Source organism: Canis lupus, chromosome X (assembly GCF_048164855.1).
Source record: "Canis lupus baileyi chromosome X, mCanLup2.hap1, whole genome shotgun sequence".
In the NCBI taxonomy this organism is placed as follows: domain Eukaryota; kingdom Metazoa; phylum Chordata; class Mammalia; order Carnivora; family Canidae; genus Canis; species Canis lupus.
Genome location: NC_132876.1, coordinates 83,768,630 through 83,837,998, shown reverse-complemented (window position 1 = coordinate 83,837,998; position 69,369 = coordinate 83,768,630). Strand labels below are relative to the sequence as shown.

The following is a 69,369-nucleotide window of genomic DNA, read 5'->3' as shown; positions in this document are numbered from 1 at the left end:
AAATCAATTTCCCATATCCATACGGGCTCAGTCAGGCAGAGAGAGGGTGCGGGGGCGGCATAGCATCAGAAAGGCGACTTGGACACTTGGGGGGTACACACCCTTGCCCTGGGTTGCTGGGGCCTGGAGGCACACAGGAATGACACACACGTGGAGATACATATAGACACACACAAAAGTAAAGAAACACACGGAGGCACATACAGACGGAGAATACACCGATCTAGGTATCCATGCAGACATACACAAGCCCAGGGTAACACACATGGGCATGCATGCATTCACGCATGCATATAGGCCTACACACAAACACAGGCACCACATCTACACACAGAGAACCAGGGAAACTCATACGAACATGCACACCCAAATGACATACTCACTGACAATCGTGATAAACCTAGATTTGCCACACAGACATTCCCTGAAGCTCCAGACGTGATGTGTGCCCATCTCTGTACCCCACCCCCAATGCCCAGGGCCCTAGACACATACACTCAGTCTATATGCCCCCATCCCTCTGCCCTGGATAAGCCAAAACCCACATAACCACCTGATATGATATCATCAGTTCCCTTGGCTGTCTTCCCTGCACCAGAGAAGTTTCTACAGACAGAGAGGGACCCATCCTAGGGTATGCACACAGTAGGTGCCAAATAATGTTGCCACATGAGCAAATGACCTTTACAGTCCAGCAGAGGGGGACCTGTGGAAGCCATCCTGTAAGCTCCTGTGAGATCCTGACTACAATGAAAGTACGAATCCATTTAAAAACGATCATTTGTTGACAGCACCCAGCTAAGCTGTTTACATGTATTGTTTCATCCAACCCTCACAACAATACTATGGAGTAGGAAACATTCCTATTTTACAGATAAAGAAATCCAAGAGCTCCAATTCATTTCCAAAGAGCCATGTTCACTTTGTGATCCATGCCTTTTTTTTTTAAGAATGTGCTAGAAAGAGGTGCCATAGAGGCTAGAACAAAGTGAGCAGGGGTGGGAGTTCTGGCAGGAGATGGGGTCAGAGAGGTTAGCAGAGACCAAACTGAGCCAGTCCTTGTGGGCCAGTGAGGATGGTGAACCAAGTGAGGTAGAAGAAGATATGGTAAGAAATAGGCAGATTTGGAGTCTCTTCTGCTTGTAGGATTTTCAGGTAAATCATCCACTTATTCATTTGTTTATTTTTTATTCATTAAATCCTTGGCCTGTTTAAACAAGGTAGTAATGGTGTGGAATCTAGAGTCAGAGTGCTTGAGGTTCAAACTAGGCCTCCACCATACCCCTGGGAAAGTGACTTAACCCCTCTGAGACTTGGTTTCCTCATCTGTTAAGATGATCACCTGACCCGTCTATAAGGGTGTGTGTGTGTGTGTGTGTGTGTGTGTGTGTGTGTGTGTGTGTGGCGGGGGAGAGAGCCTCTATATTTTCTCATGTGCTGTGACTTCTGCCAGGAATGTCCTTTACCTCTCTCTCAAGGATTGTCTTTGGCCAAGTTCACCCAGGAAGTGTTCCCTTCCCCTGGACTCAGAATCCACTCCCCCTTCCTCTAGCCTCCCACAGTCCTTAAGTCCAATACTTCCAAACTACCCTCTACTCCCTCGTCCACCTCCAGGCCTCTGCTTTGGCCATTCCTTCCCTCCCTTTCCTGGATGCTCTCTCTGGCACTCCATATCCCAATGTTCCCCAGATGGGGAACTCCCAAGAATCAGGTCTTTTCCAACATATAGAAAGAAGTCTGTGCTTCCCAGTTTTTTGCTCAGTAACTGAAGTAAACAAGCTGTGCTGGATCCATGGTGCCCTCTCTGGGGGATAGGAGCAGTTGCAGGTCTACAGACCTTTCTGGCTCCTCTGGGAGCCAGAAGTTGGGCTCCTTAGGAATCTGTCTCCAGAATGACTCTTCCCACGAACCCCATTCCCAGGCTTCAAGTACTCATGGCCCCCAGCATCACTCCCTTTCTCCAGATGGCTCAATTTCCAGAAATTAATGTTTTGTAGATTGTCTTGCAGAAGAATGAGGGTTCCCTTCAGGACTGTCTCAACTCCCTGAGGCACAGGTCAGGCTCCTCTGCACTGTCTCTGTCTTCTCCAGCAGAAATGAACAGACAGGAGGGGCTCCAGGAATGATTTTCTTTGCTGTGCGTTGGTGAGCAATGCCTCTGAGACATGCACCCCGACATATGTTTGTAATCAGTATTGTACCCATGTTCATAACTCACACATATTGTCTATCAATGGCACCTGAATGCACATGTACATGTGTGCGTGCGCACACATACACACACCTGTAACTCAGATTGTTACAGTGCACACATGGTTCTAACTTTATGTGCTCTCCACATATACTCAATACATCCTTAATTCTTGCATGACCCATAGGTCTGTGTTTCACACACACACACACACACACACACACACACACAGATATGTACCTCGTAATGCACAAACTTCCACTTTCTTGTAGACACATAACACTTATACCCTGTAGTAGCAACCAGAATCATTCACTTCAGCTCATTCTTCCCAAGATGAGCAAAAGTTCAACTTTGTCTTTACTTCAACCCATCAACTGACCTATTTTGGGGGGGAAATCGACACCAAGAGGTGAACACCTTGACAGAATCTTGGTGTCACACATCTCCCATCTGTGCGGAGGGGTCCCTCCACTCACAGCACACACCATGCTTCAAATGTCCAGCCCGCTACCTTTCTGTGCCTGTTTAATCCTTTGTAAATGGGAATAATGATAATACTGACCCTTATAGGTTTGTTGTGGATTAAATGAATCTGTGCTTTGCAGTCTAAAAACACTACCAAACACACACCAAGTACTCTCTAAGTATTAGCTAATACCGTAACTATGATGATTCTTATGATTTGTCTCATTGCAAGGGGCTCAGCATTCAGCAAACGCTAATTAGTGCAAAATTGAATGAGCAAATGCTAACAGCATTAGTGTCTGGGTTTGTTCCCTTCACTGTGGAGACACGTGCTGTTCTGACTCCTCTATTCTCCATGATGTCCAGTGCTATTGTTAGTATACAGTAGGCGTTGATAAGGGTTGAAAAAAAATGTTCAACGAAAGGATCACATATTCTGAGTTTGTTCCCTCGCTCAGATGTCCTCTCCTTCTACCAGTCCTCCTCCACCCCAGATGCCCAGACTTCGTTCTATACAGTAGACGCTATAAAAGTGTTGAATGGGTGCATAAAGACTAAAGGAATCTGTGTCTGGGTTTGTCTCAGGGGCTCCTTCTGGCAGATGCTGACTCTGGTTTCTCTTCGCTCCCACCCCAGCTCAGAGCACCTCGTAGGCACTTCCTCGGTCCACCCCCGGCCAACCGCCACCCCACTTTGGGTCTCCGTTAATTGCAGCACTGGATCTGGGCTGCTGAGAGTGGGTGGGTGCAGGTGTTCGCCGGCGGAGTGCCAACCCCAGCCACACCTCTGCCGCCTCTGCTGTGCGGCTCAGCACCGGATTGATGCGCAACCCGCCAGCCCAGAGGCTCCGACGGGTGGGAACCTCGGGCACGCCGGCCAATCAGAAAGTGCCGGCCGGGCCGAGTGACCAACCAGAAAGCCTGTAACGCAGAGCTCTGCAGAGGGATGTGCCGGACGCCCTGGGACTTGGCGCAAGGAGGGGAGAGGGGCAGACGCTGGGGCTAAGGCAGCGGGGAGGGGATGGGTACTCGCGCCTTCGCTCCTGCCAAACCGTGGCCGCAATGGAAAATACTGTTTTCCACAACAAGCCACAGCGACTCTGCCCGTGCTGTGCCTTTTGGCCTAGAAGATGCTACTGCTTCACTCCTGGGGAAGAGGCTCATTTATTGAGGTCTGGGAGGTCAGGGGATCAGGGCAGAAGAGACAGGTGTTAGGGCTTCTCATCCTGAGGGTCTTTGCAGGCAGGCACGTGTAGACATGGCCGAGTCTCCTCCACCACCACCTTCTGCCCCTGCAGCGTCTCGCACTGTGCTGAAGGTTTCCCCCAGAAGGTCACGTTCTTCTCACCCTGACCTTCGACCACAGTAATGGTTGGCCTGGGGCATTAGAGGGGGAATGGAGGGGAGAAGCTCAGGGAAGGTAAGAATGCATTCAATAAACTCATAATGAATACCTACTGTGTGCCCAACACTATTTTTTACCTATGAGATATTGGGCAATTTATCTTCCCCATGCTCATCTGGAAAATGAGAATAATTGGAATAATAATAATACCCACCTTACTGGGCTGAGTGAGGATAAATGAATTAATTTTGGTAAAGTGCTCAGAGTGGCGTCTGGTACACAGTAAGTACTCAATAAATGCTGGTAATTGTTACTCGTTGACAAGACCTACCTTCTCTTACCTCCTAAACTCCTTATATCTTTCCCCAGTGCCCATGGGGAAAAGTCCCCAAATGCTTTGCCCTGGTATTCAAGGCCTTGTTTTGGGGCCCAGGTGCCTGCCCCAAGATCTCTCTTTTCCACTTTATCCACAGTCCCATGTCCAGAGTGGTCTTTGCCTGGACCTTTGCCTGGACCTTTGTTCCTCCCATGAGACATGCATTCCATTCATTCACTCTCACCCCTGTTCCCTCCATCAAATCCATTCATATCCCAACTCTGCCAAGTGCTTCCTACCTCTACTCAACACCTTTAACTCTTCTTCAGGACCTACTAGAAACCCCAGAACCAGAGACCACTTCCAGATGGCAGGTGTTTCACAAGTGGAGTGTAGCTCACTTAATCTAGTGGCTCGAGGTATGTGGAAATAAAGAAGGGATGATGTTTTTACCCTCTGTTAACACCTAGGCCCCCAAGAAAAACCAACTTTGGGCAGCTGGTCACCAGTATCCAGGACTCTGCTCTCACAGTCTTAACACTGGGAATGCCTTTGCTGACCCCTTCCTGCCAGGTGAGATCCGATTGGCTACATGGACTTGGGGCGAGGTATCAGTCCCTTCTCCATTGTACCAACTGTTCCTCATCTGCCTTCTGTCAGGCCCTTGTTGACCTGTATCCCTTGGGGGGACCCATGGGACCTGGGTTCTGTGTGTTTTCAATTGTTGGGGGAAAGCCTCCCAGGTCCTGAGGCCGTGAGACATTGAGTGAGATGTGGGTGGCTGAAGGAATGAGTAAGAGAACGAAGGCCTGAGTGGCTTTAGGGGCAGACCCAAGCTTGGGTGACCAAAAGGGCCAAGTGCCTGGTCACAGGAAAGCCTGGGTGAGCGGCAGGATGGCTGAGTGACCAAATGAGAGACCCAAGGGCACAGTGGCCACTGATTCTCCCCCTCAGTATCCTCTTTCTCAGCTGCTTCATTAGTGTCTCTCCTCTTCCTGCAGGTGGGAGATAACACTCGTCAAGGCAGGTACCATAGACCCAAGGGGTGGATGCCCTGGTTGTGGGGAGCTGAGCTGACTCTCCCACCATCACTGCTCACATATGGCTGTCGTGACCCCCTCCTGAGCACATTTTGCCCCCTCACTTACGAGAACTTGGGGAGCTGGGCCATGCAGAGGCGCTGGCGGGTGCGGATGGGCATGGGTCCACATGGGGGTACGCACAGACCCCAGGTACTCCACTCTGACCATAAGCCTTTCCCTGCAATGAGTCAGAATGAGAGGTCTCAGCAGGGTGGTGTGTGTGTGTGTGTGTGTGTGTGTGTGTGTGAGAGAGAGAGAGAGAGAGAGACTGAGAGGTGGCAGGGACATGGGGGTCCATGGTAGAGTCAGAAACCCCTTCTTGCTGCAGGGGCTGCCCCATCCTCACAGTGTAGTCTGTGGGGAACACTCACAGTCACAGTGTTGAATGTTGTAACAGTGACGGATATCTTGTTGTTCTCCAACACACCGCTGTCCATCAAACTTGCGGCCCTTGCAGCTCCTGGAGCGTGTCTGCTGGCCTGGGATCGCCTTACACATGATGTTTATGCCCCGACGGGCACAAGTGCTCCACTCCTCCCAGGACCCCCACTCTCCATTCACTGCACAGACAGGGGCAACCAGGGCTTGCACCAAAGGGAGCCAGTGAGGGGATTCAGAGGAAGGGATGAAAACCCAGGGGAAGGAGTGGAGGTGATCAGATGTGGGGCTGGGGGACCAGAGGTGGGGCGGAAGCAACAGGGCTGGGAATAGGGGAATGAGAGGCAGGAGCAAAGCATTAGCAGCAGGAACTGGGCAGCAGGGATGGGTGAGAGGCTTAGGCATGGAGACAGGGAATCTTGTGGTACCGACCAGGGCAGGGCACAGCTGTATTGCAGATGTGGGTTCGGACGGCATCGCCAGCGCAGGGGGGGCCCCCATGCTGGGGCGCAGGGTGATTACACATCCGTTTTTCCAGGGTCTGGCCCATGCCACAGGTCACAGGGCAGGGGCTCACAGGGCCCCACGCCCCCCAGCCCCCAGCCACTGTTGGGGGTAGAGAGAGGAATGAGAAGATAGGCCACCTCGATCTCCCCCTCAGCCCCTAGACTCTTGAGGCAGATTGTTCCAGAATGAAGAGTTCTGCGGTCACGTGCTCTAAGACCTCTATCCTCTGAGATGGCAGAGCATCTGTTCCTGAATCAGGAATAGAATGTCCGAGGCCTCATCCCTGTGTACCTGGGCAGGGTGGCAGACCAGAGCAGGGCCGCTTCTCACGTTCTGACCCTGGGCAGGGCTTCCCAGGAGGCACCTTGGAGGGCTCAGGTGCAGAACACTTGCGGCTTCGACTCTCGGCAGGTGCGCTGGGTCCACCGTGGCAGGAACCCGAGCAGGCGCTCCAGGGGCCCCAAACAGCCCAGGCCCCGTGTACTGTGATGGGATGGGGGTGGGGGGATGCCAGGTGTGGTCACACGTGCTGAGGTCCTCCCACTATCCCACAACCATGTGCTATAGCCCCCAGATCCACCCTGGGTACCCGCATCAGTGCCCTGTGGTTGCCTTCACTCACCGGGGCAGACCTGCTGGGTGTCACAGGTCTCAGACTCCTGTGGTTTTCCTGGGCACTGGCCGCCACACTTGGGGGTGGGTTGGTTACATATTCGCTGACGGGTCCGGGTCCCTTTGGAACAGGTGACAGAGCAAGGGGTCCAGGGCCCCCAGTTGGACCAGCCACCCATCTCTGTGGGAGAGAAGAAATGGGGACAGGATGGAAGCGGGGGCACCATTCACAGGTCGTTGCTTCCTCATGTGCCCCACATCCTCTGCCACACGTGGTCCTCCAGCATTGCTTATCTGGACTACTTCAGTAGCCTTCACACTGGTCCTGCTGCTTCAGCCCTTACCACATACAGACCGCCCTCCTCGGGACAGTGAGAGGGATCTGTCACAACCCAAGTCAGATCACAACTCTCCTCTGCCCACCACCACAGAATAAAAGCCAGCATCCTCTCCGTGGCCCACAAGGATCAGGCCGCCTTTGATCTTGCCCCCCACAAGTCTCCTCCAGCCATGCCAGCCTCTTCCTTGGTGCCTCACAGATATCAGGTGTAGTCCTCCCCTCAGGGCCTCTGCCCTGATGGTTGCCAAAGCCAGGTAACAGGCAGTGCTCTCCTGCCTTGCTGGTCTTCCTCACCAGGACAGCACGGCTGGTCCTCACAGGCTTGCAGCTGCCACTCAAGGGTCCCGGGCTCCACCTTCTCAGGGCACTGCCCACCACGGCCTATGCAGCGCCGGTGCCGCAATTGGGATCCCTCAGTGCAGGTCACCGAGCAGGGGGCCCACGCAGACCACGGTGACCATCGTGGGGACCTGCAGAGAGGAACACATGTGTCCTGTCCTAGTTTGAGCTGGCAAGGATGGGGTGTGCTGGACTGTAGAGTGAGCACAGGTAAAGGGGGGTGGGTGCAGGATAAACGTACGTGGAATGGATGGATCAGAGTACCTACCCCTTAGGGATGTTGGGGATTCAATGGCAAGAGGAGGGCACACAGTAACTACTTTAATATCACTGACCTTCATGATTGGGGAGCTGGAACACTTCGAATCCCCCAAGGATAGTGCCAGACACGCAGCAAGCAAATGTAAGGACTAAGGACCGAGGACTGCTGTCAGAAACCTTCCAGGCATCCCCGTGCTCAGTAGCGGGCAAACAGAAAGTTCTTAATAAATAGTAGCTATCATCCCAGTGAGCTTAGAGATCACATCAGAGATACCCCAGATCTGGGGCTGCTGGGTGGCCCAGTCAGTTAAGTGTCCAACTCTTGATTTTGGCTCTGGTCATGATCTCAGAGGGTCCTGAGATTGAGCCTCACACTGGGGTCCGCGCAGAGGTTAAGATAGTCTCTCTCCCTCTACCCCGCCCCCAGCTCATGTGCTCTCTCTCTAAAACAAAATTAAAGAAAGAAAAATACCCTAGACCTATCCTCAACCCCCTGCACACACCATAACACTAAATTTATGGGAACTGTTGACATTACTAGAGGTAATGAAGGGTAGCTGCCTTCAAAAATCCCCAAGCTCCCCAAGCTTCCATGGTGTATCTGGGATGTACAGTAAGCTGTTAGAAAACATGTCTGGCATACAGTAAGGGCTAATTACATGGAAGCTGGCATTGTGATTAGGAGACTAGAGTCACCCTCAGAGATCCTCCAGCTACCTCTCACCTCTGCAATGCATCCAGTAGGTTGGAAGTGCTCAATGAAGGTGAAGTGTCATCATGATTAGGTGCCTGGAGCTGCCCTCAGAATTCCCCAAATTCACCCACCCCCACATGTCTGTATGCAGTAAGCACTCAATATGAGCTGTCATCACAATTAGTGGACTGGAGCTACCTTCAGAATACACCTGACCTGTACCCCACCCTCCAATGCTACCAGTATGCAGGAAATGCTCAATGAATGTAAGTATAGCAGTGGTTCTCAACCAGGGGCGATTTTGCCTCAGCAGAGGTGGGGGAGGCATTTGGCAATGTTTGGAGACATTTTGGTTGTTGCAGTTTGGTTGGGAGAGTTGCTACTGGCATCTAGTGGGAGGCCAGGGATGCTACAGAACACAGCTTTGCAATGCATAGGTCAGACTCCCACAGCAAAGAATTTTCTGGTCCCAAATGTCAGTAGAGCCGGGGCTGAGAAACCCTGAGCCATGGTCATGATCAGGGCCTTGGAATCACCCTTGGGAACTCCAGAGAAGGAAAGAGCCCAGTTCTGGGTGGCCCTGCATCTCAGGATCCTCCTTACCTGCATGCCTGACAGAGCTTGCTGCCAGGCTCCTGGAAGGCATAGGCAGGGTTGAGACAGCAGTCTTCCACACGGATACCTTTCCCCAGGAAGCCCTGGCACTTGCCAGAAGATTCCTCATACTGGGTGAAGCACCATATGGGGACTGAGCCTGGAACAGGGTCGGGGGGGCAGGCACAATCAGGGGTGTGATGGGTCTGGGCACCCCTGTAGGCCAGTTGGGCCCTCACGCACTCACCTTTGGCTGGCAGCAGGGTGAGCAGCAGCAGTAGCAACTGAGGAGCCTGCCCTGGGGTGGACATGTTGAGAGCTGCACCCGTGCAGTCCTGCCACCCTGCCAGAGAGGAGGCTCGGCTTTGTATGGGCTGACCTGGCTCTGGGATCAGTGGCAAAGAGGAACTGGGCCAGGAGGAACTGGGCGGGTAAAGAGCAGCATGGGGGAGGGGAGGGTCATGCAGGGTCTCTGCACTTCTCTCCTGGTACCCCTGCCCCGAGCCTCCTGCCCCACTCTCCCTTCCCTATTTCCTGCCTCACCCTTGATCCAGTTTTGTCACTGTATCCCCAGCACCCACATCCTGCCCAGTAACCCATTACCACTGTCATTGCCCCCCTGGACACATTCTTACTAGGAAGAAATGGAGCCTAAACTTCCTAGCTGTGTGACCTTGGGCAAGTCACTTAAACCTCTCTGAGCCTCAATTTCTCCACCTGTAAAATGCAATCTCTACCACAGTGATGGGGTCAACCTCATGGGGGTGTGGAACAAGGGTGCATTGAGCTCAGTGTGTCCCTCCTCATTGGGTGGAATAGGCATGGAGACAATTGCTTCATCCCGTTCTTTCCTGAAAGTGAGGTTGCCTGTGGTCAGTGTGGGCAGGGGAGGTCAGCAGCAGGGGGAAGTGAGAAGGGGAAGTGAGGATTGTGGGGAGAAAGGTTTGAGAATGAATTGGAAATATCACTGTCCCAGGGTTCCAGCTGGGGACTACCCTCCCTACCACCCCCACCCCCACCCCCACCCCTGCCTGGGGAGGGAGCCAGTTTGGCCATGTTCTGTCAGAGTAACTGGGGTAGGGGACAGCCCCATCCCTGAGCCTACAGCACAGTTTGTTGCAAAGATTGGGAGTTGAAGATTTTCAAAAGTCCTCAGAATAGTGCCTGGCATACAGTAGGGGCTGTTTGTTAAATACATTGATTCAACATTTACTGAGTGCCTATTGGGTGTCAGATGCCATTCTTGGCACTAGACTGAGCAGAGTAAGACAGCCAAAAATTCTGGTCCTGGAGGGGCTTATGCTGTAAGAGAGGAGACAGACAAAAAAATGTCCCCTCTCTCATAGAGGCCTTCCCCAGCTATCCTTTTGGTATGGTACCCTTGTTGTGCTGTAGCCCAGGGGCTCTCAAATCTTAGTGTGCTTCAGAATCATCTGGAAGATTTGTTCAATCGCAGAGTGCTGGGCCCCACCTCTGTTTCTGATTCTGTAGGTCTGGGATGGGACACAAAAATGAACATTTCTAACAGGCTCCCAGGTGACAGTGATGCTGCTTGCTGGTCTGGGGTCCACACTGTAAGAGCCACTCTAGCCACTGACACCTCTTTTTCATTGTAGGTGTCATCTATAAAAATGATTCTATGTTCTCCTTCTTTTGCTGTTAATATTAAGTTCTCTTCAGCCCCTTTTCTGTGCAGGTAAAAACCAAGCTCCACGGACTTGCTCTTTTTTTTCCTTACCTCCTTTTTTCTTTTTAAGTATTCTCTACACCGAACGTGGGGCTTGAACTCACAACCCCAAGGTCCAGAGTTGCATGCTCTTCCAACTGAGCTGGCCAGGAGCCCCTCTTCTCTTATTAGCCCAGATGAGTGAGACTCCAGAGCTCACTTTCAACCAGGAATCTCTTTAATGAACAAAAGGTGCCTAAAAATGTTAGGAGGGCAAGGTTTCATTTCCTCTGCATTTGTGGAAAGAGACGTACCATTCTGCAAATTAGAACAAGGTAATAGAATTTGATTTGGTCAGGTGTTAAAAGAGAACTTTGTTAAGAATGTTGGTTTCATGTAATGGGCAATAGGGTGTGTTGACATCTGTATCTATTACAGATGTACTCTGTTTCCTGATCATACAGGCCTGCCTTTGAAAGTACGCTTTGAACAAAGGGGTCTTGTTAAGATTCCAAGACTTCAGACATTGGCGCTGTGTTATCCTGTGGAAACAAGCTCCCCCAGAAACCTGTGATTCTGGTTGGCTGTTTTATCTAATCACTGGTTGCCCTGGTGATAATGTTATAATCAATGTTTCCTTTGGGCCTAAACTGCATACTCCCTGGGGAAGAGGACTATAGATGCTTTCGGCTTTTCCCACATTTGCACAACAAAATGACTGCAGCATTCTTATTTAAACAGAGTGAGACCATCTTATCTCATGAAATTATTGCACTGCCACCTGACGATGCATTTATCTGTTGCTTGTCCGTTGCCCTCACTAAAATACTCGCTCCCCGAAGGGCAGGTATTTGTGTCTGGTTTGGTAACTGCTGTGTCTGCAGGGCTCAATAAGCAGGTGCTGAATGAACAAATCAATAATCCAAACTCTAGAGATTCTGACAAGTGCAATGAGGCAGAGTCTGGGTTAGAGGTAAAAAGGTGGGCATTGCCAGTGGCTGTGTGTGTGTGGGAAATAGTGTCTCACATGCTGGGACTGGACCGAGCCACCTTGGAGAGGGCTTGTGAGAAGAGGGAAGGGGAATCCCAGGTGAAGCCCTGGAAACTCCAGTATTTCAAGTTTTGGAGAACTGGGAGAAGCCAGTACAGGGGACGGAGGAGGTGGTCCCAAGTGGAGGAAGTGGCTTTCTCCCAGGCCTGGCACAATCAGTGGTTTCTCATACAGTCTCATTTGGTCTTGGTCGTTTTCTTACTTTTTTAAAAAAGATTTTATCTATTTATGAGAGAGAGAGATTGAGAGAGAGAGGCAGAGACACAGGCAGAGGGAGAAGCAGGCTCCATGCAGGGAGCCTGACGTGGGACTCGATCCCCGGTCTCCAGGATCACGCCCTGGGCTGAAGGCAGTGCTAAACCACTGAGCCATCCGGGATGCCTGACCCCCTTTTAAAAAAATACAGTTACACACACAATTCTGGGTCTGCAGCCTCTACTAAGGTCTCTTAGGAACCAGCTCACATACATACTCTGTCCCATAGCCTCTCAGACTTTCCCTCAGTCACACACACTCAGGGGGTCATTTCTTCTGTCACGGATTCCCGGTCTCCTACCAAGAGGGTCACACACACACACACACACACTCTACATCTTACAGCCTTCCCTCATTTGGCCACACTCACCAACATTTCCTCTTACCAGTTTTTGACACGCACACAAACACAGTCACACCTTTAGATGTTTCTGCCAGTCACTGGTTTACAGCTCCTGCTGGTCTAAGTTTCTGGTGCAGGGACAAAATTGCCACTTCTCCTACCTCCTCACTCAAGCCCCCATCTTGCATACCCAGTCCCTGATGGTAGCTAAGGCGCACACACATACACCATCACACACTGTCACAGATGCCGTCTCAGTCACCTGGTCTCACTTCCGTTCTCAAGTGGCGTGCCACTTACCTAGGCCTTATTTACAGCCTTTAATTGTGTCTTGCAAAGACCTTTACACATACCCACACCATTAGCTTCTCAGCTGCCATTGTGGTCACCTTTCCTCAGTTAGCCTCTGCCATCTGTGGTCACAAACTCCCAACTGCTGAGGGACTCTCCAAGTCTCTCACACACAGGCTCCTCCGGCCTGCGTCAGTGCTGTACACCATCCTTTCCTTAGCAGGGATGCTCAGACACAGCTATGGCCTCGCCCACTTCTCCCACACACCCACCCCACCAGTCTCCCAGGGCCTCATTTTCCCAATTCTTCACACACAGAGAGCCTCTGATTCAAGTCCCTCATGAGCTGTTCCACACACCCACTAATGCGCTGCTTAGCCGTTGGTTTCCACTCAACACGGTGCCACGTTCCTTCTCGGCTCTTGCTCCAGACACCTCTGTGTTCTCCCAGACTATTTCAGTCCTCACCATCCTTTTCTCTCGTGCTGTCTCAGTCCCTGAGCCTCTGGCCTAGACTGGTGTGGTAACTGTAATCAATCTGCCACTTGCCTCTGGTACACACATGCATGCATGTGAACGAGGCGCGCACACACACACACACACACACACACACACACACAAGCTTACAGCCTCATACTCCCCCAGTCAGAGCCAATTTTTCTTTTTCTCAGTTTCTGACATAGTCCTTGCTGGTCTCACATGAATGGTGTCCACATGCACGATCACGTGTTCTCAAATCTTGTGCCTCACAGCCATTTTCTCTCACACAGTCAACTCTTCTGTGAGGCTGCCTTGCATGGAGCTTCACTCATGGTCATCTTCAGAACACAGTTGGCTGCTTATTTACAGTGAAGTTCCTTGCTTGCACACGGTCCCTGACCATCTTCCCCCACACGTTCCTCATGCTCACGCAGGCTCAAGCGTCCTTTTGGTCACTCGGTCTGTCCTGCTCACCATCATCAGCCCGTCCAGTGGTGTCTGAGGTACAGTCCCCACTACCGTTGCCATTAACAGGACTTCACACATACCTCCAGCCTCTTGTAGGGTGCCTTAGTATGCAGCCAGTCTCACAGTGATCTTCTGACACACAGCTATAATTTCTTATGATGACATGGACACATCGTCTGTGGTTTCAGCGGCCACACTCTATCACACACACACACACACACACACACACACACACACACACACACGACTCCACACGCATATATACGTGATCACAGCTTTCCACATTTTTCTCTTCTTTGCACACCTAGTTACAATTTGCAGTCTCTCCAGCTATTTCCTGCACACACTGTCACGCTGTCTCTTGCAGTCAATCTCACACCTTCACTGCCTTCCACATAAAGTCATGCCTGTCACAGTCAGTCCCAATGGCTTCAAGGAAAGAAAAAAAGGCTAGCAGCCTCCAGTATCACCTTTAAAAATATATATTTACAGGAACAATTCCCCATTCTCTGGGACTCTTAGAAAAAAAAAGATCCATTTTTGGGGAAGTAAAACAAACAGTGGAGACAGGTGTAGCACCGTCCCCCAAATCACCAACCCCCAGGTCCCCAGGCCCGGGCTGGGCCGGTGCTGACAGGAGGTGAGCCCAGGAGTCCTTTGAACCCATCCTCTCCAGCCTGGAATTCAGATAGGACAGGCTTTATGTCCCCCATTCCTCCCTCCCAACTCCAGGGACACTTAAAGGGTCCTTTGTACCCGCCCGCAGGAAATTGGGGGGCTGGGAGGGAGGGAGCTGAAAATACACGTTTGGTATCAAAAATAAACACTTGGGAGTGGCAGGAAGATTCCTCCCCCAAATCCCTTCCTTCCCACCCACCCCATCTCAGATATAGGAAGAGATGCTCCCCTCTCCCCTATTGAAAAGCCCTGTTTAAAAATAGATTATACTATCAAAATGGCAGGGGGTAGGGGACAAGGAGACCTGGAGTACTGGCTGGAGGGGCCCCCCAGACGGGGACCACTCCCCAAAAAAACCCTCCATTGGGAGGTAACAGGCAGGACTCCAGGAGTTTGGCAGATACAGGAATGGCTTCTCAGGGGGAGAAGAACAAAAGGAGCATTCCTCCCTGGCCAAAATGGTGGTATCTGAGAGAAGGCTGGGGAGGTGGAAATTCCTATTTCTAGGGTGTGAGTCTTCCTTGGCCAAGGCTCCCAAACCGTTAAACGGCACAATTTCTTCCTGGACCCTTGGGTATGGCCAGGAATAATAAAACTACAACAAGCTATCTCTTCTACCCACACCCCAAAATGGAGACAGGGCTCCCTCAGCTTCCCAAGGGCAGGCTGAGAAATAAATAAAGAAAGGTCCTTCTCAAGCCAGACCCCGATTGTCTCATCTTGGGGAGAAAATGTGGAGATGGGGGAGATGTCCTCACCAACCCCCCCAGAAGGGTTGGGCCAGGCTCCTCCCAGTGGCCTTCAAAAAATAAATAAATAAACCGTCTCCACCAATGCAGTAGGAGACGTGTAAGGGCGGCCACTGAGGAACTGACCAAGAAGAGAGAAGTTGTATGTTTCCTGTGGAAGGGTTATTGAGAGATCCTTCCTAGAATCCCTACCCCACCACAGCTAGAGCACAAGTCTGTCAGCTGAACTATGTTTCTCCTTGAGACGGCTGGCTGGAGAGAAGTTCAGGGCCATGGATGGAGTGACCCCAGAAGGGGGTGGTGGTGGTGGTGGTAGTCATGGCTTCTGGGGCCCTGGGGAGAGCACCACGGGGGTTGAGAGGCCATCCACGCTGATGGAAGGGATGTGCACCTGGGCGCTGCCACTGGACGGAAACTGGGGACAGAAATAGGGAAAGATCACGGATGGGGGCCATGCTAGGGTCTCTCACCCTTTACAATATGGGTGAAGGGATCCTACCTGGAAGGAGAGCTTGGCTGGACTACGGGGTGCAATGGGACTCAGGGTGCTCCAGAAGTGAATGCTGGGGGGCAGCGAGCTGGGTGTCAGCAGCACCGGGGTCTGTGGGGGAACAGATGGTTGGAGCTCAAGTGAGTAGAGAGCAGGTGTGGGAAAATGGAAGGACCTTGGCTCCTGTCCCACCAGATTTCCCGCTCAGACATCTGAGATCACCCTCCCAAAGTACACAGGCTTACACCCTAACTACTAAGGTCAAGCCCATGACACCTCTCCCATGTCACAGACAGCCCCTCCCAACTCCAGAGAGCCCACCTCTAGCTTCATTGGGCGAGACCACGTATAAGACCCCATCCACATGTCGCTTTTAAACCTCACAATCACTATCCCATCAGCTTAGGATCAACTTCCAACTCAGATCCCCCACAACCCATACACCTCCCAGGAAATCCGCTAAGAAAACCCCAGACCAAAAAGCCCCGTGCAGGTTCCCCAAGCCACACCCCAACCCAGAAAAGTTCCCGCCCCCAGCCTCGCGGTCTCGTCTCCCCACAAAACTCCCCAGACCCGTCCTTCATTCCAGCCCATCCTTCAGCAGGGGAGACTAGCCCGCCCTTCGTTAATCAAGCCCCGTCCCTCCAGCCAATCCCCCTCGAAGGCTCCACCCTCCCGCTCACTCAGGGATAACCACACTGGCCCTTGCAGTCTAGCTCCTCTCTCACCCGCCCCACCTCTTCACAGGCACTCACCAATGTGTGCGTAGGTAGCAGGGACGGGGTCAGCGCTGGCCCCGGCGCCTGCAGCCCGGAGCCAGTTCCTGATCCTGGAGTCCGTTCGGGTCCTGGCCCACCCAGCAGGCTCGGGCTGAGTGGGAGCTCCAGGTCCCGGGGCTTCCGGCCCTTCTGAGGCTGGGCGATCTCTGTGCTGGAAGCAGTGGAAGCCGCGAGGCCGCCCACCTGCGCTGCAGTCTCCATGACGACCGCGGGCAGCCGGGCCGGCACGCCCTCCGCAGGAGGGACTTCCGGCCCGGCCTTAGCGGCTTCCTGTACAAACCCCGCCTCCCCACCGACGGCGGCTTCCAACTCTTCCTTGGGCCCGTCCACTTTCACTTCTGGGGGCAGTGGCCTGCCCAACCCAGGCTCCACATTCAGCTCTTCCGATTTAGGGTTCTGGGCCTCGGGTGGGGTCAGGATGACCTGAAAGAGGAGGGGGGGCGGGCAGAGGGGGTGCGTAAGGATTGCTGGGTTAGTGAAGCCAAGGACTTGTCTTGGAAAGTATGACTTTGTATTGTGGGGGGGGTGCATGACTACACATCAAGGCAGGTCCAAGAGCAGGAGGTGGGGCTTTGTCAAGGATGTGAAGCTTCTTCTGGCAGCTTCTCTTTGGGGACAGAGATCCCCTAAGGATGGGCCTCCTGGAGATACTGCCCTCATTCATGAAAACAGTGGTTCTCAAAAATTTGCTTTAGTAGGACTAGCAGCATGCGCCTCATCTGGAAACTTATTTAAAAAAAAACAACGAATTTTTGGGACACGGGTGGCTCAGTGGTTGAGCGTCTGCCTTTGGTTCAGGGCATGATCCCCAGTCCAGGGATTGAGTCTCGCACAGAGGGAGCCTGCTTTTCTCTGCCTATGTCTCTGTCTCTCATGAATAAATAAATAAAATCTTAAAAAACAAAAACAAACGAATTCTTGTGCTCATCCCCAGATCCATATGAGAAACTTTGAGGGGCAGGCCCCAGAAATCTGTCATTTAAATAAAAAGCCCTCCAGGTGATTCTGATGGACACTAAGGTGAGAGAACCTATGCATTAAGCAAATAAATTCAGGGCACCTTGCCTAGCTTAGTACTTGTATGGCTCTCCTCTGTAACCCCCTCTCCCAAGGAACCTCTGTGTCCCTCCTTCCACCATATCTAAATAGGATGTTTATGTCCCTTCTACCAGCCCCCCTCCTCATCTGGGAATTGTACATCCACTCTCTTACTGAATTTCCATACTCCAGTCCTTACCTGCAGAGGCAGGCCAGCCTCCTCCGCCTCCAGGCAGGCCTCCAAGGGGCTTGGACTGGTGCTCCTGCTCCCAGACGGGGGCACTGCTGCTCCTGAAGGGGCGGTGTTGGGGAGCACTGAGGCAGGCCGAGGATGAGGGGGTGGCTGTGGCTGTGGCTGCAGGGACTGGATGGTGAAGGTGGAATAGAGGCCTGAGCGCATGTATTCATTGCGGCTGCTGCGCGCCAAGCCACCAGGGCCTGCCATTCCTGTACCCTTGGGTGGGCCCGATTTCCCCGAGGCAGGATCCCCGGGGACAGCATGTACAGTGGCGGGAGCCACATTTGCCACAGTAGAGGTGATAGACACCTCGGGCTGTGGCGGGCAGTCCTCAGTGGAGCACCTCGCGACTTCCGGGTAGGATACAAACTTGTAGACAAATTTCTGGCCGCTCACTTTGCGGATGATATTCTGGGAAGGGAGGAGACAGGATAAAGGACCTTAGAAGAAAGGACCAGAGTGGAGGGAAGATATGGATGAGGGGGCAGAGGGGTGTGTCTCCTAGGGTCCTTCTTTCCCCTCTCCTGTCTTTTTACATATACACTATTCCTCCTCTGTCTGCTCTTGATTGGGTATCCCCCACCCCGGCTGACTTCTTACTGGCGTCTTTCCCAATCTGGGGCCTTCTCCCTTCTCCTTCTGTTTCTACTCCTCTTCCCCATTGTGATTCCCCTCTCTGTATTCTTCCCAGTTTCTCTCCTTTCTCTCTTCTCCCTTCCACAGCTCTTCTTTTAGCCTACTGCCCTTTTCCCCTTGCCCGGTCTCCACTCCGTGGCTCCTCCCCATCCATCCCTCTCATCTCATAGCTCTTCATCTCCATCTGTCCAATCCCCCACCCCCACATCCTGTGGTAGCACTCCATAGTGGGGCCCACCTAGGAGTCAGTGCAGGAGCAGGCTTTCCTCCTGGCTCCAGGAACCAGGGGTGTCTGTGGGCTAATTGGGCCCAGACCTTGGGGGTGGTTGCCAGGGCAGTCGTGGAGTGTAGCTGATGCAGCAAGACAAGAAAATGAAGTAACTGATGTAAATATTGGAAGAGACAAAATTAAGATTGAAGAATGCCGGGATGAATTATTAACATAGAGGATTATTTAAAGCTATTGGTCTAGATGTAGAACAGGGCAAGGTCACTAGGGGGAGAACAGGCTGAGAAGCCTGATTCTTTTGTTTTGGTTTTGGTTTGGGGGCTTTTTTTTTTGTTGTTGTTGTCATAGTTTATTTCTTGTTCTAGTTGTAACCGAGGAGCCTCATTCTTAGTACTATGGTACGGGTTTAGGCTAAGGCAATTAGAAAATGAAGTGACTGATAGCAACTAAGATAAGGCCATTAAAGTACTGGCATACATATTGGGGGGAATCTCAAGGCTGGCAGGGTGGATCGCAGAACATGTTTGGAATATTACAGGATAGGTCTGGAGGGTCCCAGGGATGTTGCGGTGGTCTCAAAGCACAGAATGAGGCAGCCTCAATATTGTTTTGGAGGTTTCAGCTAAAGGAATAAAATATGAGAAATCTGAGAATCAAATAAATGCTATAATTTATGGCGTGTAGCATAGGTCTAGGGCTGTTGTGGGGGACAAGAGGCATCTGGGGGGCACTAGGGTATCCTAAAGACATCTTAATGCTGGTCAGGTATGTCACAGGGTGGGTTTGTGTTTTTCAGAAAAGGAATGAAAAGGGATATTCATTAATGTTTTGGAAGTTTCAGATAAAAAAGAAAATGAAATAGCTGGTATGTTGTCAGGGAGGAGAAATCCAGCACCGGTCTGGGAGTCTGAAAGGATGAGAAAAATTCAAAGTTTTAGCTACAGGAGTAAGATGATAAAATAATATACACTGATGGGATGCCTGGGTTGCTCAGTGGTTGAGCATCTGCCTCCAGCTCAGGGCATGATCCCAGGGTCTTGGGATCGAGTCCCACATTGGTCTCCCCACAGGGAGACTGCTTCTCCCTCTGCCTAGGTCTCTGTCTCTCTGTGTCTCTCATGAATAAATAATTAAAAATCTTCAAAAAAATACACACTGGCATGGACCAGCATTGCTCTAAAAATGCATGAGAATAGGGTATAGACCTGCACTGTACATATTGTTTTGGAGGTTTCAGCTAAAAGAATAAGAGAAGAAAAGAATTGATAAAAGTGTTTGGGATCCCACAGCATGAGGTAAGAAAAGGTTAGTACAATATTGTAATAGACATTCTAATGCTGGGAATAAGAATATACTGGAATAAGAGTAGGTTATGAAATAACTGAGGAAGTCCAGGATTGGTCCAGTTCCAGAAGGCAGGAGGAGAAAGAGTCATTATTAATGGTGCTTTTGTAATTTTTAGCTATAGGAATAAGATAAGAAAATGAAATGTGTGGGGTGTGGTGGAACAGTATGACTTTGAGGGCCTCAGAAAGGGGGTTAGTAGGGGTCAGTATTAATAATACTATGAAGGTTTCAGCCAAAGCAGTAAGACAAAGAAAATACCTGAGATAAACGTTTGAGGTGCCCAACATTGGTCTAATAGTACGAGAGGATAAGGTAAAAAATAGTAAACTCTGTTTTCAAAGTTATAGCTATGACAAGACAAGAAAATGAAATAACTGCCATAAATGTTGGTGGTTCCCAGTCCTGGTTTCAGAGGCCTTACCTTGTCATAGTAGTACCGCAGGGCCCGGCTGAGCTTGTCATAATTCATGTTGGTCTTGTTCTTACGTAGCCCCCACAGCCGGGCCACCTCCTCAGCATCCACCAGCTTGAACTCACCGCCATCCCGTGAGGTCCAGGAGATGATGTGGCCATTGCCTTGCTCTCTCAGCAGCTGCAGCAGAAACTGCCACAGCGTCACAGAGGGGTCCATCACTGGCGGAGTGCTCACGCCATCCCAGGGGTACCTGGAGGGCAGATAGCTCAGAGCTGAGAGGCTGAGAACACAGAAGGAGGCAGAGGTCAGCAAGAGGAGGATTCCTTTCTTGCCTTCTTGTCTCCACCTCTGTCCCCAAAGCCTACCATCATTCCCTAAACACCTTCCGACTAAATTCTAAGCTCCTCAGCCTGGCTTTAGAGACTCACCAGAATGGTAGGAAACTTTTGGAGACAAGAGGACGGTGTGAATGTATTTTGTATGTGGGACAAATATGCATCTTTGGGGGCCAGAGGGCAGACTATGGTAGGCAAAATAATGCCCTCTCAGAAATGTCCATATCCTAATTTCTGGCACTTATGAGTGTGTTATGTACATGACAAAAGGAACTTTGCAGATGAACTTAGAGTTATAATAGTTCCCTCTTATCTGCGGGGGATCTGTTTCAAGACCCTCAGTGGATGCCTGAAACTGTGGACAGTACTAAATCCTACACAGACTATGTTTTTTCCTATAAATATACACAGTTTATGTATAGGTTTAATTTATAAATCAAGCACAAGGGATTAACAACAATACCTGAACAATTATGGCAATATACCATGATAAAAGTTATGTGAATGTGCTCTCTTTCTCAATATCTTATCGTTCTGTACTCACCCTTCTTCTTATGATGATGGGAGATGATTAAATACCTACATAATGAGATGAAGTGAGGTACTGATGTAGGCACTATGACACAGTGTTAGGCTACCACTGACCTTCTTGATGATAGGTCAGGAGAATCATCTTCTCCTTGACCACGGGTAACTGAAACCATGGAAAGCAAAGCTGTGGATAAGGGGGTATTACTGTACGGACCTCAGGGAGATTGTTCTGGATTGTTTGAGTGAGCTGAATCTAATTGCAGAAACCCTTACAAAAAAAAAAGGAAGAGGCAGAAAGAGAGCTCAGAGAGATGCAAGGACAGAAGAGGCAGGAGAGATTCAAAACATGAGAGGGACCTGATTTGCCATTACTGGCTTTGAAGCTGGAAGAACAGAGCTCCAGCCCAGGAATATGGTTGGCCTCATAAATGTGGGAAGGACCCTCAGCTGACTGTCAGTCAGGAAACAGAGACCTTAATCCTACAACCTCAAGGAACTGAATTCTGCCAGCAACTCGAATGAGCAGGAAACAGGTCATTCCCTGGAGCCGCCAGGAAGAAACACAGCCCTGCCCACACCCAGGTTGCAGCCTGGTGAGGCTATGTTGGACTTCTGACCTCCAGAGTGCCAAGATAATAGTTTGCATTGTTTTAAGCAGCTTGTGACTTGTGATCATTTGTCGCAGCAGGAGTAGAAAGCTAGTATAGTGGGGATCCCTGGGTGGCTCAGCGGTTTAGCACCTGCCTTCAGGCCAGGGGCCTGATCCTGGAGTACCAGGATTGAGTCCCACATCAGGCTCCCTAAATGGAGCCTGCTTCTCCCTCTGCCTGTGTCTCTGCCTCTCTCTCTCTCTCATGAATAAATAAATAAAATCTTTTTTTAAAAAAGCTAGTATGGTGCTCCTCACCTGAACGTTTTCATTTGCATCCTCTGTTACACCAGACATGAAGTTTTCTAGGAGGTTCCTTCTGCTAGCACATTGCAAAAGCTGTTTACTCTGTGGGGCTCCCTTCTTTTACCTAGAAGTCTTCCCCATCATCTGAGTCCCAGCCACGGGAGTCTTGCCTTTCTGAAGCCTTCCTGAAACTTAGTGCCTGCTCCCTCTGCTTTGCATTCCTCAGGCCTCTTACTGTCTGTGTTCTCCTTCTTGATAACAGCAAAGACTAACATTTGTTGAGCTCATAATACTTGGCTGCCATTGTTCAAATCAGATAATATGGCCTACCAGACCATAGCTCAGGCTCTAGGGCTGGATTGCCAGGATTGGAATCCTGATTCTGCTACTTATTAGCAGTGTGACCCTAGGCATATTCTTTAAATTCTTTCTACCTCAATTTTCCCATCTGTAAAATAGGGATAATAACACACTCACCTGTAAAATAGGGATAATAATAATATCGAGTTCATAGAGTTATTGTACAGATTAAATATAATGTGCCTGGAGTGTGAGAAGCTTTTAATGTAGTTTCCAATTTGTTCATAATTCCTTATCTGCTATTCCAAAATCCCCAAAGTGCTAAAAACAAAACTTGGGGCACCTGGGTGGTACAGTCGGTTAAGCGTCTGACTCTTGGATTTTGGCTCAGGTCATGATTTTAGGGTTGTGGGATCGAGTCTCTGCATCGGGCTCTGTGCTCAGCGTCCCATCAGCTTGGGATTCTCTCTCTCCTCTCTCTTCCCCTCCCCTCTGAGCACACACCAGCTCTTGCTCTCAAATAAATAAATCTTTGAACAAAAAACCCCCCTTCTTTATAACCCTTTGGGCAGCAAATCCAGATGTAAAATGAACAAGGCCCTTCCTGGTCTTTATTGATTCTCACTTAGCGTGATCGTTCAAACATTCTGCTACAGAAATCTGAATGTGGCTGATAACTGAGCCCACTGAGGGGGTTATGTAACATCTTGTATGTGCCCCTTGCCACCTTTCTAAAATCTGAAAAATCTGAAATTCTGAAACACATCTGGCTCCGAGGGTTTTGGATGAGGGCATGTAGACCTGTACTGCTATTTTTATAGGTACTGACTCATTTATCTTTCATCACAACTCTGGAAAGTAGGTGCTCTTTATTATCACTCATTTACAGAGGAGGAAGCGGAGGTACAAAATGTCCAGATGACGTCTATGGGCCACAGAGTGTAAGTGGCACAGCCAGGCTTTGGACCCATGCAGATTCCAGTCGTCGTCGTCTAAGCATGTAACCATTAGGCAAACCTGCCCTCCATGCTGCTCCCTCAGCATGTCCTGTAGAGAACAGGACCCTCCCTGCTCACTGCAGCCCCCCCCTCCCATAACTGCCCTCTTCGCTGAGGGTGAATTGGAAATAAACACGAAGCTTCCTATTCCTGAAGGAATGAGCTTTCATCAGTCAACTGTTCACTGGCTGGGACTGTTGGATTAAGAATAAGACCTTCCAAACCAGGTTTCAAAGAACCTTTCTCTGTTATTTGTAGCTTCATTCTTTAATCTGTAAGGAAATATACAGTATATGATCCTTTCTCGTGTCGGAGCGCTTAATGAAGTTGGCTGAGCAGACACAATTTTGGGCTATTACGCAAGTCACAAAGCCACGGAGTGTCCACATTTGAGAGTCCTGTCATCAGAGACTTCACTGGGTTTACTTCAAAGACCTGCTTGTTTCAGAGGGCACAAAGAGTTCAGTGTGACTCCTGGTGGTGAAGACAGGCAATTTTACTAGTTCCTCTTTTGGCTGCAACAGGACCTACCCATTAAGGGAAAATCTGACCAGCTGCGCCAAGCCTCAACAGCACACAGGGTTTTGTATTTTGGTTATTACTGTATTTCCCACCTGACCCCTAATAAGTGTCCTAGTAATCTGCCTTACTCAGATGGGTTTATTTCTCTGTCTCGTTCATTTAGCGAGCATCTTTGAGCGCCTCCTATGGGGTCAGCACCTATTGAGTGCCTCCTGTGAGCGCCTCCTGGAGATACAGCAGTGAACAAAACAGAAATCCCTGCTCTCGGGGAATTCATGTTTTAGTGGGGAAGACCGTCAGAAAAGAAGAGAAAGGAGTGAAAGAGTACGTCAGCTGGTGAGAAGAGCTATGGAAAAAAGTGAAGCAGGGGAGGAGCTGTTATTTTTGAAAGGGTAGTCAGGGGAGGGTTAGGCACTGCAGAGGTGACATCTGAGCAAACACCTAAATTAAATGAGGCGAGTCAGGTCTGTGATGACGCGGGCAGCAGGTGGATCCAGGCAGGGTGAATGACCCTGAGGCTAGAGCACACTGGGCAGCTCAGAGGAAGACAGTGGAGCAGGGCAAGGTCAGAGAGGAGGGAGTAAAGGGTGCAAAAAAGTAGCAGGAGGTGAGAAGAGAAGGGCCGTGGGGCCCAGACTGAGTGAGGCTTTCTCAAGCCCTTGTGCAAGGACTCTGATGCTGGCTGAGAGAAGAGCCACAAGGGGGTCATGAACGGGGGGACCAGGCCGTGACTTGCATTTTAACAGGATCCTTCTGGCTGTTATGAGGACAACTGAGTGTAGGGGCTGAAGAGGCTACTGTGACAGTCCAGGTGAGACTTGCAGTGGAACTGCTGGGGGAATGGCTGACTTCTGGATAAAATATGAACACAGAGTGAGCAGTGTTTGCTGACAAAGTATGAGGCAGGGAAGGGAAGTGAGAGACAACAGCAAGGGTGAGTCTAGGTTTGTGACCTGGTCGCCTGGAAGGATGGAGCCAGGACCCATGGAAACGGGAGCACCACAGGAGAGCTGATTTTGAGGCAAGGTCAGGAGGTCAATTTTGGAGATTGTCTCAGAGGCCTGTTAGACACCTGTATGTATGCTGTGAGTAATGACAGTGGTTTTAAGAACAGTCATACAACTATTTTCCTGTGTGTCACACATTGTTTTGAACATTTAACTCATGCAACCATCACAGCCACACTGTGGGGTGGGATTATGATCCTCCCATTTTCCAGATGAGGAAATAGAGGCATAGAGTTTAGTCATTTGCCCAAAGTCATGCAGCTGGAAGTTGGCAGAACTGGGGTTCAAAGCTGGGCAGTCTGGCTGCAGGTAGAGATCCTAGCACTTTACAATACCAGCTCTCTATCAAGAGAGACAGAGAGGGAAGACCCTAGAGGCTGAGTGGGGAGGGTTCCCTGAGAAGTGACACGTGAGCAGAGACGGGGAGGATGGGAGGTAGCTAGCCATGTGGACATCTATGGACATTGCGTACAACGACTCTAAGGTGGCCATGAGCTTGGCACTCTACATCACGGGCATGGTGAGCTCACCCATTTCCCACCTCTGAGGCTATGTACGTGCCCTTCCCCTTTCTCATGCCCGATAAACTCTTTATTCTATAATCATCAAATTCTGCTATCTTCTAGACAGAATGAATCCTTCCTCTGTGTGATCTGTGTGCTGAATAAACTGTCTGCTCTTGCAGATCTGTTCTCTCTGGGCCTTTGGTCTCCCACTCCTCTGCCTTGTTCTAGCTGTGCAACCTTGAGCAAGTTACTCAACCTCTCTGGGTCTGTTTCTGCATCTGTAAAATATCTTCAAAATATACTATTCTTAATGGCTTTTGCGAGGATCTAGTGTCAATATATATAAAGGACTTAGAAAAGTATCTCTGGCATGTGGTAGGCACTCGACAAATGTTAGTTAGCTCTTAGCTTGTCTATCAGCCTTCACCCTCCCACCAGCCTCCAACCTTATGTATCACCATGGCCTATACCATCTGGGTCCCATCACCGCTCTGACCTTGCCTCCTGCTTGCTTGCCTGCCTGCCTGCCTGCCTGCCTCCCTCCCGCCCTCTGCTCTGCTCCAGCCACACTGGCCTCCTTCACGTTTCTTGAATGCACTAGGCACAGTCCCACCTCAGGGCCTTTGCACTGGCTGTTCCTTCCACCTCCAGAACACTCTTCCCCTAGATATTTTGTCTTCCTCCCTGATCTCCTTCAGGCCTTAACTCAAGGGTCACCTTCTAAGTGAGGCCTGCCCAGTGCCCAAGATTTCAATCACTCCCGTACTCTCTCCCTGTCTTCCCGACTTCACTTTCCTCCTTAGCGCCTAACATACTATCTAATTTTACTTACTGTTTTATTTATATAGTCCGTCTCCCCCACTTTTAGCAAACGTCTGCTCCACAAGGGCAGGAATTTCTGCCTGTTCTGTTCCTTCCCATATCCCCAGCACCTAGAAGAGTGCCTGGTACTCAGTAGGTGCTAAGTGTTTGCTGAACGAACAGTCCCAACTAGTTTCTTTAGCTAGTTTTCGTATACCCTCTTCATCTCCAACCCTTCCCTCCCCTTGCACCCTGATTTGTCTGAAATAATATTTTTCACCTTCATGCATGCAACAAATTCTTATTGAGCACCTAGTATATACTAAGTATATTTACCCAGCAGTAAATAAGCAGACAAAAAAACTAAACCCTCATTGGACTGACTGTTCTAATGGGGAGGGACAGTGAACTGGTAAACTACACAGTGTGTCTGATAGTGATGAAGGGCAAAGGGGACCACTACTGCAGAGAAGGAACCTGAGTCCTGTTAAGTATGTAGGTTCAGATGATCAGGGGCAGGCTGACATTTGAATAGAGCTCTGAAAGGACTCACATACAGATCAGGGGAACGACGTTATTCCAGGTAGAAAATATAGCCAATGCACAGGCCCTCAGGCTGGGCTGTATCTGGCGTGTTTGATTTGAGGATGAGTGAGGAGCTTTGTATGGCTGGAACAGAGTCGGAGGGACAAGGTGCAGGAGGTGCAGCCAGAGAGGTTACTTGTCTTATTAACTCTCAGATATGTTCACACTGGAGGGGATTCTGGTTTTGATGCCTCCATTTTACAAATGAGGAAGCAGGTGCGGAGAGAAAGTGGTTAAATCACTCAGATCATATGGCTGCTGCGATTGCGGGTGGATGGGTGCTGAGAAAAAGTGTGGAATGGAGACAGCTCTGCAGGCGGGGGGGAAACTAGCAAAAACAAAAGCTTGGAGACGGGAGGTGCTTTGTTTTTTAAGGAGTGGGGTCTCATGTGGCATGGGATGAAGTGAGAAAGGGGATCCTCAAAAATTATTCTGTGTTCTGAGGGGCAACCTAACTGGGTACTTACCTCTGAATAACGTATTGAGCCCCTTGTGCCGAACTTTCCTGAGTACCTGTCTCACAGGATTGTGGTGAGGACGAAATGAGGTCATGGATATAAAGCACTTTGCCAGGTACCTAGTAGGTGCTCAATAAACGTTAGCTCCTAATGGCATTATCGCTATCTTGAATGCATCCGTTTATTGCAGTGAGGCAGAATGTCTTAGGGATTAATGATGTGTACGAGGGGGATGTGTTCTAGAGTAAAAAAGAGCCAGGTTCAACAAGCACACAGGATGATCCACCATTAAGAAGAGAGGAAGCAGGGAAGGCCATGGACTGATCCACCACAAGGAAAGGAGGGACAAAATAAAAGCACCCTCCTGGAGAAGAGATTACAAAGCACTGGACTCAGGGGAGGGTATGGGGGTGTGTGCCTGGATGCAAGCACATGGGGAACAAGAAGGCCAATGAACAGATCCACTGCAAAGGCGGGGGTGGAGGGGAGTGCAAAGGCTCATCTTCTTTATGGGGGGCAAGGGGAGCAGAAAGGCATCTACTCTGCACAAGAGTAGATGGGGTGAAATGCCATCACACGGACTCATTAAAAGGAGAAGGGAACAAGGCCATGGAATGAGCTACTGAAAATGGGGAGTTCAAAAACACGAAACTGACCCACTATTAAAAGGAAGAGAGAAGCCCAAGGGCTGGAGAAACAGTCTGAAAAAAAAAAAAAAAAGAGGCTAGGGCAATGGGCTGATAACGACAAGGGATGTGGATACTAGCATTCAGACCGATACACTGTAAAAGATAAAACCATGGGACTGATGCACTGGGGGACTGGAGGAGGCAGGAATACAACTTCACAGATTAACTCACTGTTAAAGGGGGTGCGGGGGGGGTGCAACACGCCATGGACTGATTCACTACAAGGAACAGAACTACAAGGCCACAGACGGGGCCCTTGAAAGTTGAGGACAGGAGAAAATAAACAGTCAGATGCACCTTCTGTCAAGGAGGGACAATGCCCGAGGCTGCTCCCCTCTAAGTGGGGGTGGGGGCGGGGCAGGACCACGGACGAGTCCACTGTAAGGTGGGGTGGGGAGAACTATAAGCACGCAGACCGATCCATTATAAAACAGGAAGGGGGGTCAGGCCACGGTCAGATCGACTACAAGGGGCGAAGGGAGGGGACAATACCACAGGCAGGTCCACCAGCCGTGGCGGTGGCGGTGGGCAGTTGAACACCAGCAGGCCATGGGCCAAGCCACATCCCTCGCGCGGGGGCGGGAAGGATACGTGGGGTCACGGACGGGCCCTCCACCCTCCAGGCCCCGGGCTCACCTGTGTGTAGCGCAGTGGCAGTATTGGCAGCTCCGGGGGGCGGGGGCTCCATGCGCAGCCCCACCGCCCCCCAGGCCCGGGCTCCGAGGTGGCGGTGGCGGCGGTGGCGGCGGTGGCGGCGGCGGCGGCGGCGGCACCTAGAAGCCGCCCCTGCGTTTCCTCACGGCTCACGTGGGCCCCTGGAGGAGGAGCCGAGCATTCCGCGGCTGGTTGATTGGACACAGCGCCTTGGCTCGACCGCGCGGCTTCCAGGGTTGGGGAGGCGGGCCCTGCCCCGCAGAGCTAGGCCATGATTGGCCCGAGGAGAACTGATGGAACGCAGATAGCCGCCTGGGTTCCGAGGGGGCGTGCTGGGCCCCGCTGGCGCTTCACGCTGATTGGCCCAAGGCTGACAGCCTGTGGGCGATTGACAAGATTCTGGGGGCGCCTGCCTGATAATAATTGGCCTGCATGGAAGACGGCCTCCGAGGATAGGGGCGGATGGACTCTGCTTTCTACTGATTGGCGGACTAGGGACTCCAGACAGCTGCCAAAACACCAACTGGGCGGTGCTGCACTCCACGCTGCTCAGCGGAAGCGGGACTTATATGGAAGTGGGCGTAGCGGCAGGCTGGGAGGGGGTCGGGCCAGGACTGTGCGTAGGTGGGAGGATAACTCTATCGTGATTGGGTAGAAAAGACGAGTTTAGGACAGAGCAGAGATAGGGTTGGACAGCGGCCAGGCACGCAAAGGAGCGTTGAGTGGCGGAAACTAAAGCCTACGAGGAGGTCAGCGTTGAGCCTCAGCCAGTTATAAGGGGGCGGAACCTGGCTCTGCAATGATTGGCGGAAGCTAGACTCAACCTAAAATAGGGGCCGGCCCGGGTAGGGCGGGATCAGGCTCTGCGCCCATTGGTGGAAGCTGAAATTAGTTAGAAGCCGGGTGAGGCCAAGGTTGGAATGAGACGGGCGTGGGTGTAATCTAAGGTACCCCAGTAATGATTAGGGTGGGGGAGAGGGGCAAACTTTAGGGCCAGGAATGAAAGGCTGATTGTCTTGGGAACAAACCTCCACCCTGAATCAGCCCATTCTCTATGATTAAGACAGTTACGTCCAGGAAGATAAAAGGGTCAGGTGGGAGGCCCAGGTTTCCAAGGCGACAGAAAAGAGGGCAGTGCAGAAAGTCAAGTGGCAAATGCTGCCAGGCAACAGGCTGGAGGCGGGACTTCAGGGGTGCTTTAAAGGTTCCACATAGAGACTGGCTCTCTGGGGTTCCTGGTAACTTTGTGCTTTAGAAACAGGGCACCTTAGCAAACAGCAAAGGGTTGAGGTGGGGAAAGAAGGGCCATGTGACTCAAAGGCATTCAGGCTCTTTAATGTCTACGGAGGCGGGAAGAAGTCAATAGTGAGGTGTCTCCGGGAAATTCTGCAGGCCTTGTAGTTCTCTAAGCCCCTGAAAAAAAGGATAGAAGAGATTGAACAGAGATTGTCTAGGCCTCAGCCCAGGCTTGCTCTGACCTCCCCTCCCTCAGAGCCAGCCTGGTTCCTGCTTAGAGAGGAAAATGGTCCTTCCCATCCCTGGCTCTCTCCCTTCGTCGGGTCACACCACCCTGAATACATTTGGAGACAGAGTCTGGGAATGGGGTGAGGTACTCTCACCTCTAGCAACATGTGGATATGGGCCTTGATATTCATGGAGTCCTTGGTGAGGCTGTCGCTGAGCCTGGAGAAAAGAAACAAGAAAGGGCCGAGTGGGCCACACTTAGGCTCATGAAGATGATTTTTCCTCATCACTTCAAGAACTGCCTATGTCCTGGATGATTTCCACATGGCAGGTGGTAGGACATGTTACTACTTGACCTGCTCCTATGCAGAGATGCCTGGCCACCATCTGGGCTGCACTGATTCAAAGAAATTGATTGAATCCCTACTCTATGCCAGGCAATTTTAGGTACTGGGAGATAACAGCAAACACAACAGACAAAAATCTCAGCCTTATGGAGCTCAAGTTCTCGTTAAGAGGGACAAATTATGGAATAATATATAGAGTATTTCAGAGGGTTATAAGTAAAATGAAAAAGTTAAATGATAAGAGAGGATGAGTGCAGGAGTGGGGGGCTGCAATTCTAATGAGAGCACTTACAAATGGCTGTGCGAGAAGCATTTGCATAAAGAGTTAAAGAAGATGATCATGAGGATAGATGGAAGATGAATGTTCCAGACACAAGGCCCAACACATGGAAAAATGATGAGGTAGGAGTGTACCTGGCATGTTTGAAGCACAGCAAAGTGGCTGGCATGGCTGAAGAATAAGGGAAGGGGAAACTGTAGGAGGTGAGGTCAGAGAGATAAGGTGGGGAGGCAGATCATGTAAAACTCACAAGGCCATGGTGAGGACTCTTGACATTTACTCTACGTGAGATTGGAGCCAAGGGAGGCTTGTGATCAGAAAAGGAATGTGAAATGACAAGGGTTCTTTAAAAAATATTTTGAGAGAGAGAGAGAGAGCACATGTGTGTGCATGAGGAGAGGGAGGGCTCCTGTCCGGCTACAGGGAGAGGGAGAAGCAGACTCCCTACTAAGGGTATAACCCCTGATGTGGGGCTCAATCCCAGGTTGCTGAGATCATGACTTGAGCTGAAATCGGACGCTTAACCGCTTAACTGACCGAGCCACCTAGGTGCCCCACTGACCAGGGTTTAAGAGGATTCATCTGGCTGCTGTGTGGAGGACTGAGGATAAGGAGAGCTAGTGTGGAAGCAGGAAGTCCAGTGGGAAGGCTACTGTAATAGCCCAGGTGAGAGATGGAGACTTAGACTGCAGTGTCAGCAGCTGAGGTGATGATTAGTGACTGCATTTGTAATATATTTTGAAGGTAGAGTCAACAGGATTTACCAAATGGTTGAATGTCAGGTGTGAGAGAGAGGACTTAAGGAAGATGCCAAGGCCTAAGCAACTGGAAAGCTGGAGTTGCCTCAAACCACTCTGGCCCTTGACTGCTGAGTTACATATACTGGTCAATTCCTTATATCTTCTTTTTTTTTTTAAAGATTTTATTTATTTATTTGACAGAAAGAGAGAGAGAGAACACAAGCAGGGGGAGCAGCAAGGAGAGGGAGAAGCAGGCTCCCAGTTGAGCAGAGCCCTTGGAATTGCGGGGCTCAATTCCAGGAACCTGGGATCATGACCTGAGCTGAAGGCAGTCGCTGAACTGAGCCACCCAGGCACCCCAATTCCTTCTATCTTCTAAGCTGATTGGGATCAGACTCAGCCAACAGAATCCTAATTGATACAAAGGGCTAAGGAAGGCCCTTCTGAGGAATGAGAATGAGTAAGAGTTAAACAGTAGGAGGGTCTTTTCCCCAAAAAGGCCACAAGGCAGGAAGGAGCTTTTGGAGGACCAGTCAGGAAGTCAGGGTGTTAGGAATTAAGTGACTGGTGGAAGGAAAGTGGTCCAAGAAAAGGTCCCAGAGGTAGGAAGGGGCTAGTTTACACAGGGTCTTGATACTGTCCTAAGGGAGGCAGACATTGTTGTGCTCAGCTATCTGTTCAAGCAGAAATCAATTTAAGGCAAATTAGATATGGTAAGGAGAGTAGAAGGTAACAACATAGAATGTTAAAATGGAAAAAAATACAGCACTATGAACCCATATCTTGAATACCAAGATATTGGTATCTTCCAGATTTATATTTTCAGTTCAGACCCTTCTCCAGCCTTGGGAGTTTTAACTCCTTCTTCAAAAACTCCACTTCACTGTTTAATAAGCACCTCATACTTAACTGGTCCTAGGTTGAACTCCTGATCCTCCTCTGCAAATCTGCTCCTCCTCTATCTTCTCCCTCTCAGATAATGGCAACTCCATCCTTCCAGTTGTTCAGCCCAAAACTTTCACACCTTACAGCCAATCAAGCATTCTGTTTAAAATTGCAACTGCTCCATCCTAGGCAATGTTTCTTTTCCTATTTAAAAAATTTTTTAAAAGATTTATTTATTTGAGAGAGAGAGGGAGGGCAGTGACAGAAAGGGACAGAGAAACCTCAAGCAGACTCCCCGCTGAGCACAGACCCCCCCCCCCAGCCCAACATGGGGCTTGATCCCAGGACCCTGAGCCTAGATCAAGAGCTGAGCAGAAGAGTTGGCGGCTTGACCAACTGAGCCATCCAGGCACTCCTCCTTTTTTTAATTACTAAAGTATAATTGACATGTAACCTTAGTTTCAGGGGTATAATATAATGATCAGATATTTGGATACACTGTCAAACGATCACCACAGTAAAACTAATTACCATTTGTCATCATACAAAGTCATAAAAAATTTTTTCTGGGGAATGTTTCTCCTCTCCATTCCGGGCTGTTCTCTGTAGCACTGCCAACCTGTGACCTACTACATCGTTTACTTCTTTTTTTATTGTCTGACTCCCCTGACTAGAATGTAAGCTATGTAAGGGCAGAGAACACAGACTGATCTGCTTTGTTCCCTGCTGTATCCCCAGGAACCAAACAGTATGCAGCACATAGTAGGCACCAACATATGCTGAATAAATAACTGAATAGACTACTCCATTCAAAGGAACCTGAAGTCCTCAGGAGATGGTTTGAGTCTATGTTTAAAGACAAGAAATCAATGAAGCATGGCACTGTTGCCCGAGAACAGGAATGCTTTCAAGAATATCTGGGGTAGTAATTCAAAGAACAGAGTAATGAACCTGATTGGCTTCTAAGGACAATCTGAACATCAATAAAGAGAACAAAATTAGTTAATGGTACAAGCTTAGTTTAGGAAAGGCTATGAGTTGCAACACTTTTAAAAAAGGAGAAAAATACAAAGCCCACCAAATGCTAGTTGTAACACACAGGAGATGCTTCATTTTTTGCTACTGATTTAATAGGTAAAGCAGTATAAATACTCAAATGGTTACTGTCTGTTCTCTCTCCTTTTTAAAAAAGATTTTATTTTTAAGCAATCTTTACACCAAATGTAGGGCTTGAACCCACAACCCTAAGATAAAGAGTCACACACTCCAGCTACTGAGCCAGACAGGTGCCCCTATTCTGTCTCTTCTAGAGTTACATGTCTGTGGATGTGTACTCCTTTCTATATAATCAGGAAAGAATATACACACAGATCTGATCCTCCCACTCCCCCAAAGAAATGTGCTAAAAGAAAGACTGGCTGACAGTCATAAAATAACCCGAAAGAAAGTTAGTTCAAGGTGTGTCCCAAATAACAAAATATTTTAAAAAGGAGAGTGAGCTACTCAGACTCAAATCTTCATCTCCTAGGAAGATTAAATTTCTAGGAAGCCCTCCTAATGATAATAAAGTAATAAGAGATCCAATCACATTTCTCATTCCAATAAACCAAGTCAATATATCAAAAAGACCAGACAAGTGGGAAGGCACTGACAATTTAAATACATTTTGGGGGAGAGATATCAAGTCTCAAAAAATGAAAATCTCTATCTGAAAGGCTCAGGAATTCCGTGACATAACAAGGAAAGCTCTGTTATAAAAAAAAATGGATGTGGTCTGAATGACCACTAGTTCAGAACTGTGTTGGCCCATGAAAGCAGGCCCCTTGACCCCTTCACTAATTGGTCTGATCACCAAGATTTAGAAATCTCAGCAGAGGGCACCTGGGTGGCTCAGTCACTTGAGTGTCTGCCTTCAGCTCAGGTCATGATCCTGGAGTTCCAGGATCCAGTCCCGCATCAGGCTCCCCGCTCAGTGGAGTCTGCTTCTCCTTCTGCCCCTCACCCCGCTCATTCTCTCTCTCACTCTGTGTCTCTCAAATAAATAAATAAATCTTAAAAAAGAAATTTCGGCAGATCTGAGGCTCTTTTGGGTCTACTAACACTTGGAAACCTTGGAATGGTTTGAAAAGAGAAGAATTACTAAAACCAGAAGAGAAGCAACTCTGGAATAAATGAATGTAGGCATAAACAGACCTAGAAGGCATTTTAGATAAGTGGTATTCACTCTTGTAAGATGGTATTAATCTAAGTGTTTTGCTTGGTATCCCCTCTTGTGGCATGTTTGCCAATCTTGGCAATTCTGCTAACACGGCACTCACACTGGTCCCCTTGCCTGTAATGCTCTCCCCACAAAGCCCCAATGGCTTGTTCACTCGACCAAGAGACTCAATTGTCACTTCCCCGGAAGGCCTTTCCTGGCTACATTTCAAACCTCTCATCCACACTTCCAATTTCCCTTCCCTGCACAAAGCCTTAAACTCAACTGGAGCCCATACTTTCTCCCTACATTACCTTCCTCTCCACCACCAGAGATGTGCTTCAATCCCCCCTCAATCTGTTCCTAGGATACCCTTTTAAATTCATTCAACAAACAGAGTACCTACTATATGCTATGTACTACTCTGGTCACTTGCGAGTATAGACAAAATATCTCCCTTTGTTTTTTTTTTTAAGGATTTTATTTATTTATTCATGAGAGACAGAGAGAGAGGCAGAAATACAGGCAGAGGGAGGAGAAGCAGGCTTCCATGAAGGAGCCTGATGTGGGATTCAATCCAGCAACTCTGGAGGCAAAGGCAGATGCTCAACCACTGAGCCACCCAGGCATCCCAATATCTCCCTTTGTAAAGCTTACATCCTAATGGGTGAAGGCAAGGAATTTTAGAAAGAAGTAAATTTCACAGCAAACATTAAGAGGTCATAAGTAGAACAAGGGAGGGGAATGAGGAGTGCCAGGGGCTGCAATTTTTTAAAAAAAGATTTTATCCATTTGAGAGAGAGAGACAGAAAGAGAGCACAAGCACATGCATGGGGAAGGGCAGAGGGAGAGAATCCCCAGCAGACTCACTGCTGAGCGCAGAGCCTGACATGGGGCTGGATCCCACGACCCCAAGATCATGACTTGAGCTAAAACCAAGAGTCAGATGCTCAACCAACTGAGCCACTCAGGTGCCCCCAGGGGTTGCAATTTTAAAGTTAGGTTACAGACAGCCTCGTTGAGGAGGTGACATTTAAGAAAGACTTAAACTATACTATATGTTGGCGAATTGAAATTTTTTTTTAAAAAAAGACTTAAACTGGGGATCCCTGAGTAGCTCAGCGGTTTAGCGCTTGCCTTCGGCCCAGGGCGCGATCCTGGAGTCCCGGGATCGAGTCTCGAGTCGGGCTCCTGCATGGAGCCTGCTTCTCTCTCCTCCTGTGTCTCTGCCTCTCTCTCTCTCTCTCTCTGTGTGTCTATCATGAATAAATAAATAAATCTTTAAAAAAACTATATAAAAAAAGACTTAAACTGAGTTAGGAAAAAGGAAGCTATGCATGTACCCAGGGAAAGCATGTTATAGGCAGAGAGCGCGGTTACCCTAAGATGGGATCACTCTGAGGGTGTTTCAAGAAGCCCAGGAAGATCAGTGTGGTGAGAGCACAGTGAAGGAGCAAGAAAATTAGGAGGAGGTGAAATCGGGAGGTAACTTGTTTTACTGTTACTGATTTATAGGCCAAAACCTTCTGGATCTGGTCAAAATTAGGCCTTCAAGGAACCCTTCTGTCTTGTTCACTGTGGCCTCCCCACTGCCAAGTACAGAACCTGGCATAGAACAGCCAACAAATGTGTGTGTGAGTGAGCAATATCAAGACCATTTATGGAGTGCTTCCTATGTGCTATTCTTGGGGCTGAGCTTTGCATCTCTACTTTCCTCAGCCCTAGCCCTGGGGAGGAGGAGAAATGGGCCCTTAAGTATCTATCATCTCAGAGAGCCATGGGGAAAGGGAAAAGGATGTTGCAAATGGTGGTATTTTAGACACTTCATAGAATGGACTTACTCTGTGAGGAGATTGCTCTTACGATCAATGAACTTGAGAGCTTCTGCCAGTGTCAACTCCAGGAAAAAACCATATCCAAGCGCCACATAGATTCGTGAAGTGTCTGGGCTGAGGAAACAATGGTTAGAGGAAGTGGGGGAAGTCTTTATTACTGTTTAGCATACTATACAGTTTATTGGCAATTTTTTTTTACTCCACTCCTCCCACCTTCCCCAAATTAGAAGCTCTGAGAGGGCAGGGGTTTTGTCCTATTCGATTCACTGTCACATCCCCGGCACCTAGCACAGTGTCTGGTACATAGCAAATACTCAAAAAAAAATATTTGTTGCATGAAGGAAGGGGGAAGCTGAGCCCTGTGGGCTCAGAGGGGCAGGTAGACACTCACACAACTGTGTCAACGAAGAAGTTACAGCCCAAATCCACCTGCATATATAACTCCGAGGGGTTAGCTTCCTGTGGGGCCAGGGAAAAAGAGGTAGGGGTCAGTGGTCACCTTTCAGGTCAGCTGACAGGTTTTGGTCTGGGGTCTCTCCTCCCATCCCCCTCCCTTGCCCAAACACATCAAAATGGTCCCTAACCTTGGCTGTTTTTACCTGAAGCCGCTCAATGACATTTCTCAGTTGAAGGTATTTGGCCAGCTGCTCATATACCTTGTCGCGATGGTCCAGCACTTTTCTGATGGGACAAGAGGAAAATGGTGACCAACAGGAAGCCCTGGACCTGTCAGAATACCTCATATTATGACTGAGACCCTCATGTCACCATGCCTTAAAGAAGCATTTTAGTGCAGAAGTTGATTTGAATTGTGAGTCAGACTGCTTGGGTTTGAATCTAGGCTCTCCTTTTTACTAGTTGTGTGACTTCAGCAAATTCTTTAGGACTCATTTTCTCTTTAGGAGTCAATTTCCCTATCTTTAAAAAAGGGACGACAAGTATTACCTCACAAAGTCATTAAGAGAACTGTTTACTACAAAGCACTTACAATAGCACCTAACCAAAAACTAAGCTCTATATATGTTTTAGCTCTTATTTATTAGTACTATTACCACATTCCGTCCAATCAGGATGTCCCATTCTCAAAAAAAAAAAAAAAAGTGTCCCATTCTCACCCTAGAAAAATCTTCCATCCCTTTCAGGATGTTCATTATCCTGCTTCTGAACACTCTACTTCCTGCTCAGATTAATAGTGATAGTAACAATTTTTCATACTCATAGAGCCCCTAGTATTCACATTAAATCCTTTACAAGGGGGGAACACATTAAAAACTCAAAACCACCCCATGAGGAAGGTTCCATGAACTTTCCCATTTCACAGATAAGAAAACTGAGGCACACAAAGTCGAGGCAGCGTACAACGTCTTCACACAGATGGCGAAGGGGCCAGGCCAAGGATTCGAACCTAAGAACTCCCGCTTTAGAATCTAGCTCCACGGCTAAGTGAGATGGGAGGCCAGACAGGCGCGGACACACCCTCTACAAGAACCGCCACATCCCAGCCCAGTAGCACCCCGGATGTCGCCCCTCCTCGCCGGATCGGCGCACGGGGCTGGACTCCAAATGCCTTTCCCACCAATCAGAAGGCTAGACCCTGACTTTGGACGCCCCGCCCCCCCACGTGGAACCTTCCACACGCCCGGCCCTCCACGCTGCCACTCACCGCAGGTCCTGCTGTAGCACGTCACAGATGAAGGCCTCATAGCGCAGCACTTTCTCCCCCGTGGCTTCCACCGCCCGCCGTTTAGGGGGCGTCGCCATGATGGGCTCCTAAGGAATGGGGAGCGGAGCACACCACGTTGACCACACAGTTTGGCCTCAGGCACAGTACATCTGCACCCCCTCGACAGCGGGAGTGGGCTCGTTCGGCTCCGGCCGGGGTTCCGCCTTCTGCCCCTCCCAACTCTGGGACTCTGCCACCCAGGGACACCCAAACGCGGCCCTCACCTTAGAGCCGCCGGCAATAAGAACGGTTGCTATAAACCGTGGCTTCCGGGTGGCGCGGGTGAATGACGTACTACAAGGGCGCGGGCCAACCGAATAGCCGGGTGGGAAAGGCGGTTCTGAAGGGCTGGAAAGGGGCGAAGCGGAGGAGAGGAGGGCGGGGCTTTAGGGAATCCACCGAGTGTACTCCCGGCCGCGCAGCGTGGGAACGGGGCAGCGCGGAGCCTGTGGGGACTGAGCGTGGCTCGCGGGGGCGGGCCTTAATGGGATTTGGCGGGTTCCTGGGGGAGGCGGGGCGCACAGGTGGCGAGAGAGAAGCGTGTAGTATTTAAAAGTCAGAGCTTCGGAAGCAGACGGGCAAGAATTGGTTATGGTTCTGGTTTGTAAAAAGGAGAGTACATCCCGGGAACTGTCGCCATGGATTTTGATTTTTCGCACGGGAGATTTGGGTTTGATTCCCAGTAATGGGAATGAATGTGAGCATTAAATTTTTTTTTTTAAACGGAGACAGATTCTCTGAAACTCAGCTTTGGTAACTCCAGTTTGCAACCTGCCATCCATAACTAGGATCCAAGCAGATATTGACAAAACACTATGTCTATTACCTCGTCTAATAGAGGCATCAGGTGGCGGGTCGCTGAAGTCCTCTGCTCAAGATCGGCTATTCTGTAGTTAGAAATGTTCCTGAGTCTTTATTTAAATGTATAAACTTTTATTTATTTGTATGCACTCAAGTTAATGAATTTATTTCCCATGTTACATTTTCAAATAATAGCATCATACCCAGCAAGTCTTGGCTGAGCCTGAAGGAGAACACAGATACCAAATCCCTCAAATGCTATGCCTGCCTATAGGGCCGAGAGCCCCCACTCATGCCAGTGATGTCTTCTCAGATACTTTGTGTGTTTTGTGTGTAAAGGCAAGTTTTTCTTTCAAATGCTCAAAACCTAAGCAAGTCAAGCTTTTCTTTGCCCTAAGAACAAGATGATTGGAAAGGACATGTAATTTTTTAAAATGTTTTTTTGTAAATCTTCAAATATTACATATAGTTAAAGTTACATTTCGTGTGATTGAAATAGACACCAGGTAGTTAGACAACTATTATTGAGTTAATCTATACCATTTTCCTATGGGGAAAAAAAGAGGTGTTATGTTTATTATCTTTATTTATATATTTTAAAGATTTTGTTTATTTATTCATGAGAGACAGAAAGGCAGAGACACAGGAAAAAGCAGGCTCCATGCAGGAAGCCCGATGTGGGACTCAATCCTGAGACTCTGGGATCATGCCCTGGGCTGAAGGCAGGCGCCAAACCGCTGAGCTACCCAGGGATCCCCCCATGTTTATTATCTTTAACACAAAACAACACAGAGTTCTGAAGAACTGAAGATAGGTCTGTGCAAATCTACTAACTTACATTTCATAAAGCATTTTTTACTTTTTAAAGAAAAGGTTCTATTTATTTATCTGAGAGAGAGAGCATACACGCACCATGGGAAGGGTCAGAGGGAGAAGCAGACTCCCAGCTGATCAAGGAGCCCAACTTGGGGCTTGATCCTAAGACCCTAGGATCATGACCTGAGCAGAAGGTAGACGCTTAACTGACTGAGCCACCCAGGTGCCCCCTTTTTTTACTTTTTAAAAACATGTTACCAACTTTATTTTGACATTTTAAACCTACAGAAAAGTTGGCAGTGAACACCCATAGAGCCTGCATTTGGACTTGCCAAATATTAGTATTTGACCCCATTTGCTTTTTCCCTTTCTGAACCACCTGGTAATTGTTGTCATGGCTGCATAGCATTCCATGTTTTGGATGGCCTCAGAATTTTTTTTAAAGATTTTATTTATTTATTCATGAGAGACAGAGAGAGAGAGAGAGAGAGAGAGAGAGGCAGAGACACAGGCAGAGGGAGAAGCAGGCTCCATGCAGGGAGCCTGATGTGGGACTTGATCCTGGCTGGGTCTGCAGGATCAGGCCCTGCACTGAAGGCGGCGCTAAACCGCTGAGCCACCTGGGCTGCCCCCGCCTCAGAATTTTGAACCATTTCCTATGCTATTGGATGTTTGGATGTGTCCCAGTTTTTTTTTCATTGTTATAATCCAGGATGGGATAACAGTCTTCGGTTTCAGATTTTTGTTTACAAAATTATACAAAATAATTTTTTGTATTTGTTTTTGTTTTTGTTTTGTATTTGTTAATTATTTGTAATTGTTTACAAAATTATACAAAAATAATTTACAAAATTATTTCCTTGTAATAAATTTCTAGATGTAGAATTATTGATCTAAAGGAGGTCACTGAATTGTCAATCAAGTATTAGCTGACAATTGTACATATTCCTGATAAACTTCCTCATCCAAGCTCTGCATCAGGAAGAGTTTGCTGACCCTTGATGTTTTTCTACAGCCTGCAATCTAAGAAGACTGCTTTCACTTTTTTAAATACTTGAAAAAAGTAAGAAAAATATTTTGTGTCATTTGAAAATTACATAAAATTCAAATTTCAGTGTCCAATAATAAAGTTTTACTGGAACATAGCTGTACTCATTTACTTATTGTCTGTGGATGCTTTCATGCTTATTCTGGCAGAGTAGTTGCCAAAGAGACCATTTAGCCTGAAAATCCTAAAGTATCTACTATCTGGCCTTTTACAGGAAAAGCTTGCCAACTCCAATCATGTCAGCACTATACAACCCTGTGAATCACTAATACATATGTTAGGGTTAGTGGGCCTAAGTATGTGAGCCTCCCAAGCTTCCACTGGTGATTTCTTACCTGGCTTATGAGTGGGTGTTTTCAGGCTGGTGCTTCTGGGAGACATGAGGCAGACTGTGTCTCTCATCTCTATTTGTATTTTCTCTCCCTCCCAGCCAAGGAAGGAAGAGCAAGAAATGACAGGCCCAGATGAGTTAGAGCTTAGGTGTTCATTTACTGCCTACTTTATTTTCTACTGGATATTTGGAACCTGATAAGAATATATCTCATAAAATTGAAAAATAAAGGCAGGATCACAAAAAATGCAAACAAATAGAAGATTAATATCAGGGAAAATTGGGATGTAGGTATGAAATTCACTTCTGTACTTAACTGTGGATTTGTCTCTGATCTTCCTACCACAATAGCAAAAGGGGAAATGGAATCAGTTATGTGATTTGTATTGTCTGCGAGGAAAAAGCATACCAGTTCATCAGCAGAAGGAAGTATTTCATGCCATTCACCAGGAAACAGTAAAGTTAGAACTCTCTCTTACTTCCTACACTAAAATAAATTCCAGGCGGATTAAAAATTTAAACATAAAAATAGAACCATCAGTGTGTGAGAAGGAAAAAAAATGGGAAAATATTTATTATTATCTTAGATTGAAGTCCTTTCTAGTGATGACATAAAATTCTGAAGTCATGAGAGAATAATATATTGATACATTGTGTTCATAAAATTAGTGAATGCACAATTAACCTTAAAATCTTAAAGCCAGGGGGATCTCTGAGTGGCTCAGCGGTTTAGTGCCTGCCTTCGGCCCAGGGCATGATCCTGGAATCCCGGGATCGAGTCCCACATCAGGGTCCCTGCATGGAGCCTGCTTCTCCCTCTGCCTGTGTCTCTGCCTCTCTCTCTCTTTCCCTCTCTCTCTCTCTCGAATAAATTAATAAAATCTTAAAAAAAATCTTAAGGCCAAATGGCAAATTGCAAAGAAAAATTTGCAACAGATGCAATCAATGGCTAGTAAACTTAATATATAAATACTGCTACAAATCAGTATAAAAGCCCAACAATTTATTTTTTTAAAGATTTATTTATTTATTTATTCATAAGAGACACAGAGAGAGGCTCCAAGGCTTGAACTCAACCCTGAGATCAAGACCTGAGCTAAAATCAAGAGTAGGACACTTAACCAAATGAGCCACCTAAGTGCTCCTAAAAATAGGGATCATTTGATTTTATACAGTAAAATACTTCAAATTACTGCCAAGCAACCTTTGAAAGCAGATTTGTTTATTATGAATAATACAAAAGGGTTTTTTAGAATCATGGACATATAGTGCAATGATAGCCATGTATAATACATAGTAGAAAAATATGCTTTCTGAACTATTATTAATTGGTCTGCTGAATTCACGATAACCAAACTAAATTATGAATGTATCTTTATAACTGGATTCTAATAGATAATGGGCATAATTTAGCCAGGTACTATATAGAATGTTAGTAACGAAGCCATATATTTAATGTGTGGATTTAAATATTCTAAACAAGCTTCTTGGTTCTTTTCCTGTAAAAGGATGAGAGACTAAATATTTGAGGCTTTGCAAGCCATCAAAAGACATCAGATAATGGAAGGGATAAAAAAGGGACACTTGGGTGATTCAGTGATTGAGCGTCTGCCTTTGGCTCAGGGCATGATCTGGGGATCCGGGATCGAGTCCCACTTCGGGCTCCTTGCATGGAGCCTACTTTTCCCTCTGCCTGTGTCTCTGCCTCTCTCTCTCTCTCTCTCTCTCTCTCATAAATAAATAAAATCTAAGAAAAAGGAATGGATTAAAAAAATGCAAGACCCATGTATATGCTGCCTACGAGAGACTCATTTCAGATCAAAAGACATCTGCAGAATGAAAGTGAGGGGATGGAGATCATGCCAATGGATGTCAAAAGAAAGCTGGGGGTGTGCCTGGATGGCTCAGTCAGTTATGTGTCTGCCTTCAGCTCAGGTCATGATCCCAGGGTCCTAGGATCCATGCTAAGCTCCCTGCTCAACAGGGAATCTGCTTCTCCCTCTGCCTAACCACCCCTCCCCCAGCTCATGCTCTCTCTGTCTTCTCAAATAAACAAATAAAATCCTTTAAAAAAAGTTCTAAAAACTGCAGTTGCAATACTTATTTTGGAAAAAATAGACTTTAAAAAAAGACTTAAGAGACAAAGGACACTTTATAATAATAATTGGGACAATCCAGCAAGAAGATAGAACAATTATAAATATTTATGCACCTAACATGGGAGCACCTAAATACATAAAGCAGTTAATAACAAACATAAAGGAGCTAATGGACAGTGATACAATAATAGTAGGGGACTTTAACACCCCGCTTACATCAATGGACAGATAATCCATACAGAAAGTCAAAAAGGAAACAGGGGCTTTGAATGACACACTGGACCAGATGGATTTAACAGATATATTCAGACCATTCAATACTAAAACAGCAAAATACACATTCTTTTCAAGTGTACATGGAACATTCTTCAGAATAGATCATATTAGCCCACAAAACCAGCCTCAACATTTTTCTAGATATGTCTCCTGAACCAAAGGAAATAAAAGCAAAAATAAACCATTGGAACTACATCAAAATAAAAAACTACATAGCAAAGGAAACAACCAACAAAACCAAAAGGCAACCTAGTGAATGGGGCCAGATATTTGCAAATGACATATTGGATAAAAGGTTAGTATCCAAAACATGTAAAGAACTTACGAAACTCCACACCAAAAACCCCACACCAAATAATACAATTAAAAAATGGACAGAAGACATGAACAGACATTTCTCCAAAGAAGACATACAGATGGCCAATAGACACTTAGAAAGATGCTCAACATCACTTATTATGAGGTAAATGCAAATCAAAACTATAATAAAATATCTCCTCACACCAGTCAAAATGGCTAAAATCAACAACACAAGAAACAACAAATGTTGGTGAAGATATGGAGAAAAAGGAGCACTCATGCACTGTTGGTGGGAATGCAAGCTAGTGCAGCCATTATGGAAGAAGTATGGAGGTTCCTCAAAAAAATTAAAAATAGAACTACTGTATGATCTGGTAATTGCCCTACTGGGTATTTATCTAAAGAATATGAAAACATTAATTCAAAGGGATGTACGCATTCCTATGTTTATTGTGGCATTATTTACAATAGCCAAAGTATGCAAGTGGCCCAAGTGTCCATGGATAGAGGAATAGATAAAGAAGAAGTGCTCGTGTGCACATACACACACACAGACACACACACACACACACTGGAATAGTATTCAGCCATAAAAAAGAATTAAATCTTGCCATTTGCAATGATGTGGATGAAGCTAGAGAGTATAATGCTAAGCAAAATAAGCCAGTCAGAGAAAGACAAATACCAAATGATTTCACTCATATATGGAATTAGGAAACAAAACAAATGAACAAAGGAAAGAAACAAAAGACAAACCAGGAAACCAGAACTCTTAACTATAAAGAACAAACTGATGGTTACCAGAGGAGAGGTTGTGGGGGGATGGGTTAAATATTGAAGGGAATTAAGAGCACACTTATTCTTTTTTTTTAAGATTTTATTTATTTACCTGACACACACACACACACAGAGCACAAGCAGGGGGAGTAGCAGGCAGAGGAAGAGGGAGAAGTAGACTCCCCACTGAGCAAGGAGCCCAACATAGGGCTTGATCCCAGTATCCTGGGATCATGACCTGAGCCAAAGGTAGATGCCTAGCTGGCTGAGTCACGCAGGCATCCCAAGAGTACACTTATCTTGATATGTATCTTGATATGTACTGAGTAATATGTGGAACTGTTGAATCACTATATTGTACACCTAAAACTAGTATATCACTGTATGTTAACTACACTCAAAATAAAAAAATATAAATATCAATGTGACTCATTATGTATTTTATGATTAAAAAAGTATTTATTTTCTAGCTCTGTTTGTGGAAAAGACTTGGAAGCAAAATCAATGCAGTGGCATTGAGCATTCCCTGGGTCTGGATGGGAACCTATACATACCATTACTTACTAAAAGCAATGAGGGAGTGATTTTATGACTGTAGTAGGAAGTGTATAAAATGATATTGGACCATCATGTTATTCCAGCTAGCTAGGAAGCTTTCAAAGACTACTATAGTCATGTCAAAAAGAACTCAGAAACCAACTGAAGAAGTTTCCACTGGTGAAAGATAGGACAATTTGAGCATCATTAGGGATAACTGCGATGGATCAAAGCACCCCAAATATATTTAAATCCAAGAGTTCATATTGATATAAAAACAACCCTTATGTCACATTTGGAGATGCTCATAAACCACTTCATTAACTGAAGATTTGCTTAAATAAAGGGGAGGAACCAAACATTTATTCTGCTTTTCTTGTATGATTTTTGACCAAAGATAACTGAATAGTTGACGAGATAAAGCTTTTCTCTATAAAAGTACTTTCTTAACAAGCAAAGAAGAGTGATAGAATATAATTATTTTGCAGACTATTTTGACTTAGTGTAACTAGGCAATAACCACCAATTACTAATAAAATCACAAAAAATGACAACCCAACATCCCAAACCAGTGAAAGCACATTGGTTACAAAATCTCTGTAGCATAAATGACATAAGTGACAAAAAGTTGAATCAAACTTATCAATAGATCTAACCACCAATTGACCAGAAATGTAGAAAACAGAGGAACGTGTAAACTAACACTATGTTATAAACTAACAAATGAATTTCCAAATACAAATTCATTCCAAATACATTAATTTGGAATTTCTTCAAGACTATCTCTTTTCATCAATGAATACATGCAAGGAGGGATAAAAGAGGTGGATAAGGAATACATAGATTAAGAAATTTTTTTAATAATAAATTTATTTTTTATTGGTGTTCAATTTGCCAACATACAGAACAATACCCAGTGCTCATCCCATCAAGTGCCCCCCTCAGTGCCCACCACCCACTCACCCCCACCCCTCGCCTTCCTCCCCTTCTACCACCCCCAGTTCGCTTCCCAGAGTTAGGAGTCTTTATGTTCTGTCTCCCTTTCTGATATTTCCCACCCACTTCTTCTCCTTTCCCTTCTATTCCCTTTCACTATTATTTATATTAAGAAATTTAAGAAAGATATCAACCAAGTATAACATGTGAGACTTATTTGTATCTTTATTCACACAATTCATTTAAAAATGTATGATACTGATTCCACACAAATCTTAAAATAATTTGTTCCAATTCTCTGAAGAAAGTCCATGGTATTTTGATAGGAATTGCATTAAACGTGTAAATTGCTCTGGGTAACATTGACATTTTCACAATATTAATTCTTCCAATCCACGAGCATGGAATATTTTTCCATCTCTTTGTGTCTTCCTCAATTTCTTTCAGAAGTGTTCTGTAGTTTTTAGGGTATAGATCCTTTACCTCTTTGGTTAGGTTTATTCCTAGGTACCTTATGCTTTTGGGTGCATTTGTCAATGGGATTGACTCCTTAATTTCTCTTTCTTCAGTCTCATTGTTAGTGTATAGAAATGCCACTGACTTCTGGGCATTGATTTTGTATCCTGCCACACTGCCGAATTGCTATATGAGTTCTAGCAATCTTGGGGTGGAGTCTTTTGGGTTTTCTATGTAGAGTATCATGTCTTCAGCGAAGAGGGAGAGTTTGATTTCTTCTTTGCCAATTTGAATGCCTTTTATGATGGGATGAGCACTGGGTGTTATTCTATATGTTGGCAAATTCAACACCAATAAAAAATAAATTTAAATTAAAAAAATAAAATAAAAATGTATGATACTATTGGGGACATTTGAACACTGGATACTTGCTGATAATCTGGAATTGTAAAATTTTTAGGTGTGGTAATGATCTTACCGTCATTATTTTCAAAGGTGTTCTTATTTAGGGAGTAACTTTAACGTTTAACTAAGAAGAAATTATAGGGTGTCTGGAATTTGCTTTGAAATAGTCCAGGGGAAAGAAGGCATGTATATAGAAAAAAGTTCATACCTTGTATTTAGTTGTTATGTCTCAAGTCATAAAAATTTCTTCCCTTTTAATTTTATTTTTAAAAAGGATTTTATTTATTCATGAGATACACACACAGAGAGAGGCAGAGACATAGGCAGAGGGATAAGCAGGCCCCCTGTGGGGACCCTGATGCAGGACTCGATCCCAGAACCCTGGGATCACGACCTGAACCAAAGGCAAATGCTCAGCCACTGAGCCACCCAGGTGCCCCATTCCTCTCTTTTCATCCTAATTTCAGGATGCCTTTTCTCTCCTTTTTTTCTTAATTAGTTCTGCTACATGTTTATCTTACTAAATTTTTCAAAGAATCAGAACAAGCTCATTTTTCTTTAAAATATTTTTTATGATGGATAATCTCAAACATACATCAAATTGGAGAATATAGTACAATGACTCCACTTTGCACTTACCATCCACCTTCAACAAGTAACCTTTTGCCATACTTTGAACTGTTTTAAAAAAATACTTTAATTTGAAATCATTTTAGATTTACAAAAAAGGTGCAAAGATAGTAGGAAGTGATTCTATACATCCCCTTACACAATTTCCCCCATTATTAAGATTTTACATTTCCATGACATATTTTTCAAAAACAAAGAAACCAACAGTGATACATAGCTATTAACAAAACTCTAAACTTTATTTGGTTTTCACCAGTTTTTCCATTAATGTCCTTTTTCTGTTCTAGAATTCAACCCAGGTACCATACTGGATTTAGTTGCCATTATCCTCAGTTTCCTGTGTTCTGTGACAGTTTCTCACTCCCTTCTCATTTTTATGACCTTGACAGTCTTGAGAAGTATGCCCAGATATCCTGTAGAATGTCCTCCAATCTGGGTATGTCTGATGTTTTTCTCTCGATTAGACAAGATGATAAATATGAGGAGAGGGATAACAGTAGAAGGCATTTTTGGCATGGTGACTCTTTAGACACTATCCTGCATCCCTCCATCTTGGAAGGATACTCAAGTTCTGCCCTGTGCAGATGGGAAAGGACAAGAACTAGTTGGCTCCAGCACCTCCTGGTTAGGGTAAGTTGAAGTAGACCAACATCAAAAATCTCTCCTATCGAGATTTTGTAAAACCACGATATTCTAGTGCTTTGCAGATTGAGTAACAATTTTTTTTTATAGCAAACCAGGCCTCAATTAATAGTGCTCTGTGAAATGGTTTCTTATCTTTCTGCTCAGAAAGATATTTGTTTATCTTATCTGGCCCAGAATCAGTCCTCCCTCTCCATATAGATACTCTTGGATGTGTGCTTGTCTTTGGTACCTCATTCACTCAGCCTGTTTTGTTTTTCCAACAGAATTTAGCACCATCCAATATATAATTTATTATTAGTCTAATTTCTGCCCTTCACCAGTAGAATGTAACTTCTCCATATGTGCTGTGGTTTGTGATCATTCACTGATGAATTCTCAGTGCCTCTGTGTAGCAAGCTCTATATAGCTAGTTGAATGGATTTAATAAATGAATGAGCCAGAGATAAGGGCCTAAATACAGGCACTGGGGCTTGAAACACAGGTGTTTTGCCAGCAGGAGGAGCTCCAGGATATTTGAGGGGAATGGAACATTTCATTTGCTAGTGCTTGATGGTGCACAGAATTCTAGCCAATGCTTCCCCAGTTTAACCATGCACGGGAAATCCCTTGGGATCTGGTTTAGGATATTGCTCATTTTTATTCAGGAGGTCTGGGTTGGGACTCAAGATTCTTCATTTCTAACATGTTCCCAGGTCACACTGCTGGGTCACACAGCACACATGGATTAGTAACATTGTATGACCGTCTCCATGGTATATTAAGGCATAACAAGATCCCCAATAATTCCACAATTTTAAGTGTGTTTTTATAGAAGTGTAGTACTTAGGAGAATTTAGGCTTTGGAGACGGATAGACCTGCATTCAAATTCTGTCTCAACCACTTTCCCCCAGGCGTGTTAATAACCTTATTTGTCTTCGGTTAATAATCATCTCTATGCCCAAGTTTCCTCAGCTATTCAGTGGGAGAAATAATATGTACTTGGCAGAATTATAAGAGTTAAGTGGACAAATGCAGGTAAAGTACTCAGAATGACCTCTAGCACAAAGTGAGTCCTCAGGAAATGGCACTGTAAAATACTCAATATGAATATAGTAGAGCACTTTGCATTTTAAAAGGCTTTTCCATGTGTGGCCTGGCAGTTGCATTACCACTGGCTGATGATTGGTGATAAACAAAATAACGGATACCACTGGATCAGGGCAGGGGTGGGGGGGGGCATGAGGTTGACTAGCAGTTACATTCTCAAGCTGGAACTGTTAATCTCTTCCTCATGGACAGTAAGACTCAAGAGTTTTCTTTTCTGATGCTAAGTGAGATGTGACTACCCTGAATTCTTTTTTTTAATTAAAAAAATTTTAGTTAATTTTTTAAGAGAGAGGAAGGGGCAGAGGGAGAGGGAGAGAGAGATAATCTTAAACAGGCTCCAGACCCAGCATGGAGCCCAACGTGGGGCTTGATTTCAACACCCTGAGCCAAAATCAAGAGTCAGATGCTTAGCTGACTGAGCCACCCAGGCACCTCTCGACTACCCTGAATTCTTATGACAACAGTGTGCGACTGTGTAGGGCGAGAGGAAGAGCTCAGAATTAGTGGCAGCATCCAGGCTTATGACTATGAAATGTGGGAAGCCTAGATTCTTTTGGTTCTACTGTCTCTGTAGCCTGCCTGTCTCCTGAAAAAGACTCAGGGGAGGAAATAATGATGTCTGAGTTGGTGACAAATTTGTCACAAGTGAATAAGAATTTGATCTTTCTCCAAAAGGTAGGCACCAGGTAGACATTTCTCCTTTGCCTGGCTAGGAGTTTCCAGAAACAGACTGTAGCAATTGCTGCCTGGATTCCTGATCATGTTTTGCCAGGTCTCTGGGCTACTTGTGGGTAGGGAGGGACTACACAGAAATGCTCCCATTCAACTCCTCATCCAGGCTGACTCCTTTCCCCGGTGGATCATTCTGCTGAGTGCTGTGGTGGACACTACAGAAGGAGATAAATCTGTCTTTGTCTTAAGAAATTCACGTTCTGGGCACCTGGGTAGCTCAGTGGTTGAGCATCTGCCTTTTGTTCAGGTCATGATCCTGGGGTCCTGGGATCGAGTTCTGCATTGGACTCCCCTTGGGGAGCCTGCTTCTCCCTCTGCCTCTGTCTCTGCCTCTGTCTGTGTCTCTCATGAATAAATATATAAAATTTTTTTTAAATAAAGAAATTCGTGTTATCACCAGGGAAATAATTTTTCAGTTATTGAGTGTTTTGCTCATGTCCGATTGTTTTGGAGACTGTGCTTAATATTGGAGAAAGAGAGAAATAAGTCTGGAAGAACTCAGAGCCAAGTATTGGAAATATAAGTGAAGGCATGTGTTAGAGGTACTTTAGAGTTATGAGACTGGATACAGTAGATTGCCTTGGGAGTGAGTGTGGACACTGAGACTTAGGGTAGAAGACCCATCTAAATTCCCTCTGAGGGATGCCTGGCTGGCTCCACAGTTGAACATCTGCCTTGGGCTCAGGGTGTGATCCTGGGGTCTGGGATCAAATCCCACAATGGGCTCCCTGCATGGAGCCTACTTCTCCTTCTGCCTGTGTCTCTGCCTCTCTCTTTGTGTGTGGCTGTTGTGAATAAATAAATAAAATCTAAAAAAAAATTCCTCTGAATCAGGTCTCCATATCACAGGGCTATCATCTCAATCATCCTCCTATGAACATTAGAGAAGATGGTATCTCACTGAGACAGAATCTGTGTGGTTTTTATTTATTTATTTGAGAGAGAGAGAGAGAGAGAGAGAGAGAGAGCAGGGGGAGGGGCAGAAGAAGAAGGAGAGAGAGAATCTCATGCAGACTCCTGCTTAGTGCAGAGCCTGATGGGCTTGATCGCATGACCTTGAGATCATGACCTGAGCAGAAATCAAGAGTCAGAGCTTAACCAACTAAGCCACCCAGGCGACTCAGAATCTGTGTGGTTTTATTGGAATCAGCAGTCTTCAGGTATGCGGCTATGGACTTCCCCTGGGGAGGAGTGGGGTTGGTTGGACCTCACTCAGAGGACCCCATATGGAGATGTGACATGGAAGAGCTACAGCAATCTGGTGATAGTATGCACAAATGGCATAATTTCTTTACGTAGTCATTTGTGGAGCAAATATTCCTAAGTATCTATTGTATTCCAGGATGTGGGCTGGGACTGGGAAAACACCAGGACATGAGACAGAAATGATTCTTGCTATCATGGGGCTTGTTGTCTGACTTCCCTATGAAAATGAAGACCAGTACTTTTCATTCACTTTTTGTTTCCTCCATGGTTAAAAGGCTTGGGGTTCCTTAAATATGTATCTAAGGTTGGGCATGAGTTTCAGATATCAGAGATCCTCAGTGAACTAGGGGCACAGAATGGGTATTTGAGTTTGGGATCCTTTTGAAAGACTATATTGGATTGGTGAGAGCTTTGGTTTGCTCATTTGCCACTTTTAAAGGCAGATTTGCTCATATTTAGAACCCCTGAAAGTGAAAATGTTGGCGGTTGTTTCCTGGAAGCTCTTCTTATCCTCTGTGCAATTGTCCCACATCATATACTCTTTCTCATGAGCAGGACATCAACCATGCAAGCCCATCCTAATCTCAGTGAGAGACCTATTTATGTTCTTTAAATTTAACATTTTCATATGGGCTCTTAATTGATTTCTCCCTACTGGAGATTTCTGACAATAACTTCTTTTTGTTAATATTAATCTCAATTGTCATAGAATCATTGTTAATAAATTACCTAAAATGTCTACACCTTATCCCTGTAATTGCCAATATGCCCATACAGCTAAAGTTCTCAGAGTCTGCCTTTGCACATGATGGTATTTTTTCCCAATTTAGGGTCTGTATTTGGAAGAAATCTATATTGGCCATACTGACTTTTTTTTCTGTATGTTACATTCCCATGACTTATTTATAACTGGAAGTTTATCCTTTTTGACCCCTGTACTGACTTTTAAATATTCATTTTGGCATTTCTTTCTCCATGTTTTAAATATTTGTCAGGTTTGTTTTATATTGAGGCTCTACTCAAGCACCCAGGGTCAACCTCACAGCAGGACATATTTAGGAACTAGCCACGCAATGACCTGAACATGCTAAGAGTCATATGGGGGTGATTCTTTGCCCTTTACATTAAGAGAATACTGGAAAAGCCTTGAAGAATGAAGGCTTCATATGAAGAAGAATTCATATGTGGTAGCCCCCCTTAAAGATCCCCAGGTGCTAATCCCTAACACCTGTGAATGTTACCTTATATGGCAAAAAAGAACTTTGCACATGTGATTAAGTTAAGAATCTTGGGATAGAGAGAATATACTGGATTATTCATGTGGGCTTGAAATGTAATGACCAATGTCTTTATATGAGGGAAGCTGAGGGAAATTTAACTATAGAAGAGGTGAGGGTGATGTAATGACAGAAGCAGGCACTGAAGATGAAGGATGAAATCCACAAGCCAAGAAATACAGGCAGCCACTACAAGTTGAAAAAGGTAAGGAAATAGATTCTCCCCTCAGAGCTTCCAGAAAACACTAGCACTGCCAAAACCTTGACTTTAGCCTAGTGAAACTGAGTTCAGACTTCTGACCCCCACACCTGTAAGGTAATAAATTTGTGTTTGTTTTAAGCCATTAATTTTGTGGTAATTTGTGAAAGAGGCAACAGGAAACTAATACACCATCTAAGAACTGGGAAAGTCATTTAAGCAAGTAGAATTCACTCAGGAGAAACCAGGAAACATATTATGAATCTTATAAGCATAGCTCCAAACACATTTTTCACTGAAAATTCACATATGTATTTCCATTAATTTGACTCAGATATAGAATGTTTAAAAAATAATTCAGCCTTAGGCAATGATAAAATCTCTGCATAAAAATAATGAGCATGATAGAGCCTTATTGCAGAAGAATTACCATTTCAACTTGGAGAAAAAACTTAAGGCAGGAGCCATATACATGCACAGAAAATCATTGAAACTATTCACAAACATTTATGTGGCTATAGATGCTTGAAAGCTCAAAAAGCCATTACAAGAATAGACATAAACAACTTAAAAATCAGAACAGATAAAATGGAATGAGAGAAAATTAAGAACAAATGATTGGTCTAAAAAAGGCTAGAAATAGGGATGACATATTTAGCATAGTGGAATGTGGACAGGATGCTCACTTGTGGCTAATTATGTAGGGTCAGGTGCTCCAAGTCTCCTCCTTATTGCCACCCCCCATGAGCTATGCCCCATAAGCCCTGGGAAAGACTGGACAGGATCATGCCCTAATTGGGTCCTGAGGTACTCACATTTACATCCTTGACCTCTTTGCCATTTTCTTTTTTTCCTTCCTTTTAAGATTTATTTAGTTATGAGAGAGAGAGAGAGAGAGAGAGCAAGCAGGAGAAGCAGAAGGAGAGGGAAAGAGAATCCCAAGCAGACTCTGCACTGAGTGGAGAGACTGATGCAGGGCTTGATCCCAGTACACTGAGATCACAACCTGAGCTGAAACTTTAGAGTCTGCTGCTTAACCGACTGTACCACCCAGGCGCTTCTCTTTTCCATTTTTTAATGTTTTCTATTATCATTGGCTGAACAAGAAACTGGGCCTTAGATCTCTTCCTGTCCAACTCATGCAATAAGAAATCACAGAGAAGCCCTGCTTTGTGGGGTGAAGAAATCTCTTCACTTTGGCACCCTATTCGGGGAGCTTATTCTGGAAAGCCCCTACTCTGTTTTCCTGAAATGGGCTTTAAAAAACTTGTTAACCCTTACTTATTTGTTTATTTTGCTAGGTGCCCTGTATTAGTTTCAAAGACCAACGCTAGCTTCATAACCACATTCCTTCTCAATTTGCACTTTCTTTCTCTTTCAGTGACTTCAGGTCCCCCCTGCCCCGTGGTCATAAGAAAGATGTCAAGGATGGAGTTATAGTGAATCTAGTAAATCTGAGAATTCATTCATAATAGGGAAAAAACAAGAAACAGTTCAAATTTCCATCAACTTGTGAATGTGTAGACAAATTTTGGTCTATCCACACAAAGGAATATTACTCAGCAAAGTAATAAAAATACTGACAGATACAACATGGATGAATTTCAAAAGCATTATGCTAAGTGAAAGAAATCAGACACAAAGGACTCCATCCTATATGACTCCAGATATATGGATTCCATATGACTCTGACTCCATATGCAAGACTCTGTACTGTGTGATTATCTGAAACTCTAGAACATGTAAATCTAGTCTATGGTGACAGGATTAAGGTCAGTGGTTACCTTGGGTGGGAGGCAGTGTTTAGACTAGAAGTGTCATAAGGGAGATCTCTGGGGAATATTCTATACCTTGATTTGAGTGAGTTGTCAAAAACCCATCAAACCATAACTTAATATTTGAGCATATTGTACACTTTACTGTGTATATTATCCATCAATAAAAGAAAAGTTAACAAACAAAACAAAACTTAGAACACAGGATTTACCTCAGAACAATACCAGATCATACACCTTTTCAAAGAAACGGGTCTGTTTCTCCTGAGCACATTGATGCTTTTGCAGATTCTGCTTTTCTAACTTCACACTCACAGGGATCTTCCTGTTGTCCTCTCTCTGCCTGAAGTTTCATCCGAGGGCACTGGGGCAGAGTAACAGCCACCAGAGTAGAGAGGATAGGTCAGTTTTGTTTGATGCTCTTTCCCCAGGACTACAACAATGTCTGGACCAGGATTAGGGCCATGTATATATGCTGAATGAATGATACTAGAAAGTCTCCCACAGTTACCAAGAGGTCATTTCACTTCATTGACTCTTTAAAGTGTACAGTTCCTCATGGCTTATTTGTTAGTATGCAAGAAAAATCTTTTTTTTGTTCAGGAAGTGAGGGATGTAATAGGGTTGAGAAGTGAGGACTGTTTGTTAATCTCTTCCCATGACTTCCATCTCCATTGGGTTACCAGAGGATATTTCCCAAGAGTCAGTATCCTACAGATTTTACATAAACATGCATACAAGTAACTATTTTAGCTGGTACAAACTGATCCAAAATGTACATTCCCACTGTATTTCTGATTTTTTAACTTGGGGTACAATTTACATACATTAAAATGCTCCCTTATTAGGTATACAGTGTTTTGAGTTTTTATAAATGTATAGATCCATGTACCTTCACCCTGACCAAGATATTTCTATCACTCCAGAAAGTTCCATTATGGTGTTTTCCCAGTCAATTCTCCCCATTCAATGGTAACCATTATGCTGACTTCCATCACTATGGATTGGCTTTGTTCTAGAACTTCATTTAAATAGAATCATCTACACATTTCTTCTCCCTTCCCTTATATTCCCTTTCACTATTATTTATATTCCCCAAATGAATGAGAACATATAATGTTTGTCCTTCTCTGATTGACTTACTTCACTCAGCATAATACCCTCCAGTTCCATCCACGTTGAAGCAAATGGTGGGTATTTGTCGTTTCTAATGGCTGAGGAGGAATATTCCATTGTATACATAAACCACATCTTCTTTATCCATTCAAAAATGTGTGGGAAATATCAGAAAGGGAGACAGAACATAAAGACTCCTAACTCTGGGAAAGGAACTAGGGGTGGTGGAAGGGGAGGAGGGTGGGGGGTGGGGGTGAGTGGGTGACGGGCACTGAGGGGGGCACTTGACGGGATGAGCAATGGGTGTTATTCTGTATGTTGGTAAATTGAACACCAATAAAAAATAAATTTATTATAAAAAAAGAATCATCCAGTCAAAAATAAATAAATAAATAAATAAATAAATAAATAAATAAATAGAATCATCTAGTATGTACTCTTCTTACAGGCTTCTTTCACTCAGCATACTGATTTTGAGATTCCTCTATGAAGTTGCATGTATCAGGCTTTTTTTTTTAAAGATTTTATTTATTTATTCATGATAGACAGAGAGAGAGAGAGAGAGAGAGAGAGGCAGAGACACAGGAGGAGGGAGAAGCAGGCTCCATGCTGGGAGCCCGACGCGGGACTCGATCCCGTGACTCCAGGATCACGCCCTGGGCCAAAGGCAGGCGCCAAACCACTGAGCCACCCAGGATCCCCTGTATCAGTTTTTTTTGCTCCTTTTAATTGCTGAATAGTATTTCATTGTATGAATGTACCATAGGTTGTTTATGTAGTCACCTTCTGTTGGATAGTTTGGGAGTATTATGAATAAAGTTGCTATGAATATTCATAGTACTGGTTTGGTTTCTGGAGTGGGAGCCATAAAAATCCTTCAGGAATGGTCAGTGTTTGATTTCTCCATGTCAGTTTTAGAAACCATATAGGTCAGTGATTGGCAGTCTGGGGAAACTGATGACTGGAAATCTGCTAGGGGTGTGGCAGTGGTGTGCTTGTGTTGGGCATTATTTGAAGTTCCTGTGGAAAGCAGATAAAGGCTGTCTCTTGGATGTAGTAATTTGCCATCACTGGATAAATGATATGAGAAGCCTGGGACATGCCAGTAATTGGGGACTTTGAAGTGTCCTCTGGCAGTCCCCATAGTCCAGCCACAGGTGGCTTCTTCTGGTCAGTAAATGATTGGCAGCTAGAGGAATCAAAGGCATGGTCCCAGGGCTCGGGACCCGAGGTGAACAAAGACCAACAGTCCTGAGTTGGTCAGCCACTGGGGGATCCATGTCTAGTTTCCAGTGTCCAAGAAGGGGGTGGGGACAATGAGTTTGAGTTTTCATCTTTGTCAGAAGAGGCAGGGCCATGTGGATGGCCCTGGATGTGCACCAAAATGCGCAGAAGCTCAGCTGATGCACAGGAGATGTTGTCACTCCTCAGCCAGAGTGCTTTGAAGATGAGAGAAAATAGAAATAAAGTATATTGGGGACTGACCCTGTGTAGGATTCAGTATCACAGAGTGTGGACCCTTTGGCATCCACTGGACTTGTCTTAAATATTTCCCTATCCTTCCATTTGCTAGCAGTGTGACCTTGGGGCAAATGGCCTAGCATTGCTGCGCTTCAGCTGCTTCTACTGTCAAATGTGCCTAATGATAATCATTGTCATCTAGCTGACAGGGTTTCAGTGAAAATTGAATGAAATACTTAGTATTGGTCACCAGGGCCTTAGGGCAGGGGCAGGTGGGTCACAGAAGCAGTAGATTCTGGACTTGCTGCCCCTGAGACAGCTCACCATCCTCCTTCTGAGAGTGAGCACCATGTGGCTGATGGCCCACATCCAGAGCCTTTTGTGTTTCAGTGGAAAACATGATGTGCATTTCTCTAATTATAAGTGAATTTAAACTTAAAAATAGGGATGTCTGGGTGACTTAGCAGTTGAACGTCTGCCTTTGGCTTGGGTCCTGATCCCAGGGTCTGGGGATCAAGTCCCGCATGGGGCTCCCTGTGAGGAGTCTGCTTCTCCCTCTGTCTATGTCTCTGCCTCTCTGTTTCTCTCATGAATAAATAAATAAAATATTAAAAAAATAAACTTAAAAATATATTTGGTGGTCATCTTTGTAAGTGAATTTCCTGTTCATGTCTTCACATTTTTATGAGGTTTTTCAAGCCCTTGTCTCTTAATTTTTGAGAGTTCTTTCTTTTAAAGGTTTATTCATTCATTCATTCATTCATTCATTCTCTCACACAGAGAGAGAGAGAGGCAGAGACACAGGCAGAGGGAGAAGCAGGGCCCATGCAGGGAGCCGAACGCAGGACTCGATCCTGGGTCTCCAGGATCATGCCTTGGGCCGAAGGCAGGCACCAAACCGCTGAGCCACCCAGGGACCCCCCAAGAGTTCTTTATATCAGGGGTCAGCAAAGCATATCTCATAGGCCAAATCTGGTCCACCACCAGTTTTTATAAATGAAGTTTTATAAGAACACAACCAAAATCATTTTTTTACCTCTTGTTGGTGCTTCTTTCACACTAATTGCAGAGTTGATTGGTTGTGACAGAGCTCATCAAAGCCAGAAATATTTACTACTTTACAGAAAAGGCTTGCTGGCCCCCAATTTCTACATTAGAGATTAGATCTTGATTATGGTATATGTTGCAAATATTTTCTACAAGTTTGACATTTGTCTTTTGCCTTTGTTTATAGTGTATTTTGCCACACACATTAACATTGTTTACAACTCTAATCCATGAAATAACTTATTGGTAATTTTGGAGGGATTACACTAAATTTACAAATGAACTCGAGAAGAGCTGATATCTTTATAACTTTGAGTCATCCTATCCAAGAACAAGAACAAAGGGTGTTTTTCCACATGTTCAAATCTACTTTTGTCTTTTTCTGGTGTGTTTTAAAAATTTGCTTTTTAGTTTTGCTTGAGGAGACAGATTCAAAAAAATACTGCAAACACTGATGTCAAAGAGCTTACTGTCTAATGTTTTCTTCTGAGAGTTTTAGGGTTTAGGCCTTACATTTACATCTTTAATCTCTTTTTTTTTAATTTTATTTATTTATTCATGAGAGACACAGGGAGAGAGAGAGGCAGAGACACAGGCAGAGGGAGAAGCAGCTCCATGCAGGAACCCAATGTGGGATTCGGTCCCCAGACTCCAGGATCACGCCCTGGGCTGAAGGCAGGTGCTAAACTGCTGAGCCACCCAGGGATCCCCCTTATTCTCTTTTGAGTTTATTTTTGTACATGGTATAAGAAAGTGGTCCAGTTTAATCTTTCGCATGTAGCTGTCCAGTTTTCCCAACACCATTTACTGAAAAGACTGTTTTTCCCCATGGTATGTTCTCGCCTCCTTTGTCATAGATCAATTGATCATATAAGCATAGGCTCATTGCTAGGCCCTCTATCCTATTCCATTGGTCTATGTTATGGTTTTGTGCCAGTACCATACTATTTTGATTACTATAGCTTTGTAGTGTAGTTTGAAATCCAGCAGTATGATACCACAAGCTTCATCCTTCTTTCTCAAGACTGCTTTGGCTATTCAGGGTTTTTTGTGGTTCCATACAAATTTCAGGATTATTTGTTCTAGTCCTGTTGAAGATGCAATTGCTATTTTGATTGGGATTGCGTTGAATCTGTAGATTGCTTTGGGTAGTATGGACATTTTAACAATATTAATTCTTCCAGTCCACAAGCATGGTATATTTTTCGATTTATTTATGTTATCCTCAATTTCTTTCATCAATTCCTTACAGTTTTCCTAGCACAAATCTTTCACCTCCTTGGTTAAATTTATTCCTAGGTATCTTATTCTTTTTGATGCAATTGTAAATGGGACTGTTTTCCTAATTTCTCTTTCTAATTGTCATTATCAGTGTATAGAAATGCAACACATTTCTGTATATTAATTTTATATCCTGTAACTTTACTGAATTTGTGTTTATTAGTTGTAGTAGTTTTTTGGGGGGAGGCTTTAGGATTTTCTATATAGTATCATGCCATCTGCAAATAGTAACAGTTTTACTTCTTTCTTTCCAATTTGGATGCCTTTTATTTCTTTTTCTTGCCTATTTGCAGTGGTTGAGACTTTCAGTACTATGTTGAACAAAAATGCAAGAGTAGATTTCAGCTTTTCACCATTGAGTATGATGTTAGATGTGGGTTTGTCATATATGGCCTTTATTATGTTGAGTTAGGTTCTTTCTAAACCCACTTTGTTAAAAGTTTTATCATAAATGGATGTTGAATTTTGTCAAATTTGTTTGCTACTTCTATTAACATGATCATATAACTTTTTAAAATATTATATTTATTTATTCACAAGAGACACAGGCAGAGGGAGAAGCAGGCTCCCTGCAGGAAGCCTAATGCAGGACTTGATCCCAGGACCCTGGGATCTTGCTCTGATCTGAAGGCAGATTCTCAACCACTGAGCCACCCTCAGTGGACAAGAAATGCAATGAAAGGAACTAGGAAAAACAAAATCACAAAAACAAAATATGATGAGTCATATGATTTTTATCTTTGATTTTGTTAATGTGTATCACATTGATTGATTTGCAGATATTGAACCATCACGGCATCCTTGGAATAAATCCCACTTGATCATAGTGTATGATCCTATCAACGTATGGTTGAATTCAGTTTGCTAATTTTTTTTTTTTAGAGTTTGCTAATATTTTATTCAGGATTTTTGCACTTGTGTTCATCAGGGATATTGGCCTGCAATTTTATTTTTTAAATGTCTTTGTCTGCTTTTGGTATCAGGGTAAATCCAACTTTGTAGAATGGGTTTGGAAGTATCTGTTTCTCTTCAAATTTTTAGAATAGTTTGACAAATATAGGTATTAATTCTCCTTTAAATGTTTGGTAGAATTTACCTGTGAAGTCATCTAGTCCTGGACTTTTATTTGTTGGGACTTTTTTGATTACTTATTCAATTTAATTACTATCAATCAGTCTGTTCAGATTTTCTATTTCTTCCTGATTCAGTCTTGGAAGATTGTATGTTTCTAGGAATTTATCCATTTCTTCTAGATTGTCCAACTTGTTGGCATGTAATTGCTCTTGGTAGTCTCTTACGATCCTTTGTATTTCTGGAATATTGGTTGAAACTTCTCTTTCATTTCTGGTTTTATTGATTTGGGCTGTCTCTCTTTTTTTCTTGAGTGAGTATGACTAAAGTTTTATCAGTCTTTATCTTTTCGGAGAACCTAATCTTGTTTTCATTGATCTTTTCTTTTTTGGTCTCTATTTCACTTATTTCTACTTTGGTCTTTATTATTTCCTTCTTTCTACTAACTTTGGATTTTGTTTTTCCCAGTTCCTTTAGATGTAAGGTTATATTATTTGTATGAGATTTTTTTTTTTTATTTCTTGAGGTAGGCCTGTATTGCTATAAATTTCCCTCATACAACTGCTATTGCTGTATCACATAGATTTTGGAAAGTTGTGTTTCTATTTTTATTTGTCTCAAGGTATTTTTTAATTTATTCTTTGATTTTTTTCATTGACTTACTGATTTTAGTAGCATGTTTTTTGGTCTCCACATTTTCGTTCGTCTATTTTCCAGTTTTCTTTTTTTTATAATAAATTTATTTTTTATTGGTGTTCAATTTGCCAACATACAGAATAACACCCAGTGCTCATCCCGTCAAGTGCCCCCCTCAGTGCCCGTCACCCATTCACCTCCACCCCCTGCCCTCCACCCCTTCCATCACCCCTAGTTCGTTTCCCAGAGTTAGGAGTCTTTAGGTTCTGTCTCCCTTTCTGATATTTCCCACACATTTCTTCTCCTTTCTCTTATATTCCCTTTCACTATTATTTATATTCCCCAAATGAATGAGAACATATAATGATTGCCCTTCTCCCATTGACTTATTTCACTCAGCATAATACCCTCCAGTTCCATCCACGTTGAAGCAAATGGTGGGTATTTGTCATTTCTAATGGCTGAGTAATATTCCATTGTATACATAAACCACATCTTCTTTATCCATTCCTCTTTCGATGGACACTGAGGCTCCTTCCACAGTTTGGCTATTGTGGACATTGCTGCTAGAAACATCAGGGTGCAGGTGTCCTGGCATTTCATTGCATCTGAATCTTTGGGGTAAATCCCCAACAGTGCAATTGCTGGGTGGTAGGGCAGGTCTATTTTTAACTCTTTGAGGAACCTCCACACAGTTTTCCAGAGTGGCTGCACCAGTTCACATTCCCACCAACAGTGTAAGAGGGTTCCCTTTTCTCCGCATCCTCTCCAACATTTGTGGTTTCCTGCCTTGTTAATTTTCCCCATTCTCACTGGTGTGAGGTGGTATCTCATTGTGGTTTTGATTTGTATTTCCCTGATGGCAAGTGATGCAGAGCATTTTATCATGTGCATGTTGGCCATGTCTATGTCTTCCTCTGTGAGATTTCTGTTCCTGTCTTTTGCCCATTTCATGATTGGATTGTTTGTTTCTTTGCTCTTGAGTTTAATAAGTTCTTTATAGATCTTGGAAACTAGCCCTTTATCTGATATGTCATTTGCAAATATCTTCTCCCATTCTGTAGGTTGTCTTTTAGTTTTGTTGACTGTATCCTTTGCTGTGCAAAAGTTTCTTATCTTGATGAAGTCCCAATAGTTCATTTTTGCTTTTGTTTCTTTTGCCTTCGTGGATGTATCTTGCAAGAAGTTACTGTGGCTGAGTTCAAAAAGGGTGTTGCCTGTGTTCTCCTCTAGGATTTTGATGGAATCTTGTCTCACATTTAGATCTTTCATCCATTTTGAGTTTATCTTTGTGTATGGTGCAAGAGAGTGGTCTAGTTTCATTCTTCTGCATGTGGATGTCCAATTTTCCCAGCACCATTTATTGAAGAGACTGTCTTTCTTCCAATGGATAGTCTTTCCTCCTTTATCGAATATTAGTTGACCATAAAGTTCAGGGTCCACTTCTGGGTTCTCTATTCTGTTCCATTGATCTATGTGTCTGTTTTTGTTCCAGTACCACACTGTCTTGATGACCACAGCTTTGTAGTACAATCTGAAATCTGGCATTGTGATGCCCCCAGATATGGTTTTCTTTTTTAAAATTCCCCTGGCTATTCGGGGTCTTTTCTGATTCCACACAAGTCTTAAAATAATTTGTTCTAACTCTCTGAAGAAAGTCCATGGTATTTTGATAGGGATTGCATTAAACGTGTAAGTTGCCCTGGGTAACATTGACATTTTCACAATATTAATTCTGCATGAGCATGGAATATTTTTCCATCTCTTTGTGTCTTCCTCAATTTCCTTCAGAAGTGTTCTATAGTTTTTAGGGTATAGATCCTTTACCTCTTTGGTTAGGTTTATTCCTAGGTATCTTATGCTTTTGGGTGCAATTGTAAATGGGTTTGACTCCTTAATTTCTCTTTCTTCAGTCTCATTGTTAGTGTATAGAAATGCCATTGATTTCTGGGCATTGATTTTGTATCCTGCCACGCTACCAAATTGCTGTATGAGTTCTAGCAATCTTGGGGTGGAGGCTTTTGGGTTTTCTATGTAGAGTATCATGTCATCGACGAAGAGGGAGAGTTTGACTTCTTCTTTGCCAATTTGAATGCCTTTAATGTCTTTTTGTTGTCTGATTGCTGAGGCTAGGACTTCCAGTACTATGTTGAATAGCAGTGGTGAGAGTGGACATCCCTGTCTTGTTCCTGATCTTAGGGGAAAGGCTCCCAGTGCTTCCCCATTGAGAATGATATTTGCTGTGGGCTTTTCGTAGATGGCTTTTAAGATGTTAAGGAATGTTCCCTCTATCCCTACACTCTGAAGAGTTTTGATCAGGAATGGATGCTGTATTTTGTCAAATGCTTTCTCTGCATCTAATGAGAGGATCATATGGTTCTTGGTTTTTCTCTTGCTGATATGATGAATCACATTGATTGTTTTACGAGTGTTGAACCAGCCTTGTGTCCCGGGGATAAATCCTACTTGGTCATGGTGAATAATTTTCTTAATGTACTGTTGGATCCTATTGGCTAGTATCTTGTTGAGAATTTTTGCATCCATGTTCATCAGGGATATTGGTCTGTAATTCTCCTTTTTGGTGGGGTCTTTGTCTGGTTTTGGAATTAAGGTGCTGCTGGCCTCGTAGAACGAATTTGGAAGTATTCCATCCCTTCTATCTTTCCAAACAGCTTTAGTAGAATAGGTATGGTTTCTTCTTTAAACTTTTGATAGAATTCCCCTGGGAAGTTATCTGGCCCTGGACTTTTGTGTCTTGGGAGGTTTTTGATGACTGCTTCAATTTCCTCCCTGGTTATTGGCCTGTTCTGGTTTTCTATTTCTTCCTGTCTCAGTTTTGGTAGTTTGTGGCTTTCCAGGAATGCGTCCATTTCTTCTAGATTGCCTAATTTATTGGCATATAGCTGTTCATAATATGTTTTTAAAATCGTTTGTATTTCCTTGGTGTTGGTAGTGATCTCTCCTTTCTCATTCATGATTTTATTAATTTGAGTCTTCTCTCTCTTCTTTTTAATAAGGCTGGCTAATGGTTTATCTATCTTATTAATTCTTTCAAAGAACCAACTCCTGGTTCTGTTGATCTGTTCCACAGTTCTTCTGGTCTTGATTTCGTTGAAGTCTGCTCGAATCTTTATTAACTCTCTTCTTCTGCTGGGTGTAAGGTTAGCTTTTGTATTTGAGTTCTTTCCAGTTTTTGAATGGATGCTTGTATTGCGATGTATTTCCCCCTTAGGACTGCTTTTGCTGCATCCCAAAGATTTTGAACGGTTGTATCTTCATTGTCGTTAGTTTCCATGAATCTTTTTAATTCTTCGTTAATTTCTTGGTTGACCCTTTCATCTTTTAGCAGGATGGTCCTTAACCTCCACGTGTTTGAGGTCCTTCCAAACTTCTTGTTGTGATTTAGTTCTAATTTCAAGGCATTATGGTCTGAGAATATGCAGGGGACGATCCCAATCTTTTGGTATCGGTTCAGACCCGATTTGTGACCCAGTATGTGGTCTATTCTGGGGAAAGTTCCATGTGCACTTGAGAAGAATGTGTATTCAGTTGAGTTTGGATGTAAAGTTCTGTAGATATCTGCGAAATCCATCTGGTCCAGTGTATCATTTAAAGCTCTCGTTTCTTTGGAGATGTTGTGCTTAGAAGACCTATTGAGTATAGAAAGAGCTAGATTGAAGTCCACAAGTATAAGTGTATTATTATCTAAGTATTTATTCACTTTGGTTATTAATTGATTGATATATTTGGCAGCTCCCACATTCGGGGCATATATATTGAGGATTGTTAAGTCCTCTGGTTGGATAGATCCTTTAAGTATGATATAGTGTCCCTCTTCATCTCTCACTACAGTCTTCGGGGTAAATTTTAGTTTATCTGATATAAGGATGGCTACCCCTGTTTTCTTTTGAGGACCATTTGAATGGTAAATGGTTCTCCAACCTTTTATTTTCAGGCTGTAGGTGTCCTTCTGTCTAAAATGAGTCTCTTGTAGACAGCAAATAGATGGGTCCTGCTTTTTTATCCAGTCAGACACCCTGCGCCTTTTGATGGGGTCATTAAGCCCGTTCACGTTCAGATTTACTATTGAAAGATATGAGTTTAGTGTCATCATGGTATCTATTCAGTCCTTGTTTTTGTCCAGTTTTCTTTTTGTGATTGATTTCTAGTTTCCTATCATTGTAGTTGGAAAAAATGCTTGATATGATTTCAATCTTCTTGAATTTATTAAGACTTGTTTTGTGACCTAACATGTTACCTATCCTGGAGAATGTTCCGTGTGCATTTGAGAATAATGTGTATTCTGTACTTTTTGGATGAAATGTTCTGTATTTATCTATTAAGTCCATCTGGTCTGATGTGCTATCTAAGGTTATTGTTACCTTATTGATTTTCTGTCTGAATGATAGTACAATGATATGTAGGGTATTAAAGTCCCCACTATTATTGAATTACTGTCAATTTCTCTCTTAATGTCTGTTAATATTTGCTTCATATATTTTTAAAAGATTTAAAAAATTTATTTGTGAGAGACACACATAGAGAGAGGCAGAGACATAGGCAGAAGGAGAAGCAGGCTCCATGCAGGGAGCTCTATGTGGGACTCGATCTCATATGCTGAGATCATGCCCTGAGCTGAAGGCAGACGCTCAACCACTGAGCCACCCAGGCATCCCTTTGCCTCATATTTTTAGGTGCTCTTGTGTTGGGTGCATAAATATTTATGAATGTTACATGCTTTTTTCTTTTTTTTTTTTAAAAATATTTATTTATTTATTTATTTGAGAGAGAGAAAGAGAGGGAGCCCATAGAGGGAGAGGAGAAGGAGAAGCAGACTCCCCACTGAGCAAGGAACCTAATGTAGAGCAGGATCCCAGGACCTTGGAATCATGACCTGAGTCAAAGGCAGACATTCAATCAACTGAGCCACCCAGGTGCCCCTGAATGTTATATACTTTTCTTGAATTTACCCCTATATCATTATAGGGGTAATTATGTCCTTCTTTGTCTTTTGTTACAGTTTTTGTGTTAAAGTCTATTTTGTCTGGTATTAGTATTGCTATATCAGCTTCCTTTTTCATTTCCATTTCCATGAAATATCCTTCTCTATCCATTCACTTTCAGTCTGTATGTTTTTAATTCAGGTAAATCTCTTGTAGGCAGCATATAAATGAGTCTTGTTGATTTTTTCTTTTTAATCCATTCAGCCACTCTGTCTTTTGATTGGAGCGTTTAGTCTATTTTCATTTAAAGGAATTAGTGATAGGTATGTACTTACTGCCATTTTGTTCATTGTTTTCTAGTCATTTTGTAGTTCTCTATTCTTTTTTTCTTCTCCTGAACTCCTGCATTTGATAATTTTTCATTTTAGTGTTTTGTTTGAGTTCCTTTTTCTTTATTTTTTTTTGTGTATTTATTGTAAGTTTTTGGTTTGTGGTTATCATGAGTTTCATATATATTGACCTATGTATATAATCGTTTATTTTAAGCTGATAGTGGCTAAAAGTTCAAATGCATTTTTAAAGCGCTACATTTTACTTCCCTCTCCAGATTTTTTATGTTTTGATATCTTCTTTTACATGTTTTTATTTTGTATATCCCTTAACTACTTATTGTAGTTATAGTTCATTTCACTATTTTTGTCTTTAATCTACTTACTAACTTTTTAGTTGGTTGATTTACTGCCTTTATTATCTTTTTGCCTTTACCAGTGGGATTTTCTTTCACATATTTTCCTATTTCTAGTTACAGCTTTTTTTCTGCTTAAAGAAGACTCTTTAACATTTCTTGTAAGCTTGGTTTAGAGGTGATGAACTTTTATAGTTTTCACTTTTTTGGGAAACACTTTATCTCTCCTTCCATTCTGAGTAATAATCTTGGCCAGGTAGAGTATTCTCAGTTGTAAATTTTTCCCTTTCAGCACTTTAAATACATCCTACCACTCTCTTCTGCTAAAAAATCACCTGATAGTCTTATGGAGTTTTCCTTTATTGTGACTTTGTTTTTTTTCTTGCTATCCTTAAGATTTTCTCTTTGTCTTTAACTTCTGCTGTTTTAATTATAATATGTCTTCATGTCATCTTTTTGGATTTATCTTGTTTAGAGCTCTCCATGATTCCTGGACCTGAGAGTCTTTTTCCTTTCCTAGGTTAGGAAGTTTTTAGCCATTATTTCTTCAAGTAAGTTTTCTATCCCTCCATCTCTCTCCTCTCCTTCTGAGACACCTATAACATAAATGTTAGCATGCTTGATGTTGTCTCAGAGGTCCCTTAAACTATTATTTAAAAAACTTTTTTGAACGAGAGCTCTTGTGATAAGTATTGGGTGTTGTATGTAAGTGATGAATCCCTAAATTCTACTCCTGAACTAATGTTACACTATATTTTAACTACCTGGAATTTAAATAAAAACTTGAAAATAAAAAATAAATTTAAAAATAAATTTAAAAAATAAAATCTAAATAAATAATTTTTTCTTATTGTTGTTCTGATTGGGTGATATCTGCTATTCTGTTTTCTATATCACTGATCAGTTTTCATATATTATCTAATTTACTGTTTCCCTCCAATGTATTTTTAATTTCTGTCATTATATTCTTCAGCTCTGATTTGTTCATTCTTAACATTTCTAACTCTTTGTTGAAGTTCTACAATGTTCTTCCATTCTTCTCCTAAGCTTGGTGAATATCTTTGAGTATTACTTTGAACTCCTTATCTGGTAAATTGCTTATGTTCCATTAGGGTTTCTTCTGGGTTATTATCTTGTTCTTTCATTTGGGACATATTCATTATTCCCTCATTTTGTTTGATTTTCCATGTTTGTTTCCATGAATTAGGTAGAGCAGCCACCTCTCCCGGTCTTGAAGTAGTGGCCTTGTGTAGGAGTGTCCCCTGTGTAAACTGCATGTGCCTTGCAGTTTTGTCTGGCTGGCTAGAGCTGGAGTGAGCATGGATTGTGGGTGTCCTGGGGTGTTCTGTGTTGGGGTAGACTTGTTGGGACAGCTGGAGCTGGAGCTGGAGCAGATGTGGGCCAGGAGGTCCTAGGGAACTCTGTGCATGAGCTGACCTGGTGGGATGGCTGGAGCTGGGGTGGGTGTGGGCCAGGTGTTCCCAGGGTACTCCATGCTGGGCTGCTATGGTGGGGCAGTTAGAGCTACAGCAGGCAGGGGCCAGGGATTCCTGTGTGCTCTGCACAAGGGACACCCTGCTGGGACTGCTGGAGCTGAAGTAGGCATGGGCTGGGGTATCCCAATGTGTATTTTATCAGAATAATCCAAGTGGGACAGTTGGGTCAGATGCAGGTCCGTGGTGGGATGATTGGACCTGGGGCAGATGTGGGCAGGAGGAGCTGCCTTGGGGGTATGGCTAGAGCTGGTGTAGGCTGGTGGCCTGGAGCTCACTGGGGCAGCCCTAGAAGGTTGGCTAGAGTGCCTCTACCCTACTATCAAGGTGGAAGGGGAACATAATAGTGCTTACCAGCACCTCTGACCCTGAAGAGAGTTCTAGGAGTTCCTCTGCTGTTTGGCAGACTCTTTAGTGTTAGTAAATTAATTTCATTCACTTATAATCTAGTTTCCCATTAAATCACTGTTTTATTCACTGTGCTCCAGGGCAGGTGAGTCTGCATGTGGGCATCTCAGTGATATCCTTCCCTGCTTCAGGTCTTCATGTTGAGGGTGAGATTCCCATTGTTACCATGTCTCTCTTACCCTTCTCTATGTGATCCCTCTATTGTTTGTTGTGCATAAACTGTTCAATAAGCCATCAGTTCTTCTTTAGCAGTCATTTTTCTATATGCAAGTATAGATTCAGTGTGTTCATATGAGAAGGTGGGTTCAGGGTCTTCCTATGTGGCCATCTTGGACTGCCTCTTATTTATTTATTATATTATTAGAGTATATTTGACATACAATGTTATGTTAGTTTCAGTTATATTAGTTTCAACATAGTGATTTGACAATTCTACACATTACATAATGCTCACCATGGTAAGTGCGGTCATCATCTGTCACCATATAAAGTTACAATTATAGGGGAAAGGAGAGAAAATGGGTGGGAAGTATCAGAGAGGGTGACAGAACATGAGAGACTCCTAACTCTGGGAAATGAACAAGGGGTAGTGGAAGGGGAGGTGGGTGGGGAGATGGGGTGACTGGGTGACGGGCACTGAGGGGGGCACTTGACGGGATGAGCACTGAGTGTTATGCTATATGTTGGCAAGTCAAACTCCAATAAAAAATATACAAAAAAAAGCAAATGAATTCAAAACTATATTAAGAAAATTATGTAGCTTCAAGTTACTGTCTATTGTCCTTTCATTTCAACCTATAAGACTCCTTTTAGCATTTCTTGCAGGGCAGGTCTAGTGGCAATGAATTTTGTCAGCTTTTATTT

The 69,369-nt window shown here is 44.7% G+C and overlaps 3 protein-coding genes and 1 long non-coding RNA gene across 7 annotated transcripts; 1 reads left to right on the top strand and 3 right to left on the bottom strand.

Annotated features, from left to right (window-relative positions):
- Positions 1–3,803: 3,803 nt before the first annotated feature.
- CFP (complement factor properdin) lies at positions 3,804–9,542 on the bottom strand. The gene is made up of 9 exons (XM_072815781.1): positions 9,374–9,542; positions 9,136–9,286; positions 7,533–7,708; positions 6,909–7,079; positions 6,578–6,769; positions 6,212–6,385; positions 5,773–5,961; positions 5,468–5,579; positions 3,804–4,035 (listed from the first exon to the last, which is right to left on the bottom strand). Exons 1-9 carry the CDS (start codon positions 9,435–9,437, stop codon positions 3,870–3,872), a joined length of 1,395 nt encoding a protein of 464 aa, XP_072671882.1. The 5' UTR covers positions 9,438–9,542; the 3' UTR covers positions 3,804–3,869.
- A 4,604-nt stretch (positions 9,543–14,146) lies between these two features.
- On the bottom strand, positions 14,147–28,699 carry ELK1 (ETS transcription factor ELK1). Of its 2 annotated transcripts, none has more exons than XM_072815783.1 (6): positions 28,543–28,699; positions 20,286–20,559; positions 17,614–18,063; positions 16,353–16,799; positions 15,607–15,708; positions 14,147–15,522 (listed from the first exon to the last, which is right to left on the bottom strand). In XM_072815783.1, exons 2-6 carry the CDS (start codon positions 20,493–20,495, stop codon positions 15,424–15,426), a joined length of 1,308 nt encoding a protein of 435 aa, XP_072671884.1. In that variant the 5' UTR covers positions 20,496–20,559; positions 28,543–28,699; the 3' UTR covers positions 14,147–15,423. The 2 variants fall into 2 exon arrangements, with proteins under 2 accessions (XP_072671884.1, XP_072671883.1); XM_072815782.1 differs by having other exon boundaries at positions 20,286–20,529.
- Positions 28,700–29,874: 1,175 nt separating this feature from the next.
- Positions 29,875–38,414, bottom strand: UXT (ubiquitously expressed prefoldin like chaperone). 3 transcript variants are annotated; one of them, XM_072815815.1, is made up of 7 exons: positions 38,256–38,414; positions 37,972–38,078; positions 36,893–36,989; positions 36,700–36,767; positions 36,315–36,422; positions 30,180–30,243; positions 29,875–29,973 (listed from the first exon to the last, which is right to left on the bottom strand). In XM_072815815.1, exons 2-7 carry the CDS (start codon positions 38,067–38,069, stop codon positions 29,920–29,922), a joined length of 489 nt encoding a protein of 162 aa, XP_072671916.1. In that variant the 5' UTR covers positions 38,070–38,078; positions 38,256–38,414; the 3' UTR covers positions 29,875–29,919. The 3 variants fall into 3 exon arrangements, with proteins under 3 accessions (XP_072671916.1, XP_072671917.1, XP_072671918.1); XM_072815816.1 differs by having other exon boundaries at positions 36,908–36,989; positions 38,256–38,413; XM_072815817.1 differs by lacking the exons at positions 29,875–29,973; positions 30,180–30,243; positions 38,256–38,414 and adding an exon at positions 32,230–32,480 and having other exon boundaries at positions 37,972–38,249.
- LOC140627455 (uncharacterized) lies at positions 37,932–40,788 on the top strand. Its single transcript, XR_012026184.1, has 3 exons — positions 37,932–38,130; positions 39,028–39,171; positions 40,526–40,788. It is a non-coding gene; the product is annotated as an uncharacterized lncRNA (long non-coding RNA).
- The last annotated feature ends 28,581 nt before the right edge of the window (positions 40,789–69,369 follow it).

What these genes read in the sequence shown, in the direction of transcription:
- CFP (XM_072815781.1), bottom strand. Translation starts at nt 9,437, where the DNA reads ATGTCCACCCCAGGGCAGGCTCCTCAGTTGCTACTGCTGCTGCTCACC. An exon ending in AAGCTCTGTCAGGCATGCAG is followed by an intron (nt 7,709 to 9,135) that starts GTAAGGAGGATC and finishes TCCTCTCTGCAG; the next exon opens with GTCCCCACGATGGTCACCGT. An exon ending in CAACATTCAACACTGTGACT is followed by an intron (nt 5,580 to 5,772) that starts GTGAGTGTTCCC and finishes GACTCATTGCAG; the next exon opens with GGAAAGGCTTATGGTCAGAG.
- ELK1 (XM_072815783.1), bottom strand. Translation starts at nt 20,495, where the DNA reads ATGGACCCCTCTGTGACGCTGTGGCAGTTTCTGCTGCAGCTGCTGAGA. An exon ending in TGCGGTACTACTATGACAAG is followed by an intron (nt 18,064 to 20,285) that starts GTAAGGCCTCTG and finishes CTCCCTTCCCAG; the next exon opens with AATATCATCCGCAAAGTGAG. An exon ending in AGGCTGGCCTGCCTCTGCAG is followed by an intron (nt 16,800 to 17,613) that starts GTAAGGACTGGA and finishes CTCCTCTTTCAG; the next exon opens with GTCATCCTGACCCCACCCGA.
- UXT (XM_072815815.1), bottom strand. Translation starts at nt 38,069, where the DNA reads ATGGCGACGCCCCCTAAACGGCGGGCGGTGGAAGCCACGGGGGAGAAA. An exon ending in GTGCTACAGCAGGACCTGCG is followed by an intron (nt 36,990 to 37,971) that starts GTGAGTGGCAGC and finishes TTGTCCCATCAG; the next exon opens with AAAAGTGCTGGACCATCGCG. An exon ending in TTCTTCGTTGACACAGTTGT is followed by an intron (nt 36,423 to 36,699) that starts GTGAGTGTCTAC and finishes TTGTTTCCTCAG; the next exon opens with CCCAGACACTTCACGAATCT.